The sequence below is a fragment of the Gossypium arboreum genome, chromosome 2 (genome assembly GCF_025698485.1).
Source record: "Gossypium arboreum isolate Shixiya-1 chromosome 2, ASM2569848v2, whole genome shotgun sequence".
NCBI classification, from domain to species: domain Eukaryota; kingdom Viridiplantae; phylum Streptophyta; class Magnoliopsida; order Malvales; family Malvaceae; genus Gossypium; species Gossypium arboreum.
In genome coordinates, this window is record NC_069071.1 from 113,148,913 (window position 1) to 113,202,324 (window position 53,412).

The 53,412-nt window shown below is 29.9% G+C and overlaps 6 protein-coding genes, 1 non-coding gene and 1 pseudogene across 7 annotated transcripts in view; 2 read left to right on the forward strand and 6 right to left on the reverse strand.

The window, feature by feature from the left end:
• The window catches only part of LOC108467195 (uncharacterized), a 4,583-nt gene extending 2,239 nt beyond the window's left edge, over nt 1–2,344 (forward strand). The window contains exons 3-4 of the mRNA XM_017767760.2: nt 1,599–1,646; nt 1,740–2,344. Coding sequence (XP_017623249.2) covers nt 1,599–1,646; nt 1,740–2,168 — 477 coding nt within the window. The 3' untranslated portion in view covers nt 2,169–2,344. The remainder of the gene's footprint in view (nt 1–1,598; nt 1,647–1,739) is intronic.
• Nucleotides 2,345–4,361: 2,017 nt separating this feature from the next.
• Nucleotides 4,362–8,592, reverse strand: LOC108467196 (probable glycosyltransferase At5g03795). The gene is made up of 4 exons (XM_053025192.1): nt 8,133–8,592; nt 7,814–7,998; nt 6,095–6,428; nt 4,362–5,159 (listed from the first exon to the last, which is right to left on the reverse strand). The coding sequence occupies exons 1-4, from the start codon at nt 8,448–8,450 to the stop codon at nt 4,497–4,499; spliced, it is 1,500 nt and encodes a 499-aa protein (XP_052881152.1). The 5' UTR covers nt 8,451–8,592; the 3' UTR covers nt 4,362–4,496.
• Nucleotides 8,593–9,245: 653 nt separating this feature from the next.
• On the reverse strand, nt 9,246–13,728 carry LOC108464311 (probable glycosyltransferase At5g03795). Its single transcript, XM_017764545.2, has 4 exons — nt 13,124–13,728; nt 11,229–11,506; nt 10,010–10,358; nt 9,246–9,929 (listed from the first exon to the last, which is right to left on the reverse strand). Exons 1-4 carry the CDS (start codon nt 13,436–13,438, stop codon nt 9,246–9,248), a joined length of 1,626 nt encoding a protein of 541 aa, XP_017620034.1. The 5' UTR covers nt 13,439–13,728.
• A 10,171-nt stretch (nt 13,729–23,899) lies between these two features.
• On the reverse strand, nt 23,900–26,728 carry LOC108462429 (pentatricopeptide repeat-containing protein At5g03800). The gene has a single exon (XM_017762378.2). The coding sequence runs from the start codon at nt 26,623–26,625 to the stop codon at nt 23,968–23,970; it is 2,658 nt and encodes an 885-aa protein (XP_017617867.1). The 5' UTR covers nt 26,626–26,728; the 3' UTR covers nt 23,900–23,967.
• Nucleotides 26,729–27,573: 845 nt separating this feature from the next.
• LOC108461132 (adenylosuccinate synthetase 2, chloroplastic) lies at nt 27,574–30,738 on the reverse strand. Its single transcript, XM_017760851.2, has 4 exons — nt 30,340–30,738; nt 28,496–29,188; nt 28,088–28,399; nt 27,574–27,993 (listed from the first exon to the last, which is right to left on the reverse strand). Exons 1-4 carry the CDS (start codon nt 30,631–30,633, stop codon nt 27,823–27,825), a joined length of 1,470 nt encoding a protein of 489 aa, XP_017616340.1. The 5' UTR covers nt 30,634–30,738; the 3' UTR covers nt 27,574–27,822.
• Nucleotides 30,739–34,040: 3,302 nt separating this feature from the next.
• Nucleotides 34,041–37,785, reverse strand: LOC108466515 (UDP-glucose 4-epimerase GEPI48-like). The gene is made up of 9 exons (XM_017766880.2): nt 37,008–37,785; nt 35,867–35,916; nt 35,646–35,781; nt 35,400–35,501; nt 35,090–35,317; nt 34,861–34,939; nt 34,695–34,777; nt 34,523–34,614; nt 34,041–34,423 (listed from the first exon to the last, which is right to left on the reverse strand). Exons 1-9 carry the CDS (start codon nt 37,188–37,190, stop codon nt 34,330–34,332), a joined length of 1,047 nt encoding a protein of 348 aa, XP_017622369.2. The 5' UTR covers nt 37,191–37,785; the 3' UTR covers nt 34,041–34,329.
• A 2,905-nt stretch (nt 37,786–40,690) lies between these two features.
• On the reverse strand, nt 40,691–40,763 carry TRNAA-CGC (transfer RNA alanine (anticodon CGC)). The gene has a single exon. It is a non-coding gene; the product is annotated as a tRNA-Ala (tRNA).
• Nucleotides 40,764–48,841: 8,078 nt separating this feature from the next.
• On the forward strand, nt 48,842–50,254 carry LOC108466299 (2-methylene-furan-3-one reductase-like; annotated as a pseudogene).
• The last annotated feature ends 3,158 nt before the right edge of the window (nt 50,255–53,412 follow it).

Consider the following 53,412-nt stretch of genomic DNA (forward strand, 5'->3'; position numbering starts at 1 on the left):
TTTGTTTCTTCACTTTTGGAGGGATTTATAAAGTTTAATGGTGGGAAATCTTTCATCGTGCATATTCACGGTAAAAGTATCATGGAAGCCCTTGTACGAAGAGTCGGATTGCGTTTTTGCTTCCTCTACTAAAAAAGGGCAAATTAGTCCATATACGTTAGATCAAAGAGCAAATTGGTCCTTCTTTTACATATTCCATGTATTTCTACTATTAAAAACTGGTCCTTATACTTCAGAATGAGGTACATGTGGCATGCCACATGTAACTGTTTGGTTATTCTATCAGTCACGCCAGTTTTTAACAGTAGAAACAGATGAAATTTTTAAAAGAAATGATTAGTTTTTTCTTTGATCTAATATACAGGTACTAGGTGGCAAAATGCAATCTGATTATTAGTATAAGGGCCTCTATGGTACCCTTACCGTCTATTTATTTATATTTTCATTTATTTGTTATACTTCACCTTCTTCACTTCTTTTAATCCAAGATACTTTAAATTCTGGTGTTTATTTCCACTGTGTTGTAACCTTAAGTTAGTATTTAGTGTCCTTGTTATTTAGACTTGGGTGTGATGGTTGGATAAGGATAAGTCAGATATAAGTATGTTCAATTTTTTTTTTTTTCTTCTATTCATTTTGGATATGGCTCTCCATATCTATGGCCCAATATGTATTGGACACATGTATTCCAAGAAATAAAGAGTTGGAGGAGTATACTTTAGTATTATATTATTGGAAATGATAGCTGAGCAGAATGTAAGCTATTCATGAGCCCAATATGTATGCATGTACCTATGTCTGCATATGTATACACATATTTTGGCAGCATTGTAGAGTTTATCTTATGTTGTGCTTAGGCATGAGTTCCATTAAAAAAAAGTACGCTATTCATGTTTGAGATAAAAGTTGAATGATCAATACGGTCTTTTTTTCTGATCTAAATGGTTTGAAATGCCTGTATTTTTGCTTCCTTTTTCTGGACCCTGAACTCAATTTCATAAGAATAACATTTTTTGGTGTACGTTTATAAGCTTATGATGGTGCAAGGATATTGTTTTCGAACACTATAATTGAAGAGTGTTCCTTACTTTGGTTATGTGCTTCTATAACTTTTTTTTTTTTTTTGGTATATTTGAAGAGTAGTCACCGGTCAATGTAACTGATTCAGCTTTTAGTTTTGAAAGTGCTCACGAAGCGTTGAACATGCTAAATGGCCGAATACTATATGTGGATTACTTTTAATTGTTGTTAAATATCTAGAATTTGCCATCACAGTTTACTATATGTTAATAATAATTTTCTGTATTTTGGAATATTTATGTTATGCATATGCCTTGTATATGCATGTACCTATGTCTGCATATGTATACACATACTTTGGCAGCATTGTAGAGCTTATCTTTAGTTGTGCTTAGGCATGAGTTCCATTATAGAGGACAAATGAACTATGGAGAAAAGCTTGAACTCGAAAACTTCAAAAAATAAACGGGCTGAAAGTTATTTGTTGTACCGATGTTTTGATTCTGCTTTCATTTAAACAAGCACCGATCAAAATATATGCTTTAGATGAATGTAATGTTATTATCCCATCTGTTCAGGACCATTTAGCTTTAATGATGGAGCTTCTAGGAATGATGCCACGCAAGGTGAGACTTCTCATTTCGACCTATTAATATTTTTTTGCTTTCTTTTAAGACTCCTGCATTTCAACTTAAATCATGTATCAAATTAATGCGCAGATTGCCTTGGGTGGGCGTTATTCACGAGACTTCTTCAATCGATACGGTGACTTAAGACACATCCGTCGGTTGCGTTTCTGGCCATTGAATAAAGTCCTTATTGAAAAGTACGAGTTCAGCGAGCAAGATGCAAATGACATGACTGACTTCCTGGTTCCAATCCTTGATTTTGTGCCCGATAAACGGCCTAGTGCTGCTCAGTGCCTTGTTCATCCATGGATCGATGCTGGTCCCCGACTTTTAGAGCCATCAGGGTCTTCATCGAAAACCCAAGTAGCGGTTTCTGAGAAAAAAACGAAGGAGATGGATGATATGGAGGCGATGGAGGTTGCAATGGGGAATATTGCCATAAGTGCAGATTCTAAACATGCCAAAGATCACCAGCCTCCTTCGAAACCCTCCAACGCAGCCATTTCTTCTTCCAGGTAGGAGCTTGCCTCTTTATTTTATATATGCGTAGGCTAGTTTTGTGTCTGTATCTGTGCACGGAACATGTAATTCTTTAGAAAATATATTTTTTTTATAAAATATAACTGAAAATGAAATTACATTCATATGCACTGGAAAATTGCTATTTCTTTTAAATTAATTTTCATTTTCCAGAATGTTTTGTTTTCTTTCATCACTAGAAATAGATTGGATAAGTTATAATAATTATTATGGTGGTGTGGGAAGATAACAATAAACAAAGGTTTCAACTTTCTATCATTTTCTTTAGTTTTATTTGTCATCACTATATATTTTGGTATGTAAAAGAGTTACAAGTAAACGAATATTAAGGATACAATAAAATCCAAAGATTGTTTACCTTTTGTATCTATAAATACAATTCATCGAGCATTCAGCAGTTTATAACAAAGCTATTAATTTTTAGGTAAACTACCATGTTAGTTACTCAACTTTCATAAATTTTTATTTTGAATTTGAAAATAAAAATTTGCAATTTGAATATTGTCCTTATATAGTTTTATTATTTTAGCCATTTGTTATTAATTTTTCATTACATACTCACCAACTTTAATAAATTTTTATTTTGCTCATTTTTAGAAATAATTTTTTAAAAAAATTTTGGGCTTTTAGAGGAAATTGAGTTGTTTAGCTCTTGAGATGAAACACAAGTTTACTAAATTCTATATAAATAAATAGACCTGATCATAGGTTAGGTTGATACAAGGCATCTAAGGTCATTTTTTAGGCTTGGGTTCGGGTTTGGCCTGAAAATAGGCGAAAATTATGTTTAATGTCGGTCTAGATTTAAAATGTTAAACTTGAACTTGATCTGACCCGTTCATATTAAATTATTTTAGATTATTTTTATTATAAAATAAAATTTTAAAAACATAATACATCAAATATACTAAAATATTAAAATAAATGTTTTCCAACATATTGAAAATGCATTATAAAGATAATTTTAAATAAGACTAAAATAGTTACAACTTAACAAGTAAATGTCTCTAAAATAATAATAAAATTAACATTAAAAAAGAGTTAAAAATATCTAAGTAACAATAATAAAATAGTGAATATAATAGCAAAATGACATTTCGACAGCAGCAAAAATTGGCAGCGAAACAACATTAAAAGAATTAGTGATTAAGATTAGGAGGTTGGGTAGTATTTTTGGGTTTTAACCTTTGGGTAATAGATTTAGTTATAATTGAGTTAGTGACTTAATATAATATATGTAACTATATATATAATTAATATAATTATTTTTATAATATAATACATTTAGGTCAGGCTAAAAAAAAAAATCTTACTCAACCTAGTTAAAAAACGATCTTTAATTTTTATTCAAGTTTATTTTTTGGGTTTATATTTTTGTCTAAATTCTTTACTCTTTGAACGAGTCTTTTAACTCTGGGTGGATAACTTAACCTATGATCAGGTCTAAATGTAAGTGGCCAAAAATAATTTCATGTAAAAAATCATTTCTTTCCTATAAAAATTCAAGTACTTAAAACACCATATTTTTTTCTTTTTACTAAAAAATTAAAATTAAATTAAAAAATTAAAAATAAAATAAATTTTCTTGTAAAAGTCAAGTTTTTCAAATAAAACCTCAAGTCTTTCCCTCTTACTAATAAAAACTAAAATTAATTAAAAAAGAAAGAAATTGAAGAAGATAAATTGGTTCTTTTGATAGTTTTTCTTATAATTAAACCTCGTACTTTTTGAACACTTCTTTTTTCTATTTTATGATTCATAATTTTATATTTAGAGTTCATGGTTGTTCCACTCAATGTCTTCTTTAAGGCTTGAACTCACGTTCTCTTCTTAAAAGTGTAATATTTCTTACTGTTACACTCAACACTCGTTGAACTTTAAAAAAATTGAATTTGATATTCTTACTCAAGATCAGGGGCGTAGCCAGGGGGTTAGCATGGGCCCCGCCCCCCCTAAAATGTAAAATTATATTTTAGGCCTTTAGATTTTTTAAAAAATTTTAAATTAGTAAAGGTAAAATTTTACTTTGACCCTCTAAAATTATAAAAATTCGATTTAACCTTGTACAAATTATAAAGATATAAACTATAAAAAATTAAAATTTCATCTGGTCCCTCCTAAAAAAATTTTCTGGCTTCGCCCCTGCTCAAGATATATTTAAATAAAGATATATTATTATAGTTCACCAAAAATCCTTTAAATATATGAAAATCTTGAAAAAAAAATAATATACACTCGTGTTTGATACTCTTATTTAAATTCAGTGAATTTGATATTCTTACCTAAATCCGAATAAAAGAAAACCCATCACCAAAGTCTAACATTTAATCTTCTCAACCAAATAGAATGAAGTATCATATGAAAAACATCATATCTCTTTGGTGTAGAATTCAACTCAAAATGCCTTTTAACTTGAACAACTCTTTTTTGCATTCTTTTATATTGCCTTTCAGGTATCCCCATCAATCTTTTCTTCAACTCCCATATTTCCTCGATCGGAACAGTCACCGAAAACGTTTTCCAATCCAAAACATCGCTAAACGGCGGCACGTAATCTTTCGATATCAAAACCGGGACGCATCCGTTGTACAAAGCCTCCACAACCCTGGGGCTTGCAACTTCGTAGCCACTGGGACAAAGGCAGTATTTACTTTTTCTCATCAAGTCAATGTAAGATAATCCTTTCGGAAGGTACTCGTAAACTTGGATGTCTTGATCTTTTCTTTTCCAATGCTTGAACAATATTGGTCTAATGGGACCATGGTTCCCTCCTGCAAAGAAGGCTAAGATCGAACGCTTCGATGGAGGGTGTCCACCGGTATTGAGCCCTTCGAGTTTATTGCCTCTGATATTGATTTCTGGGATCGATACATCTTTCATCGGATTGAACCTTTCGGAGGTGTTCGCGTTGCATAAAGCACGAATTGAGTTTCTCACTAGCTCCGGAACATAAAAGCTACTATAAGGCCCCTGAAACGTAACTGAAAAAATTATTTAGAAATAGGCTAATTCATTAGAACTTCCATCAACCTAGGGCTAAATGTTAATTCGAATATAACATCAAAAATATTTAAAATATAAGAATAAAAATTTTGAAGTGTATACTTATTGCATGAATAACTTGAATCTGGTATATTAAAACTTAAAAGTAACAACGTTCTTAAGTTTCTCACTTTCATTTCAAGGAATTTAATCCTTTTACTTTTCGGATTTAAAACTACAAATTTAGTTGTTAACATCGTTAAAATTCTTTTGTTAAATTTAAATTCATTACAACATAATTTTTTAAGTTATATGGCTATCAAGTAAGTATTTTTTAATTTTAAAATGTCACACCAATAAATTTAACAAAAAATAACGATATTAACAATTAGACTTGAATTTTGAAATTGAAAAGTTGATGACTAAATTCTTGAAAATAAGCGTACAAATATTAAATTCCAAATTTCTGAAAAGTACAAAACTTAAATAACATGTTTTAACCAAGTTTTAATGATACTATATGTTCTTTTAATTGGTTGATACTTTAAATTGATCTAAAATTTTAAAATGTTCTAATCGAGTTATCAAATTATTATATCAATTAAAAATCCTTCTGTCAACTTGGGGTTTAAATGTCAAATTGATTCAGACATGAATCATATTTAAAAATATATAGATCAAATTTTAAACACGTGTATTTATTGTATGGACAATTTGGGTTTAAGTATTTTAAGCACATCAAAAATCTAAATTGTCTATACAATAAGTACACACGTATCTAAATTAGTTTCATATGTTTTACATATGATCAGTATCATATCCGAGCAAAGCATTTAATACTCAAGCTAACGAAAAGATGTTATAGTTTAAATCGATAGAAAACATTAACCCAAAATCATAAATGACACAAAAGGTAAAGTTACCCAATCATGGCAAGCAAGGATGAAGTGATCGGCGCCAAGGCTCCGGTTCCACTGTGGGTGTTTAGCGGTGATGATGTTGACGTAGTCGGTGACGATCCTCCCAAAGGAACGCAAATCATGAAGGAAATGGCGCATTCTTGTGACACTGTAAGGTAAGAAGAAGGCATGGGCATGGTGGGGATTGTGGGTGCGAAATTTTGTATTGATTTCCATCTTATTGATGAATTGTCCTTCTATGGTGTATATCATCCTGCATGGACCGTCGTGAAATAATGGAACCTCCCCTTCTTTGTACACGTATATCTTAAACTGTTTCTCCATTTCCAGGTAGCTCCTATTTCCAATAAAAAAAAAGACATGGTGATTTTTTACTTTGCTGGCACAACAAGAAGGGTGAATTTAGAAGTTATTTTAGGGAGGGTTGGAATTGAATTACAGATTTTTTTCGTGAAGTAAAAAATGTAATTTTATTTTATATTCACTTATAATTTCATCACTTTTATCATATAATAATTTTTAATTTTATCTTTTATTAAGGAACTAAAAAATAATTTTTCCATTTGAGGAGGGAAGGCAAGGCCGATACCTGCTCCCACTAAATTCACCCTACATAACTAAGAATAACGATGTACTATAATAGTAACCAACCTCATCGGCAATGCCCATTTAGTGCCTGACCTTTGTCTTGCCAATACGATTATCTAAGTGGCACTATAAGATAAGGAGTGACTCATTATATAAATTCAGGAGCACTAGGGATAGCGGGATGGATTCCACAACCTCCCTGCCTTCTCCATTTTTATGGCTTCTTGCCCATATAGGTGAATCAGCCTCGCTCTGATCACCTCCTACCCTTTGTTGACATTTGATATCAACAATATGTAAGAGTTCTCAAAGTTATTATTATTAACATTGAATAAATTTCATATTATGTGAATTGGATTGGTCAAATTAAAGTCTCGTTCAAAATTTAGAAATATTTAAATAAAATATTAATCAATTTTCGGTAATTGAATGGGTCACATTATCAATTTTCGGTTCGATCAAATAAATTATTAAAATTTATAAAAATAAAATATTAATATATGATGCTAGTCCTTGTATAGAATTTGAGATTTAATCTATGTGCTTTAAAAGTTAAAATTTCAATCCTCTTATGTTTTCAATTTAAAATTCCTAGTTCAATCGTTATCATTATTGATAGTTTCTATCAGAATTTGTTAATTTATCATGTTTATTTTTTGTCATTAATCATATGTCGTATCATTTAAGGACAGTTTAATCAAAATTTCAAGTTGACAAATTTTGACAAAAAATTCTTACGATTTTAATAACTAGACTAAGACTTTCAAATAAAAAAAATAGAACTTAATTTTTAACATTTTAAGTAGAATAACTAAATCTCAAATTTCGTCAAAATAAAAAGGACTAATAACATATTTTAACTAAGAAAAAACCGTTTCAACCAATTCAAGTTGTTTTTTAATTCAGTTCAATCTATTCATACTAGTTTATAAATCAACTACTCTAACCCATCTCTTTGAATTGATAACCCGATTAATTTTCAATTCAACTCATCCGATCTGATTTTCCAATCTGATTTTTAGGGAAGTGATTGAAAAGGTTGTAAGATGCCCACTATATAAAGTTAGAAAAGAAAGAGAGAATAATAATAGGATAGCCTAATTATTAAAGTTAGTGATGAAAATATATGAGTACCTGTGAAAGACTTTAGCATTCCAATAAATAGGACCATCTGGGCTATAATCAGGGTCTTTTAATCTACTCCCATTTATAGCTTCTTTAATGGCAGCTCTTGCTCTTTGTAGACCTCTTTCCAACCTATCCAAATCACTCCAATACCACCTTCTTCTTCTATGCTTCAATGGCCGATTATCATTTAACTATGAAAAACAGTTAAATCAAGAACAAAAAAAGCTTGTTTAAAATCAACAAAATCAAACATACCCTTTTTGATAAACCACAACTTGCAGCCAAAAATGAAGAGAGAAAAAAGTATAAAAGAATTGTTTCTTACAGTGTATTGAACATGTAGGAGCTGTTGCTGTTGAGCAACACTTGAAGAAGAAGAAGAAGAAGAAGAAGAAGAAGAAGAAGAAGAAGAAGAAATAGAGTTGTTTTTAATGGGGGTCTCATTTGAAAAACCTTCTTTTATGGTTTTTGAGTAAGGGTTAGTGTAACTGAAACCCCAAAAGGACCTTTTTGAAACTAATGAAAAAGATAGAAAGCTTGTAAGCAAAATCAATGGTATTACCACTGATAATAATACTACTCTCATGGATGATGATGATGATGTTTTAATGGAAGAGCAACAAGTTTTGAACCTTTTCACCATAGCTGAAGCTTTAATGGTTTTTTTAACTTATGGTGATTGACAGTTTCTTTCTAGGAACTTGATCTTTGTGTTGGGATTTTTTTTTTTCTGAGAAAATCAGCTGTTTATGATATTCAGCCAATTACTGGTTCTAGAAAAGGATAAATATATTTATCATTGTGCAGGACAAAGGCTTTTTTACTGTTTTGAATGGTGAAACGGGGACCATTTTGCAAATATTTAAAACAGTATTATTGGTTTGATTATAATTTTTTTATGTTTTTTACAAATGTAATGATTTTCTATTTGGGTTGAAATGTATTGTAAGTTGTTATATTTAAATTTTTAAATAATTTTCTCATTTAATAGTTAATATTGTTAGTATTTTCAGTCACTTTTGACATATTAATTAGGTTATTTTGTATAATAAAATATATGATTGACGAAAAATAAATATAGTAAGTTGACAAATTTGACTACCAATAATGATAATGATTGAACTAGGATCTTTAAATTTAAATTAGAAAAGTAAGAGGATTGAATTTTTAACTTTTAAATTATAAAGACTAAATCTCAAATTTTATAAAGTATAGAGACTAATAGTATATTTTAACCTTCTATTTGATAAGGAAAATCAAAGAGAAAATCAAGTTTGCTGATTCCAGAAAATAAATCTTTATTTTAACTAATTAATCTTATTTTCTTTAAATAAAAATTAATCTAAAATTTTCCCAAATTCAATAAAAATAAAACAGTAAATTATATATCAAACACGAATATATATATATAAAATGATTACAATGAATTATTTATTTATCAATTGGGCATAACATCGTTACCATCACTGACCCTAACATTCAATCTTCTTAGCCAAATGGAGTGAAGGATCATATGGAACACATCGAATCGCTTCGGTGGCGAATGAAACTCGAAATGTCTCCGAACTTGCAACACTCGTCTCTGCATTCGTATGTATTGCCTCGATGATATCTTCATTAGTATTTCCTTCAATCTCGGGATATCCTCGACCGAAACCACCACCGAGAACGACTTCCACCTCAGCACATCACTGAATGGTGGCACGTAGCTTTTCGATATTAGCACCGGGACGCATCCGTTGTAGAGTGCCTCGACGATTCTCGGGCTCGCAACTTCGTAACCACTAGGGCAAAGGCAGTATTTACTACTTCTCATCATTTCGTAGTAATTAATACCTTTCGGAAGGTATTTATGTACTTTGATCTCATCATCCTTACCTTCCCAATGCTCAAGTAGGATGGGTCGTATAGGTCCATGAACCCCTCCTGCAAAGAAAGCCAAGATTGGTCTTCGAGATGCCGATGGCCCGCCGATCAAACCGGTTAATTTGCCAGTTCGAAGGTTCATTTCCGGAATGGACACATCCTTAACCGGGTTGAATTTTTCCGAAGTGTTTGCATTGCAAAGAGCACGGATCGAGTTCTTTCCTAAGTAAGGATTCGAAAAGCTAGCTTCCGGCCCCTGTATTTTTCAAGTCTCGGACTAAATATCTACAATTTCTATAATATCCAAATCTGAATTAAATGAAGTCAACAACTTACCCAATCATGGCAAGCAAGCATGAAATGATCAGCGCCGAGGCTCCGATTCCAATACGGGTATTTCTCCGATACAACATTGACATAGTCGATGACGGTCCGTCTGATGGGACCAAAATCACGCGAGTCGCGCAAATAAACGAATTGGACCATCTTCGCTACACTGAACGGAAGGTAAAAAGCATGAGCTTTTTCGGGATCGTTAGTTCGGAACTTCGTGTTGACATCCATTTGGTAGATGAAGTTTCCTTCCATTGAATATATGCTCTTGCAAGGACCATCATGAAACACCGGGGGCTCCCCTTCTTTATATACAAACACCTTGAATTGTTTCTCCATTTCCATATAACTCCTACAAAAAATTACCAAGAGATTAAATTATATATTTTTATAAGAGTTGATATACAATTTCACCCTTTTTTATGATTTTTAAACATTTTTAAGAGGCCAATTTATAATTTTACCATAGATTAATTTCAATGGCATGGGGGACATAGATAGCAACTTAACAATGTATTAGGCCCCCACTACCTTTACAACTATCAACGAAAATGACTATTCAAATATCGAATTATTCATTTATCTCAGCATATATTCGACTCATTTTACTATTCATTTAATAAATAAATATTTCGAACTTCAACTCGACTCGATCTAATCATGAGTAATGTAGTTTAATTGTGTCTATAGCTAGACCCGAGCCATGTTGAGATCAAGTGGTATCCATGTTACCTATAGGTGCTCTATAAAGTATAAATCTCACCAAAAAAACAAATGTTGACATTTTCTTAATGGGTGAAAGTGTTTTCTTTCAATGAAAACAAAAGAAAAATCTTATCGAGAACAATACCGATCGACCCCTTCCCTCAACAAAGTCTAAGTCTAATGTGGTCCCCATTTAGAGACCCAAAACTCATGTAATCATTCTTATTGGAAGATCCAATTCAATGATGATAACTAATGATATCAAAATCATGACAAGAGGAAATAATTTCATAATGATACTGAATTTTGAAATTTGAAAAGTATAGAGACTAAATTTTAAAGTTGTAAAAAGTACAGGGACCTAAGGCATATTTTAACCCATATTCTTTTCACATTGCTGGACAAAAAATCATCAAATCAAGGTCTATGTCATTCCTTTTTCCACATAGTTCTAATAAGAATAAAACGAAGAATAGTAAAAAAGATGATACGAGAATTCTTTTGTTTTCCTTTTCACCTGTGAAAGGCCTTAGCATCCCAATACATGGGACCTATCGGAACGTACTCGGGATCCAGTAATTGACTCGAGTTTTTAGCGTCTTTGATCGCGGCTCGAGCTCGTTGCAGTCTTGCTTCGAGCTTATCCAATTTGGTTCGGACTCGTCGGTTTCGTTTTAAAGGAAGAGATATCGACTCGTTCAGGGATATCGTAGCGTTCGGGACACCGGTGACGGAAATGTTTAAGTTGTTTAGCTCGTTGGTGGTGATATTTAAGCTATCTTCCTTTGTTTCATCCTATTGGATTCACCAAATGGAGGAGTGTCACAAAAATTAAGTGAAAAAAATAATAAGAACTTTATATTTATGTTATGGTTTAATTCATAATATATAGTATTATAAACTTTTAACCGAAATCATATTAAATATTAAATATAATTAAACTGAATTAAACATTTCAGTTTGAATCAATTTTCAATTTTTATTGAAATATTTTTGCTTAACCTTATCTCGTATTTGTTAAATATTTGAATTAGAACTTACTCATACTAATACTTTTCAAAAATATTATTTTTTATACAATATTAAAGATGAGAGATGAGGTGATAGGATTTGAACCCGTGTCAAACAGGTTTGTCTCATAAGAACTTCAACCATTATTTCATACAAACCAATATTCAAGAAATATTTGTATAGATCTAAATTCAAACTAATCTAATTGACCTAAATTCATATTAAAAAGAATTGTTTTTATTTAAATTTAATTATAAAAAGTTCATGTCAAAAACTCGAATTCGACTACATCTCACAATTTAATTTTATTATTCATATATTATAAAATATTAAAAATTATAATAATATTTAAATAAAAATATTTCTTGAATTTAAATTTAATTGAATCAATCCAAAATATAATAAAATATATATATAAATCTAAATCGAACCGAATTGATAATCCGACCGGTGGCTCGGACAATATAAGTAACTATATATAATTTCTGGAGAATTGGTAATAATAAAAAATACTAATCATTAATGTCTTTAAAACAATAAAATTAATAAAACTAAAAACCGAACATTAACAATAAAACCGACATAAAAGTTCAAAAAAAAAAAAACCAAGAGAAATGTTTGACCAGCGGCTACTTAGGGGTATAATTGTACTTTCTCACATTTTCAATGTCAAATGCCAATCTTAGAAACCAATTAAAGGCTGCCTAATTTGAAGTTGAAGACACTATCTGTCCACGTTTTCAACGTATGAAAATAAAATTTTAAAGGTTAAAATATGTAATAACTTCTTATATGTTTTATAAATTTAAAATTTAATCCTTATATTTTTATTTTCAAAATTTAATTCTTTTATTTTTAAATTTTAAAATTTAAGTTCAATTATCAATGATATTAAATATTTTGAAATAAAAAATTACTCATTTGATAGCAATATAACTAAAAATACATTATACTAAACTTGAATTTAGCAAAAATAAATTTACCAGTGTTAATAGTTAAAACCTAGATTTTGAAATCTGAAAAAATTGAATGGACTAAATTTTTAGAAATAAAATGTATAGAGATTAAATTTCAAATTTAAGAAAATATAAGGACTCATGACATATTTTAATCAATTTAGAAAACCCATTAAAATAAAATAAAAACTAAAAAGAAACTTGATTATTAAGAGTTAATTTTTAACACTAATTATAGCATGATTTACCCAATTGTTTTCTTTATATATATAATTTTTTCAGATTAAATTATTTATTAAATTATATCTTTTTCCAAACATGAAATTCAGACAAAAACAAAAAAAAAATTAAAGGAAAGGGACATGCATTATATCCACATTAAGGAATATAATTCCTGATAAGAATATCGATAAAAAAAATTTTGCATGAAAGAGAAATCACTTACAAATTCGCGAATTTCCATGACTTGAGCTTCAACATCAAGTGACTTATTAGATGACCGATTAAGCGCCGCCTCACCCGACACAGCCACCGCTTCCGCCGCCGTTGATACTTCTTCACTAACTGCACCGAAATTCCCAGTACTGCTATTTCCAGAAGGAGAAACATAAACCCAATAACTTGAATTCCTCGGAACCAAAAGGAAAATGAAGAACGAAACAAGAATCAATGGAACTGTAATCATCAAAAGCTTGATCGCCGTTGATGAAGAACCTGCCGGCGTCGGAAGAAAACAGTTTTTGAACCTATCCCCACTCATTTCTTCCTTTTTTATTTTTTTTTTTGGTATTTACAATCTGTTTGCTACCAAAAAATCATCTTTCAAAGCTCTAAAAGGAGGTGATTTCTTGTTTTGTTCTTTATAAATTTTTGTTTTTGATAAGTAAGAAACAGGTGGAAAGAAAAACCAAGAAAAAGGGTATTAAAAGTATAAACATGAATGACAAGCGTCTTCCAGTTTATGTTCTCTTTATTCGAGTTTCTTCATGCAATTTTGTTTTTAATTTTCCAATTTCACCCTTCTCATCCAATCACCGAGTCTCTCTACTTATTTTGCCTTTCACGCGCTCTTTTTTTTTTTTTTTGATTTATTTAGTTAGTAATAAAGTGAATTTACTTTTTATTCAATGATTTCATAATGGGATCAGTAGTCATAACTCACAAATTCGATTAATAAATTATTTAAAAATTATGAAAATAAAAAAATCGATTCAATCATTCTTTATCGATTCTCAAGTTAATTGAATAAATACTTTTATCCAAATTGATACCTTGACCAATTCGATCTAGTTTAAACAACTTTATATTTTTCTTTCCAAGATTTTGATGTTACTTTTTCATCTATAAAATCAGAAGTTGAAATTTTCCTTAAAAATTACACTTATTTATATGAGATTGGAATAAAACAACATTTAGCCTTTGAATTTAGTATTTTTTTGTTCGTATTAGTTCGAATTTGACAATTTTTTCAATTTTAGTTCCTATGATTATATGATTATATGATTATAGGCTATTAAAATAATGAAATTATATTTTTACCATCGTAAAAATTATAATTTAATTTTGTCCCTTAAAAGAAATTTCTAATTTTGCCCTAAGAACCAAAATTGAAAATTGTTATCAAATTCGAACTAATTTGGATACAAATAAAATGTCGTTGACTAAATTCAAAAGGTATTATCAAATTTAAGTACTAAACGTTGTTTTATGCCTATTAACTTTTCATTTTTCAATAAAATTTTTTATTTAATTTTCAATAATTACAAAATTTATTCAATTTTTGTACAATTTTTAGAAATATACTATAAAAATTAAATAATTAAGGCTTCTATTAATTAAAAAATTACATTTTATTCGTTATTTTTATAAATTTTTTGGTAATTTTTTTATAATTTTATTGAACGTAAATAAAAGGTAAAGCATTAATAACACTTCCTATATTAAATATTACATTAATTAATGTGATTAGGCAGAAACTGTTCACATAACATAAAGTAAGGGACTTATATTAAATTAGGTCATACGTAGGTTTCCTATTTTTCGTATATTTTTATCTGGTTAAATTCTATTATCAGTCCCTGTACTATGTACAAATTGTTAATTTGGTCCTTTTTAGTCTTTATACTTTTTGAATTTTAAAATTTTAGTCCTAACTCAATGGTAGTTATTAAATTCATTAAGATATGTCATGATATTTTCAAACTTTGATGCGGCAAACATGTTATCGTATACGTAATGCCATGTCAGCTTGCTATTTTCATATATTACTAAAAAAGATAGTTAATAAATTTAATGAATATCATTAGTAAAATTTTGAAATTCAAAAAATATAGCTACTAATAATGATCCAATTAGAGAACATGTACTAAATCTACAACTTTATGCAATACAAGATTAATAGTAAAACTTAACCAATCAGATTTAACTACACTTTTTCTTATAGGGGCTAATAAAAAATTGATTAAAAGCATAGGTATTAAATCCACAATTTAAGCAAAGTAAAGGGCCAATAGAAAATTTTGACCTTTTCTTATTTTTACTACTGAAAGCCTGAAACAGCACGTGGGTCGACTTTCACCTTCATTATTACTTTCTTAAACGGATTTTACTTTTACAGACATCTCACAGCCATACATCTTTAAATTTTGAGGGAAAAAATTCTACTTTAGTAAATTGATTTCCTTAAAAAAAAAAATTAGAGTAATTTAATCTCGTTTATTTTAAAATAAACAATTAAGTATAATTAATTACGATAATAATATTATCTATTAATTATACATAATTTATATTAGTATAATAATAAATTTAACTCTTAATATTTATATATTTTATATAAATATTGATAAAATGTATAACTGTTGTAAGCTAAATTATTAAATCATAATTAAATTAACAAAATGTGTCAACTTTGAGTATTAAATATATTATATCAACAAAAATGTTATAATTGACAAAAAAATTGACATTATAACTAATTATCTTTAACTGCTCACTCTCAAAATTGAGAAATTTTAAATTGCTATAATTTTTAAAGGGACTAATTTGCATAATATAAAATTAAAAGGACCGTAAATGTTGTTTTACCTATACTTTTCATAATTAATAAAACATATTTTTATTTTTACAGACATTGATCTCACGGCACAGATCATTAAATTTCACATAGGAAGGCTATAATTGTCCTTTTATTGTTATTTTTTGTTGGTTAGTTCCACTGTCGAGAAAAACATGCAAGGGGTAGTTTGGTCTTTCAGACATGATTTTAATTTTGCATTATTTATTTATTCGTTTATTTATTTTTACAGTGGGCACCTCTAGTTTATATTCAGAGTATAGAAGAGAAAGCCAAATCTGAAGCATTGAACTTCAAGCATCAGCACCCTAAATTTGTGCACTATTATTGCCTTTCTTACATCATACCCCTCACATGCAATTTCTTTTATTTTCCAAAAAGTCCACATGCAATTTTCAACAACAGAGGAAGTACCTGACCAACCTTTTCCGGGACAAAGTCAGAAAATTATTTTAGTAGAGATCAAAGATAAATCATAAAATTTTAAAACGTTAAAGTGTAAGTTTATCATTATACTAATTTATAATTTTTAAAATTTTAAAGGGACTACAAGTTAATTTTACCATTGGGAGGAAGCCATCGCCTACCCCCTTCTTCTCTATGCCCCTACCACATCTCATCTAAGATAACCCAAGGCACATCATAATGCCATTCTATTTAAGTTTATGACACAGAACCACTTCCCTTCACCTACCAATAGCAACTCAACACATGGCACCTCAAGAGAAAGAACTTTATTTACTACTACGCTTTCTTTACTCCGCCTTATTTTAAAATAAGTTAAACGGTGCATCTCCACCACTTATCATTGTGTCAAACGATATATTTGTTTATTTTATATTTTAAAATTATTACCAAACTTTGAAAATTTCTATTAATTTTTATATTTTCATTCGAAATTTTGAAATTTTTTATTAATTTTCGAATCTTATGATTATTTGTATATTTTTTTCAATTTTAAAAATTAAATTTCAACTAACCTTGGCTGGATACATGTGTATTAATGAAAGATATTAATGTTAAAGTTTACATGAACAAAATATTATGTCATATCGTGTTTCTTAAATTAATTCTACAAGTGAAGCCCTTTGAAGAAAGTAGCGTAGAACAAGGACATGATTAGACAATGTTGGATGTGGAAGTCAATTTGATAGATAAATGTATGATCACACTATAAATCTAAAACAATAAAACTACAGTGGTGGTTGTTATGTTAAGAGTTAAATTATATTTTATTTCATTTACTTAAAAAATGAGTAAATTATTCTTTATACGTTAGATCAAAGAGTAAATCAATGTTTCTAGTAAAAAATTTCATTCGTTTTAGCATGAGGTACATATGATACGACACATGTCACTAGAGGTGCTCATGGGTCGGGTCAGGCCAGGTTTAGGTTAGGTCTAAGCATGACATTAGCATACTTTATGCTTACCCAAGCTCAGCCCGACCTAAAATTTTACTTAAATCCGCCTACATTTGCAAAAAACTAACCCAAGCTCATTTTAAGCCCACCCATATTATTTTTAATTTTTTAAATATTTATATTATATTATTTTAATATTTAATAATTTTTTTATTTATTGAAACTTTTTATATAGTCATCTTAACATTATTTTAATGTTTACATTAGAGTAGTATTATATATTTAGTATAAGTTTATTTTTTTTAATGTATTCTGAATTACATAATATATAAAAATAACATAATATAAAGTATTATAAACTTAAAATGGGTTGGGCTCAGGCCTTGAATGTTCAAACCCAAGCTCGATCCATATTTTAAACAGGCCTAATTTTTTTGTCCAAACTCATTTTTCGGGCCTAATATTTTTGTCCAAACCCTCCCAAATTTCGAGTCTGGGTGGGTAGCCTAGCCTATGAACAGGTCTACATGTCACTATTTGGTTATTTCGTCAGCCATGCCAGTTTTCAACAATAAAAATGGATGAAATTTTTAACAGGAATGACTGTACAAGCCAATTTTGGGCCCTAAACCAAACAACCCAATTACCTCTTTACAACAGACCCAGCAAGCTAAACCCAACAAATCTCTTAGCCCATAACCCAACTTAACCCAAGGACTAAAAACCCAACTAACCTACCCAAGACCCAGCAGAAACCCAAACCCTTACAAACCCAAAACCCAATACACAGAAACCCAATAACCCCACTAACCTAAACCCATAACACCATTAAACCCGAATGGCCCATGAACCTAACCCTAGCCCCCACTTGCCCACTTGCGCGAACCCCACTCACCCACCACGCCCCATGCCGTCGGCCGTGACGAACCCCACTAGCACGCCTGACCCTCGCCATCGCGCCCATACCTGCAAAAACAATAGAAGCAAAGCAGAAGCATAGAATAGCAAAATGATAATAAAGTATGTAAGAAATATAGGCTATAAATAGCCATCAGAACAACAATGTAAGCTCGGATTTTGGCATTTTGAAAACACAAGAAAAGAGAATCATTTCCCATCCAGAGCAATAATAATAACATCATCAGTGTTTAGATACAAAAATAACAGCGAAGCAAGTAGATAAAAGACCGAAGAATCAGAAACTAACAAAGCCTAAAGGTTTTTTTTTATTTGCATTTTCATTTCGTTTTTAAGCTCATTTTTATCATTCTTACATATTAAAAATATAACACAATATTAAAATAAACAGCAAAAAAAAAACTAACCTTTTGATTTTAAACCCACAGGTATGCGGTGGCATTGCCAGCAACCGGCTGAAGCTCGTGGCCGTCCGTGACCGGACCCTGGCGGAGTCCCACCGGAGCTCCCTCTCCCTCTCCCCTTTCTTTTCTCTCCCTCTTCTCTCTGTTTTTTTTCCTTTCCCTTTCTCAAATGATTTTTTACAAAATTTTTGGCTTTTATAGGGGACCAAAACGCACCGTTTTGGTCCCCCTTTATAAACGAAACGACGTCGTTTTGGGCCTTGGTCGGTCGACCCGACCCGCACCAAGCGAGATCGCGTGCTTTTAAGTGAGGGCTAATTGCGCTTTCACCCTCCGCTTTCTCCTGATTTTGCAATCAGGTTTTTAATATTTTAATTTGGCCCCAGAATTTTGCCCGTTCATCAATCTAGTCTCTCTGTGCTGCGTTGCATTTTGGGTAATAGAGAATATTGCGCTTTTGGTCCCCATTGTTTTCACGCGTGTTCGTTTTGGTCCTTTATTTCTTTATTTCTTTTTAAATTACCCAAATTACATTCTTAAATGATTTAGTCCTTTTTCGTTTATTTTCATTTTTTACATATTATTAATATTATTACTAGTATTTTTATTAATATATTAATTATTTTCAAAGTATTATTACTACTAATGATTATTATTTCTAGTTTTAGCATCATTATTAATATTAATATATGTATATTATATATGTATATATTCGTACATTTATATATAGTACTATTTTAATTACTTTATTTTAATATTACTATTATATTATATTAGTTTTTATACTTCATTATATTTCTAATGTTATTATTATTAGTTGTTATTTATTTCTAATATGTATATATCATGTAAATGTTGTAATATTATATGCATTTTTGACATACGTGATGTATATAAGTTCTTAATATTATATTTTATATATATTATTATATATATTTAAATATCATTAGTCATATTCTTCTTTTATACTATTATATATATATATATATCTAATATTATAAGGTATGTTTCTAATACTATTATTTATATATATATTTATGTATGTGTGTATGTATTGGTGTAATGTACAAAATAGTTTTATTATCATTTCTAAGGAACGTCGTATTGTATCGTTCTATATATGTTATGTATATATCTTTAATATTACTAGTTATATATATATTTCTTATACATTTCCACATACATATTTTCTTTTATATACTATGTATATATTATATTTTATTATATATTAGTACACATATTTTATTATACGTATGTATATATACTTTTATATTAATATTATTTTCGTATATCATATTATTCATTATTATACTTATTATTTTCACTATTGCCACTTATTATATTATTTCAATATTATGTACTATTTGGTGTACATACATCCTTTATTATGATTATTAGAGTATAAATACATGTTTTTTCCTAATACATATCGTATCGTTCATCTGTACTATGTATATACATATACATATTTAACATTACTACACATTGTATTTATTCATGATTTGTCTTTATTTCTTTCATAAATGTCATTGTTATTGTTATTCAATGTTCTAGTATCCCATGTTAATATTTTTATTCATAATGTCATTATTCATATCATTTATTTATTTTTTTAAAATTCTTACTTTTGGAATCTTTTTCTAATTAATTTAAATACATAAGGCAACATGTCGGTTTAGCACAAAGTCGCTGATTTCATCGCTATGTTGGATGAACATCAATCGACTCGTGTTAAAACGGTATGTCCTTCTCTTAACAATCAAAAATTTCAAACTTCTCGTCTTTTTTATCGGATCGTGGCTAAATTTTAATATTGAACTCGTATTTTTGAGAATCAAGACAACTCGTGTTTATGAGATACCAATCTTTGGGCGTCGCGAGGGTGCTAATACCTTCCTCGCGCGTAATTGACTCCCGAACCCTAATTTTTCTCTGGACTTTAAAGTAAACCTAAACTCAGTCTTTTATTTATTTTAATTGGAGATCTAATAGGTGTCCGATCACACCTAGGAAAAAAAGGATCGGTGGCGACTCCCTGTTTATTTTAAAAATCAAAATTTAAGATTTCAAGTTTTCAATAGATCGCCACAATTAGCGACCCGAAACCAAAATTTTACGTCGCTACAATGACCACTCTGCTCTTTAATCTAATGTACAGAGGCTAATTTGCCCATTTATCAAGTAGAGAGACAAAATGCAATCTAACACCTACTATAAGAAATTCCATGATATTTTTTCCAATCTTAAACACAGATGAATTAATATAAAATCGAGTAAGTAAAACAAACAGAATCCTTACAACAATGCTAAGATAATCCAAAACGGTACATATACAATTTACCAAATTAAAATATAATGATTAAATTAATAACCATGACATGAGTAATAACATAATTTAATCCATAAATAAGATAATTTTTCTATTTTTCATCATAGGTAGTTTTGAATGGTACATCTCACCTTCTTATTTCGTGAAACATTAAATTTTTTTGCAAAGAAATAGCATAGTATTGAATTAGGTAGTATCACAAGTAGTGGATTTATTTCCATTTATAGTCCCTTTGATATTTGTTGTTTTCAAACTGATCCGGAAGTACATTTATAGAAGAAATAGCAAATCACATGATAATGTCAACAGCAATACAACACTCTTTCTAGTAAGTACATCACATGCTTATTATCAGCATGGTTTATGAATGTTTGAATATATACCAATAGTTGTGCTTCTAATTTTAGAATTTAAATTTATATTTTAAAAATAATGTAAATTACAAAATAATTATTAAATTATTCAAAAATTTTATCTAAATAATTGAGTTGTCCAGTTTTAAGGACGATTAATGTGGTCACTAAATTATTGTTTAATTAGCATATATAATATAATATACATTAAACATGTAACTTCCCCGTGACTTTTACAGTCATGACTAAAAAGACTCGAATTTCATTGTGTGTAAACGTTATGTGTGGGTTCTTTTCAATTTATTTGATATTATTTATTATTTGTACTATATTTATACCTATAGATTATATATATAATTAATTACAAACCAAACATGAAACTTTTGGCAATTACTTTCTAAAATTAAAATACAACTAATTAACTTTAACATAAATATCAATTTAATTTAGATAAAGACTTCACATGAGATTTTAAAATAGAATTCTAATTAACTTGTTTAACTGAATGTTTTGACTATTAATATACATCATTTTTAAATAAAAATTATTTAAGGTTAAAATCTGTTCTTAGTCCTTGTACTTTTTATACATTTGAAATTTAGTGCCTTTACTTTTATTTTCAAGAACGTAGTCTTTCTATTATTCAGATTTTAAAATTCAGGTTGAATTATTAACACTGTTAGAACTAGGCTAAATAGGCAATATATGCCCGATTTTTTTAATTGATCAAATAGGTCATTTATTTTCTAAGATTCAAGGAAATAAGTTGATTTTAGAGACAGTGTGTGAAAGATTGTCCAGCTGAGTGAGCTTTCTGAAAATTCCAAAGAAAACGCGTCCAGCTGGGCACGCTTTCTCTGACATGTCAACAAAAAGCTCGTCCAGCTGAAAGAGCTTTCTTGCCAACTGTGTAGAAACCTCGCCCAATTGAACGAACTTTCTTGCCAATTATGCAGAAAGTGCGTCCAGCTAGACACACTTTCACACACTCTCTCCAAAATCAACTTATTTTCCTAAATTTTGAAAAAAAAGACCTATTTGGCCAATTAAAAAAAATCGACATATATTGCCTATTTAGCCTTAGGATCCTACTGTTATATTTGTTAATGTGACATTTTGAATAAAAAAATATACACTTAGCAACCATCTAACAAAAAAAAAAATACATTAAATTGAACAAATTTTTTTTAGCTATGTCAACAATTAAACTTACATTTTTAAATTAGAAAAACAGAGAGATTAAATTTTAAATGCGTAAAAAGTAGAGGGACCAAAAGAATATTTTAACTAATATTAAATAGTAATCTTTTTATTTTTTTGAAAAATAAGAGCTTAATCAACTCTTAATTATTGAAGAGAGAGAACAAAGTGAGTGTGTATGAAGCAAGCGTGGCATGGTTGCCACGTGTGATTGAAGCCAAATAAAGAACAAAAGACAACACCTTCTCTCGTCGGTCCACACACTTCGTTTTCTCCGAATCTCTAATTATTTTGGTTAAATTATTTTATTGATGGAGTCTTTATATTATTTTATTTTAAGATTAAATTAAATTGAATTTTTATGTAACTTAAATAATAGTTTAGAAGATGATAACGTGGAAAATAAGAAAAAATTAAAATTCAACATTTTCAAAACACGAAAAGAAAAGAAGGATTAAAGTATAATTTTATTATTTTATTAATTTAAAATTATATAAAATTTAAAAGTATAAAAATTAAAATTTTCATTTTAGGGGCGGAGTCTCTGCTAGCTCTTTCCCTCCGTCTTTGTTTCTAAAGTGATTCTCGATTAACAAATAATACTAATTCGATAAAAAATTTAAAATAAATACAAATAAGAGCTAAATTAGTGGATTTTTTTTGTTCAATGTCATTCTAAAATAGGAAATGCTAACATTTTTTAACTCCAACCTTATTGTCATTTACAATTTTACTTGTTTGCTTTAAAATTAAATCATAAGGATTAAATTGTTCACTTTAGGGGATTAATCTACTTTAAAATTTATATTCAGGGACTGCTAGATGATTTGACCTTTTTCATTTTGTCGGTAATTTCTCAATCTACTAAGCACGAGCAAGGCTGATCACCAAAACAAAAACACATCAACAAGCATATTTATGATATTTGAATAATTTGAATCGGTTGGACTATCAATTTTTAGCCCGATCAGTTTAATTTATCAGTTTATCTAATACAATTGAATAAATTATTAAAAAATTATAAATATTAAAATAAAAATAAAAATAAATAATTAGCAAGATAATCAGTCTAACCTTTTAGTCCAGATCGATACCTCTAAAGGTTCCCAATTCTATTAGTTCAGTATGGCTGTGAAACCAGTGGCAAAAACTAATAGGGTAAAGTACACTAGTAACCACTCAACTATTGTGAAGTTTCTTTTTTTTTGCCATACAATTATGAAGAATTACAAAATGATCACTCAACTATTTAATTTCGTCTTTTTTATCATTATCCGTTAAATGGCTAACGAAAAGATGACATAACAGCTTTTAGAATTAGCATAATGACAACTTTAACTTTCAACATTTACACATTGTGTAAGGGTTTAAATTTTTTAAAATTAAAACTGAATTGATACAATGTATAATTGTTGAGAATTAAAGTTACTATTATGCCAATTTTAAAAGATTCAAACTAATTAGTGGCTAGTGACCAAAAAAAAGAAGAATTTTTGAATATTTAGTGATCATTTTATAACTTTTTATTATTGAGTGACTGAAAAAAAAATTTACTAATAGTTGGGTGACTATAGGTGTAATTTACCCGAACTAATAATGTCACTATGTATATTTCCATTGGAATCAATATATAGCAAAGATAAAATAATCACCAATAATCTTTACAACAACACTGCCCATTTCTAAAGCAATGAAAACCAGAAGCATCCCTCACCAAAATCTCTCTCTTAGTAATAATGGATACATATTTCATGAATGTATGGCAATCTCCACACATATGGATGTTCTTCACTATCCTTATGGGTTCCCTATGTTTGGTCATTAAGATCCCATATGTTGCTGCTAGTTTTGCGCTATGATACAGCAAGAATTCCTTCTTTTGATGCTCCTCGACCTCGTGAAGGACGAAGCTTGTGTCCGGAACATACCCAGCTTTTTGGCATTCCATCACGAGTATTTCTAACCCTCGATAGATGTCTTTCGTTAGGGGATGTGATTTGTCCCTTGTGTAGAATGGGTGAATGTTGTTTTGATGAATGATCCAACTTCGAGCTGGGTTTTTCCGGAAACCCTTTTCTCTCATGTCTTCCCTGACTGTTTCGGAGCAATGCCATCTCCCTGATGCGGAGTATAGATTTGATACGAGTATGTATGTTGATGGATCTTGTGGCTTCATTGCTAGTATGTGCTTTGCTACTCTTTTCCCAATCGTTGTGTTCAAGCGAATTCTACAACTGTTGAGCAATGCACGCCAAACGGATGCTTTAGGCTCCACAGTCATATTCTCAATCGTTTCTTCGGCTTCTTCGAGAAGACCCCATTGTCCTAAAACACTAACAAAGGAAGCATGATGCTCTGAAGTAGGCTCAATGTCGTAATCAGTTCTCATGGAGAGAAATAGTTTACGACAATCATCAACTAAATCCAAGTTAGTGTGTCGATAAGCCGAAAGAACTAAAAACAGAGTAATCGTATCTGGCCGTATCCCTGCTTCCTCCATTGTGGACCAAACAGCCAACGCCTCATCACCCTGCCTATGAAGAATATGACCAGCAATCAAAGCATTCCACGAAATTACGTCACGAATAGGCATAATATCGAAAACTTTGATTGCATCATTCATGTTTCCACATTTGGCATACATGCTAATTATGGAATTTAACACTCCCAAATCGGTCACAAACCCGGTTTTAAGAGCATAGCAGTGAATTTGTTCTCCCATCTTTTCAAACCCTAAAGTTCCACATGCACCGAGTATGGAAGTTAAAGTTACTTCATCCAAATCCATTGTTCCTTCTAGTCGGCATCTTAGGAAAAACAAAACTGCCTCATCAGGTTGTCCATTTCGAGCATACCCACATAACATCGATGTACAAACAACAGAGTTATCGTGTTCAACTGGCCATATCCGGAACATTTTCTCAGCATCCGCCATCCTTCCACACCTAATGCACATATCTAACAATGCTGCTTCGACACAAACATTTGATCCAAAACCAAACTTGAGACAAAAGCCTTGAATTTGTTCACTAGCTTTCACATCCATGACCAACGCACATGCGTTAATAACGCTACTCAAACTGAAATCTGTTAACTCTAAACCTTCCTCCACCATTTCAATAAACAACTTTACTGCCTTCAAACCTTCACCATTTTTGCAAAATCCCGCCATAAGAGCATTATAAGAAATGCAATTCTTCTCCGGCATCTCATTGAAAACTTTCATAGCCAAATCCACTAACCCGAATTCCATATAGGCAGTAATCATTTGAGTCCAAGTAATAACATCCCTAATCGGCATGCTCTCAAACAAAACCGCAACATCTCGTACTCTACCACATTGAGTATAAAGTCCGATAAGCACATTATTCACACTCAAATTACCCTCTAATCCAGTTCTAATAGCGTGAGCATGAACTTCTTTGCCTTTCATAAAAGCATTACTTCCTTCACAGGCACTCAGAATAGAGGAAATAGTGAAAAAATCAGCTCTAAAACAACCAATTCCTTGCATAACACGGAAAAGTTCAAATGCTTTTTCATACATCCCTTCCTTCACTAAACATGAAATCACGGTATTCCATGATGCAACATCTCTTTGAGGCATTTCATCGAACACATTAAAAATGAGCCTCAAATTCCCAGTAAATTTCCAGTAAAACCCCATTAAAGCATTGGCTACAAAAGTACTATCCAAAAAACCCATTTTAACAACCAAACCATGAATTTGAAATCCCAATTCTGACTCCAAAACCCTAATACAAGCACTTAAAATTGCAACGAAAGTGAACTCATTAGGCTCAATACCTTCAGTCCTCATCTTCATAAAAAGTTCTATCGCTTTGCTTCCTTGATTCGATTTCGCAAAACCCGAAATCAACGAAGAGTAAGTTACTACATTAGGGCAAGAAAGAGAGGCAAAAACGTTGAGAGAATGGTTAAAAAGACCCAATTTCAGGTAAGCTAAAACAAGAGAATTCCCTAAATGGGTGTCTTCTTGAAGCTTGAGAGAACAAGCATGAACAGCTTTTGCCAATTCAGCGTCGGAGTACTGAACTGAAAGGTTAAGCAAAGTGAGTAAGGAATTAACGTCATTACAAATGTGGGGTTTGTAGTAGAGTGTGTGACAAGAGACTGCGGTGGTGGAAGCGAGGAGGAAGGGGCGGTGGTGGTGGGATTTGGGTTTCGGTTTGGGGAAGGAGAGATAAGAGGAGCACGGTGGATATGGCGGTGGTTTAGTAGGGAAGAGGTGGCGGTGGTGGGGGAGTGGCAGTGGGTGGTTTTGGGGATGGATAATGGTGGACATGGATTCAGACAAAAATTAGAGGCGTCAAACATACCTTTCTACTATAGTTTCTTTTAACTCTTGTTTATATCGTTTTGTTGCTCGTTAATCATTTAACTTCGCGTAGACTATAGACAAGCTCAGTTATATTTTATTCATTCAACTTTAAAATATTTAAAAAATTATAAAATACTCATTCAAATATTAAAAAAATTTTATTTAAATCATTAAATTATTCAAAAATTTTATTTAAATTATTAGACTATTATTTTTTTAGAAGTCCAATTAGCGAGCTTTAAGTGACAAATCGATGATTGGTATGATAAATCAATACTTACCGATGAGTAGTAGAACATACTTAAATCTAAGACGATCTGATAGTCAATGTCGAAGACAAGAGAAGCAAATTTTTAAATTTTAATTAGCAGATTTATAATATTCAAATTATTTTATACAAAAAAAATTGAATTATAGAAAACAAGGAAAAAGACAACTTTTAATTGATATAAATAATACAAACCAAAAAGTCATATAACAACAATCTTAAAAACTCAATTATGAAAAATTATAAAATAATCATTTAATTACTCGATTTTACATTTTTTTGTCAACAATAATAAAATGAGTAACAAATATGACTACTTTTAAATTGACATAATAATAATTGAAGATCATAATAGTAAAGGGTAATAAAATTACACAATATATAAATATTAAAAATTATTTTTTAAATCAAGATTAAATTGACACGAATATCCAAATATAATAAGTTAAAATTACTATTATATTAGTTTTAAAAGCTATCAAGTTATTTTATTAACTCCTTTATCAGTAATTTTAACTGAATAATTTTATAACATTGCATAATTTAATTTAATGCCTAAAAATAATAATAATTGGTTGACCACAAGTGTCGTCCACCCTGAAAAAAACACTTTTTAAACCATGAAGAAGATTTGGATGGAGGGGTATTTCAATAGGGAAATTCATTTCAATCAACATATTTAAAAGAGTCTAAAAATCTAATTGCCTCACTTGGCTAAAAGAGAACATTTGGATGTTGAATTATGCAATTTCCCCTAATTTATGTTATGGGAAATTTCCCCATCGTTATAAATATTTTTTGTAGCACAAACAGTATCGTACTGCCTGCGTGCAGAGAAAAAGAAAATCAACTAGCAATAGCATGAGCACCAAAAAAAAAAAAAAAGTGATTAATTATTTGTATATGAGAGCATCACGACCAGGTCCGACACCGATGTAATGGATAGGCACACCAACAAGTTCCTCTATCCTCTCGACATATTGTCGTGCAGCTTTCGGAAGATCCGAATAATTTCTGATAGAAGAAATATCGGATTGCCATCCAGGCAAAACTTCGTATTCAACCTATACACACACAAAGGAAATGAATTGCAAATTGCTTTGTATTGACCTTCTGACAAGTATGTAATAAGCTATTAAGGTAGAAAAGTTTACCAACCTTCAACTGTTCGAGAAGCTGAAGATCAGCTGGGAACGATTCCACCGGTGTACTATCAACATGTTTATAAGCAACGCCTAATTTAATTTCCGGAAGATCAGATAAAACATCCAATTTGGTGAGGTTTAGAGAAGAAAAGCCGTTAATCTCACAACAGAACTTGAGAGCAACTACATCGAGCCAACCACAACGACGAGGGCGGCCAGTTGTGGTGCCAAACTCCTGCCCGGCAAACCTAAGGATATCACCACCTTGACCAAGGATTTCGGTTGGGAAAGGACCAGAGCCAACTCTTGTGGTATATGCTTTCACCTGCACACAGTGTTTAAATTTGATGAACCATTTGATTTTATGTTTGCCTGTAATTCAAGCCACCAAGAAAAATAATAAAAAAGAATATTCACTTACAACTCCAATTAGATCACCCACAACTCTAGGAGCAATACCGAGCCCAGTGCAGATTCCACCAGCTGATGGACTGGAGGAAGTTACAAAAGGATAAGTACCGAAATCAATGTCGAGCATAGTAGCTTGGCCTCCTTCCACCAATATCCTCTTCTTCTGTGCAATCGATTCATTCATTACGTGCACAGTATCAGCAATGAAAGGCTCCAACCTCTCGGCATATCTCTTGTAGTTTTCAACCTCTTCTTTGAGCATTTCTGGAGTATAATTAAAATCCGGGAACCTTGAAGTCACGTCAGATAATAGATTATGAAGCTTCTGAGGGAAAGTATCCATGTGCCTCAAGTCACTTACTCTGATGCCATTCCTGTTCATCTTGCTCGAGTAAGCAGGTCCAATCCCTCTTCTAGTTGTACCGATAAATGACTTGTTAAGCTCAGCTTCCCTTAATCCATCAACTACTTGATGAAAATCAAATAGCAAATGAGCACGATCAGATACCAATATCCTCCCTTTGCAAGAAACCCCATTAGCTTCCAACCCATCGATTTCTTTGAATAAACCTGGCAAATGTACTACCACCCCATTTCCGATAACACACAGAGTCTCCTCGTTAAGGATACCAGAAGGAACAAGGTGAAGGGCAAACTTCTTTCCCTCTGAATTGTAAATTGTATGACCAGCATTCGCTCCGCCCTGACATCAGAAAAGAATAATTAGAAACCACAAATTTGAGCTGGCTAATTAAACTCTTTATATTATCATTACACGATGTACTTGCACCCTATCTAATGACCGTGCTTATGCTGTAGGAGTATAGTAGTCATACAAAAGCATGAAACAAATCAGTTATTAGTCCCTACTGTGATATGAACAACAGAACACATGCATAGGCAAGTCATATCAAGTTACTTCTGATCGGTAAACAAATCAGTAAATAGTCCCTATTGTGATATGAACAATCGAACTCATACTTATGTGTGATGAACAAATCAAAGCTAAAAATACCATGGAGGCCCCTATGCTAGGAGTCAGATTGCATTTTGCCCCCCCTATTCAAAAAAATGGATAATTTTTAACAGTAGAACTGGATAATATGACCCGTTTGCTACTAATTTGCCCATTTTTTGAGTAGAGGGAGCAAAATGCAATCTGACTCCTGGTACAAGGGTCACCATGGTACTTTTACCAACAATCAAACTCATATGATATGGAAGGGCAAGTCATACCATGTTACTTATGATCAGTAAACGAATCAGTAAATAGCCCTGACTGTGATTTGAACAATCGAACCCGTATGCAAGGGCAAGTCATATCATGTTACTTATGTATGAAATGTAAAAGTTCCTATCATATCAGAATATATACATAAAATATATATCTGCTCAAAAAAAACGCAAATAGCTAAAAGCTATATATTCAAACATAAATGACAAATATAGAAGTATAATCATACAAAATAAATTTCAGTCATTATTCAATAAAAAATCAGCTACTATATGTGATATTCCGAATACTTTTAACAACAAAATTAATAAGATTCCACGTCAAGCATTTCGTCGACTTGCTAAGTTACATTGCAGAATCAATTAAGCTCATTATCCAAAAATTAACATATAATAACACTGATAATTACTCTTTTTCTAGAAAATAAATGAAATTTATTTTTTCTGAATACATCTAAAATGTTGCCAAAGCAAAATGATATTATAATACATTAATTAAAAAATAATAAAATGGCTTAATTTGCACATCAGTTATCATTTAAACTTTCTCGGCGAGATTACTTTAATCATCAATAATTCAAAAATAAAATGCATAAAAAAATAGGCGTATAGGAGTAGTACCTGACAGCGAGCAACGATGTCGAAGTGTTGAGCCAAGATATCAACAAGCTTGCCTTTGCCTTCATCACCCCATTGAGATCCCAACACACCGGAAACCTGACTCAGCGAACCGATACGATTCAGAGACTCACTGGAAGCTGACTCGGCAACGGTCAAAGAAGAGGAGGCGACGGGCTTCAAGGAACAGAAAACGAAGTTACGGCGGTGGTGTTGAAAGTGTAGAGTGGGCCGCCGGTAGCTACACCGGGAGGTGGCGACTGGGGTGGGGTCGAGTACGAGAGATGAGCAATTCATTGTTAAATAAGAACAGGCACTGAGGCGAGGGTTTTGGTTTTTGAAGGTAACAGAGAGAATGAAGTTTTAAAGGAGTTTATACACTAAAATTTAGGTCAGCTCTTGGGAGCCGTTAGATCTAATATTTTAAAATCTGAACCGCTTAAATAAAGAAAAAAATCTAAAAAAATAGGGGTACCTACATGGTCTCTTAACTATTTAATCGGTTCTATTTTTGTTATTTTTAACTATTAATTTTTTTGATTTAGTCACTTAATTATTTTCTAAATTAAATATTTTAGTCACTTTCCTTTTACTTGTGAATAACTCGAAATTCTTTTGTGGGCTTTTTATTGGCTCAATAATAAATTTAGCATTCTAATGTTTACATATTTTATCAACTTTATCACAAATAAAAATAACAAATTTAACATTCAATATTTACAAATTTTAGAATTAAAATTAAAATGAAAAATTCTCTAACATTAAGGCTTAATTTGTTAAATTTTTATATTTAGGATCAAATTGATAACATTTGAGGGCTAAATTTGTTATTAGACCAATAAAAAAACTCACTTTAACAATAGCTAACAGTAGAGTGACTAAAATATTTAATTTCAAAAGTTAAATGACTAAATTAAAAAATTAATAGTTAAGTGAATAAAATAAAACCAATTGCATAGTTAGGTGATCGTTCTTGAAGTTTATCCAAATAAGGATAAAAGCATAGAAATCTTGGTTAAAAGAAGGTTTAAATTCCGTCCATATGGATTTAATCATTACACTTTATTTTGGTCATTTTTAGTCTGATATAACAAATATATTATCACATATATAATGGCATGTTATGTGGCTATTTAAATATATTACTCATAAAAAGTCAATTATAGATTTAAAGACTAACGCTAGATTTAAAGACTAACGCTTGCGTTGATGCTGGAATTTCAAAGAATATATGGACTAATAATCATATAATTGAAGAACATGGACTAAATTAACAACTTTAGGTATAGTACCGAGGATGTTTGAACCAGCCCAAACCAGCCGACTAGGTCCCAATCCAAAGAATGGTTTTGAATCGATTAGATCGAGAATCGATACAGAACTAGTTGAACTATTTAAAAAAAATGGTTGAATCAACAGTTGGACCAGATTTTTCATTTTTAATTTTTAATAATTTCTAATCAAACCAATTGCACTGGTTTAACTACCAATCTAGTCTAAAAAAACATTGTACACGACTAATAGTAAAATTTAACCAAACAAATTTAATTTCTATTGTTTGACCCGTATTAAAATTTTAAAATTTGGAAAATAAAAGACTAAAATTAATCAATTCAAAAGTATAAAAATTAAAATTGAACAAATTAAAGTATAATAACTAAATTAACAACTTATGCAGAGTACAAGGACTAATAATAGAATTTAATAAAAAAATTCCAAGACAAGTACCAAAATAAAATCCAACCGTCCAAGTCAAAATTCGATTTCTTGTTGGCAGTTGACAAAAAACACTTACAAAAAAAAATTAATTTGAATTATTATACTCGCAATTAAAATATTGATAACATATAAAATTTAAAATTATTTGAATCCATCATAACTCGCTTGACTCAATTTGAGCTCAAATCCGAAAAGTCCAAACCTGAAAAAATTCGAGTCTAAAAAAGTTCAAGTCTAAGAAAATTGAAACTTGTAATAGATTCGAACTCAAAAAAACTTGAACTTAAATTAACTCAAACCCGAAATAAACTCAATCCGAGTCCGCCCGTTTTCTAACTCTACTTGATATTAATTAAAAGGGAACAAAAAAGATAAATATCAATTTATAGATGAAATTTATTGCAATATGATTTAATCCACGAATTACTAAAATTATTATTCCATATTTAAGTTATAAATGAAAAAAAAAGAATATATTATTTTGAAATTCAACATAAATATAATATAATTAAATTATTTCACATCTACTGAGTGAAAAACAAAATTATATAATAAATATATTTATAAAAAAATTGATATAAAAATTGATATAAATAAAATATTAGCCTTTTTGTTAAAAAAACAGGTTAAGTTTTAGTTGAAATGGTAAATTATAAATTTTAAAATTATTGAGATTTGGGTTCAAACTTAAATGGGTAAACTACATCATAGGTCATCTAACTATGGATCATTTTCTTTTTTGATTACCAATTATGATTTTGTTTTAAATTGGTCACCCAATTATGGATTTGTTTCTTTTTTATCACCCAGTTATGAATTTTTTTTAAAATTGGTCATCTAATTAATTGAGATTGTATTTTTTTGTTCATTTCTGTTAATTGCACTAACGGGAGAGTGATATGGTAGTTAAAAATTAGTATAATAACAAATTTAGCCATCAAATTTTATATATTATATCAATTTAGACATAATTTAAAAAATTAACCTTCAAAATTTACAAATGAGTCTAATTTGATTCTAATTCTAAAAAATCAAAGAAATATATAAATTTACATAAATATTTAAAAATTAAAATTTATATTAATATTAAATAAAATTAAAAAAAACCTCTCTCCACTGTTTCTTCCCTAAATTGGCCACCTAAATAATCTAGAGTGTATTTTTTATCCTAATTCAAGGTGATGGGGAGGGAGGGGCGACGGTGGGGAAGGGTTTTTAATTTTATTTGATATTAATATAAAATTTAAATTCAAATTTATTATAATTTTTAAAATATTTATGTATTTTTATATGTTTCTTTGAAATTTTTAGAATTAAGATCAAATTGATATCATTTGTATATTTTGAAGTTAAGTTTAAAAATTATGACTAAGTCGACATAATATGTAAAAGTTAAGGTTAAATTTGTTATTATTCTGATTTTTCAACAGCCATGTCACTCTCTTGTTAGTGCAATCCACGTAAATGGACCAAAAAATACAATCTCAATTAATTGGGTGACCAATTTAATAAAAAATCATAGTTGAGTGATAAAAAAAAGAAATAAATTCATAGTTGGTTGACGAATTAAAAAACAAAATCAATGTTAGAGATTGAAGAAAAAAATTATTTAAATTCTGATTAGCAGATTCATGATGTTCAAAATTGTTTAATGAAAAAAAAATATATATATATATATAAGAGAAATGAAAAGAGAGTCTTCGATTAATGTAGGCAATGCAAAAGGAGAAAGTTATAAAACAATAATTCGATTTTGCCTTTTTTCGTCTCAAGTAATTAAATGGCTAACAAAAATATGATATAACTACCTTTTAAATTATCATAATAGCAAAAATTAATATCACCTAAAATATGTTTCTTTTCAACCTATAACGTATTCATTCATTTAGTTATTGAATTTATTAAATATATATATATATATATATATATATATATATAAATTTATGCTCTTTACATTATTAAAAAAATTAAATGCTAATTAGATATTTTAGACGATTTCGATTATATATTAACCTAAAATATAATATGTAAAAATTAAAACCCAACTGAATGTTTACATTGTATACAAACAGGGTACTAATATAAGAGTAAAATGCAAAATTTAATTCTATAAAAATGACAAAAGGGGTGTTTCCAAATTAATTATTGGAATCAATATTGACTTTAACAAGGTTAAAAAACATCTGTGAATAGTAAAAAGAATTAGGAAAAAAATTAAGCTAAAAAAATGGGATAAAAAGAATGATGTGGGTATGAAAAAATTGTGTAGGTATCCTATTTTTTTGACTCAAGAGATCCATATCCAAATGGGTTCTTACTGGCCCAGTTCCATTGATCCTTGCACATCTCTTCAATGCCATACTTTGCTCTGTGAATACATCCAAAGTTCAACAATATGAGTTGTGTTTGATAACAGGATGTATGCAAGCAGATAATGAAGCTACAATAATATATGTAAAGCTCTTACTTCCATTTCAATTCAGTCTCGGCCTTTTTTATTGAAGCATAAACGACTTCGGCATCTCCGGGTCGACGTCCGGCTATTTGAAGAGGGATTTTCTGATAAATACCATGAATAACGAATAAGTACAAGTCAATATATGAAAATGATAAAGAAAACTACACAAGGAATCATTTACCTTCCCGGATGCCTTTTCAAATGCAGTAACCATTTCTAAAACTGATGTTCCCTTTCCTGTTCCCAAGTTGTATACGTCACAGCCTGTGATTGAATAGGTAATAAGGACCAATTCTACTGAATTTTGAACTTCAATATGTATACTATGTTATATAATGCAGATATACCTATTTTAGGATCAGATAGTTTTTTTAATGCAGCAATGTGGCCATCTGCTAAATCAACAACATGGATGTAATCACGAACCTGAAAAGATACAAGGAATAACCCATCATGGGGTTGGTGGGCTTGATTACAAGGAAAGAAAGGTTCTGCTTTAAACATGGATGAACAAAGAAATATGAATGAAACAAGATTCATTGGAACCTAAGAAGGTGTATACAGAAAAAATCTTACCCCGGTACCATCCTTGGTTGAATAATCCTTTCCAAACACTGTCAATGCTTGCCGCCTACCAACAGCAACTTGTTGTACAAAAGGCATGAGATTGTTTGGAGTACCCCGGGGATCCTCACCTATGAGGCCACTGGGATGAGCACCAACTGGATTAAAATATCTTAGTAGTATGATCTTCCATTGAGAATCAGAATTCCGGAGATCGCGGCAAATCTCTTCAATGAAAAGCTGAACCACCATGTCAGGTATGATTAGATGACACTATTCCTTGAGCTGCTAAATAGTATGCACTTAAATGCTCATTGCATACCTTGGTTCGTCCGTATGGATTCACTGCAGACAGGGGGAACTCTTCTGTACATGGAACCTTCTTTGGCCAGCCATAAACAGTAGCAGATGATGAAAAGACAAGCTGCAATGTATCATATTAGATCGATCAACTTGTAAAACTCAAGAAGCCAAAACAATCCATAAACTGAATCTTGGTTCAATCTCTGGTGCTAAAGATGCCAAAAGGGAAAAAAGAGAGCAAAACAAGGAAGGGAAAGAAATGTACATTTTTACATCCATGTGCAGCCATGACTTCCAACAGGGTAATTGTCCCAACGATATTGTTGTCATGATAGAGCAATGGTTTACTTACACTTTCACCAACTGCTTTTAGTCCAGCAAAGTGAATCACAGCATCAAATCTGATAACGTAGTAACCTTTGAAATTTGAGCAAGTAGACAAGGCACAATAAAAAACCAACATATAATATAAATTCCTGACAGTACTTTGTCTGAGCAAATATTTTTTGAATGGCTGCTCTATCACGAAGGTCCACCTGCACTTCAAGCCAGTGGTCCAATTATTACTTAATACATCAATCACTTCATGATTCTTGTTAAATTTGGGACAACAATACAGCAGCACATGATGGATTTGATTTATGCAGACAAATCCCAATGTATATTAATTGAAGCAAAAACATAATAATAGTTCCAGATGCTAACAATTAATTTCTAAAGAAATAATTATGTTTAAAGCTTTTCAATAGATCTAATCATTCCCCAATCAAAAGAGTCCTTCCATATATATATTTAAAAAAAGGTAAAATACAGATCAAAAGACATAGGAAAAACACTTTTGGGTACCGACAATAAAATAATACTATAGAAACAATAAACAAAACCAAAAGGACTATATTGTTATATTTTTATATTTAAAGAATATTTATGAAATTTTTAATTTCACAAGTAAAAATAAAATTTCCGAGTCTCATTAAACTTTAGGTATTATTATTTAATATGTTAATCGGAGTTAAAACTTAATTAAAATAAACCTTATTCGTGTTGAATATAAATTTAAATTGTTGATGCGATATTATTCTGTATACTTAGTTCTAAACATGTCACCGGAATTTGTCTACTATTTGCAATTATTTCACAGTTTTTTTTGTGTGTAAAAAGAATTAAACATCATATCACCGAAATTTTACAACGCAACACGTTGCCAGCTATAGCAAATTCGATTAATCAAATTTAAACTAATTAGACTCCAAATTAACAATGAATGCACAAAGATTAAATGAGATTTCTTTGTCAGGCAAACCAACTAAGCAATCTAGCCAGCGGCGGAGCGACCAGGAGCATGGCCCTAAAACTGTAAATTTTCAATTGAGGTGTTATATAATTTATAAAATTTAAATTAATAATGGTAAAATTATATTTTAACATTTTAAAATTGATAAAAATTTAATTTAATTTTTTAAAAATTATAAAAATTAATACCATTAAAATGAATTTAATTCCCAGAACTTTCTGCCAGCGCAATTAAATCTAGCATTAGCATAGTTACAAAACTACCCCTCTTCAAAAATAATTTTATTTAAATGAAAACAAAACGTAAATAGGTGAATTCAATCGTTCAACGAACCTGATAAAAGGAAAGGTTCCTGCCGAATTCACCGGCGAGTTCTTTGACTCTCTTGAGAGCAACATCTGAGGAATTGTCGAGATTATCAACAACCACCGTTTTGTAACCGCTTAACAACAACTGCAACACCGTGTGGCTGCCGATATAACCGGCTCCGCCGGTCACTAAAATAGTCTTCGACATATTCGATCCAATCAAAACCAAAAAAAAAAAAAAAAAAGGAAAGAAGAAGAAACTGAGAGAAGAGGCGAGCCTAACAGAAGGCTAATAATAATTCTTTGAAATTAAAAGGGTTTAATCTTATTAAAGAGTGAAGAGAATTAAAACGAAAAAAAATAGAAGAGAAAAGAAAAAGAAAGAGAGATTCTGCGAACGCTTCCGTTTCAAGAAGATGGGAGTGAGAGAGTGAATGAGAAGAATGGCCACGTGGAGTGAACAGGGTGGAAATTTAAAGGCCGGGGAGGCTCCGTATGACGTGGGGATTTTGGATGGATGGGTTTTTGGAGTAAACTATTCTTCTTCTTCTTCTGCTGCTGCTGCTGCTGCTTTTACATTTATCGCTGCTAAAACGTAAACCTTTATTGTGTAAGGTGTGAGGGAAGGAGGTAAGCTAAATAAAAGGGCAGAGGAATGGACAAGTAATAGAATAGAAGGTGAAGAAATTCACAGCTCATATTTGGTATGCTTCATTTTGTCTTTATAGTTACAGCCTCCTTGATCCTCCATTATTCTTAGAATAGAGAATCTGACAGCCATCAATAAAAGACTGGGGGCGGTCCATTTTTCATGCCTATTAATTTAATATCTCCATATTTTAGTTTTTTCTTGGGTAAATTACGTCCGACGTTACTAATTATTAGTATATTTACGTTTTGATTATTTAATTTTAAAAAGTTATAAAATGGTTATTAAACTATTCGAAAGCTAGGGAGCTCCAAGTAATAATTCAACGATTGGTATGATGGATCGGTACTCATCAACGAGTAGAATAATATACCTTAGATCCAAGTATATATGATTGTCAATGTCAGAGATCGGAGAAAAAAACTGTTTGGATTTTGGTTCGCGAATTTATGATGTTCAAAGTTGTTTTATTAAACAAAACGAACTAAAGAAGAGAAAGAAAATGAGGACTTTTGATTGGTGTAGATAGTGCAAACAGTAAAGGCCATACATCAATAATTTTAACAATCCAATAACTTAAATGAAAGCTTTCGAATAATTTAATGACTATTTTGTAATTTTTTAGAGTTGGGTAAGCAAAATATAAACTTATTAATAATTAAGTGATCTCGAGTGCAATTAACCTTTTTTTTAAAGAAGGAAAAGAAATTATGATTCTCAAATGTGTTATAAACCCACTTTTAGTTGTACCGACGGGAAAGTGCAAAAACCTGTGAAATAAATAAATAAAATAAAAAAGAGCTCCACATGGTTTTAGAAAAACAATGAATATTTGATTGAAATAAAAAAAATTTAAAGTTTCTTGAAGATAAAAATAAAATAAAACATTAAAAATACTTTTAAATTAAAAAGTTGAAGCTATGAATTTTTAATTTTAATTTAATTAATGAATTGAAATTGGTAAAAGAATAGAGAATTTTAAAGAATGATAACTTGTGGTTTTTTAGGATAAAAAATTAAATTATTTTTTATTTTCACTAAAAATATTTTGTAAAATTAAAAATTTAATTTAATTAATGATATCTAATTCAATATTTATTTATACATCTAATTATTATTCAATAAAATTAAATATATATCATAAACTTGTATTAACCAACACCAATAATATTGTATATAATTAAATTTATGAATACAATCGAATTAATTCATGTCAAGCAGATTGAATTTTAATTCAATTGGTATAGATATTATTATTAATATAGAAGAACGAGGTTTGAGTGCGGTAAAAGCGTATTATATTTCTATTTATGAGTTAGAGAATAACTATAAATAATTCTAAACATTATATAAAAAAACTAATATAATCAGAATTTATAATAAAATTATTCAAAAAATTCACCTAAAACAGAATCTTAATAATCAAATAAAAAGTTATAAAATTTTAAAAAATCCCAAACCACCATATTACAGAAATATAAATTTTGAGCATCTAAGAATCTCATGTCACATCACATGATATAAAATTTATAATACCACCAAAAATGAATGATTTAATGGATGACAAAAAGAAGGTTCATTGGACTTTTTAAACTCAATTTGGCATTAATTCATCATTGATTCTTCCCATTCTGAGCCAATGGAAAATTTTAAAAATTGAAATAGGAGGGAAGTGATTAACGCTTGTAAAATTATAAAATTCGATTTAATTCGAAAAAAATTGATAAAAATTTAATTTTGAATTAAATAGTTTGAGATATTCGAATCAACTCGAATAAAAATTAAAAATTTCTGTTTAACTTGAATATGAATTACACAATTCGAGTTATCCAAAAATCTGAATAAGAAAAGGCAAAACCATTATTTTGTTTATGTAGTTAATTAATCTTGTACTTCGTCTACTAGTTAAATAATCGGTCCATGTAAATACAACATTGAGTATAAATAATAGGATTCATTAACTCGATTCAAAGCTTTTTGACTCGATCCGAAAAAATTTAAATTGAGTTCAGTTGCTAAAATAATATTTATCAACTTAACTAACTTGAAAATTTTCCTCGACTCGATTAAATGCTCACCACTAATTACATTCTAGACTGTAGATACACAAATATATTAAAATCTATAAATATAAAATATTCACATATGAAAATTAAAATATAAAAAGAGAAATTATAGTAGCAACCTGTAATACCTTTATAGGAAATGATTAGGGAAGTAAGGTGGTATGTTGTCCATGTTTTTGTTGCCACCCATGTTTCCCACATCTTTATCCAGCTGTGTAGTTATTGAAATGTTTCAAATGGTATTGGACTATTGTTTAAAATTTTCAATGTTGATGGCCCAATTTTTGACCAATCCAGCCAGGACAAGAATGTTTTGCACAGCCTAACTACATGTGCCACCCAATGGTTAGCCAAAGAAACTGAGTTCTTCAGGGCACTGAAAACGGAAATAACTTGGAAAATATTGTTCACATTTGGCCAGAAATGCAAATAAAATATTTCAGGCTTCCTCAGCAGAAAAGCTTGTTCTGTTTACAAGCTCAAGTTGGGGTTGGCTGAGCAACACCAGTAGCAATGGACAATGGTGCAGAAAAGCTTGTTGTTTTTAGAAGCTCAAGTTGGGGTTGGCTGAGAAACACCAGCAGTAATGGGCAATGGTGCAGAAAAGCTTGTTCTTTTTACAAGCTCAAGTTGGAGTTGGCTGAGCAACACCAGCAGCAATGGACAATGGTACAAATGGGTGCATGTTACATTACAACTTTCTCAAAAAAGACCCAGAATCAGAATGATTAAAAAAAGGAACAATTTTTTTTACAGGTATTGAAACCTGGTCCTAGTCCATATACTCCTAACCGGAAGAAACTCCAACTCCGGCATATTTATCGATCATTCTAAGAGTATCAGATACCCTTAACGATGGTTGCCAAGGCAAAGCTCTAACGGGAGAGACAAAAAGGAAGAGGCGTTGTTGTATACAAAATTTGGGGTGAAAGTTTTCTGGAGGAGGAGGAGCGAGACAGCCAAGATGAAGAATTGCTAATTAAAAATATACAGTGGAGGTGCGGGGAATCGAACCCCGTGCCTCTCGCATGCGAAGCGAGCGCTCTACCATATGAGCTACACCCCCTCACTGTTGGGTTGATCGCTACGTGTTTTTTTTAATATAATCGTTAAAGGTACGTTGCCACAGATCATATATATTGCTTTACATTAGAGTTGGCAAAACAAGCATCAGCACGAATGCTCGCCCGTGTCAATCCAACCTGTAACAATTCAAGTTCTAACAGATCTAAGTTTGAGAAAGTTTGAGTTTAAGAAAATCCAAGCCTATAATAGGTTTAAGTTCGAGACTGATTTAGTTTGAGTCCGATATAAATTCAACCCAAAGCTCAAGAAAGCCCGACTTTATAGTGAATAACCATGATAGACATTAATAATTAATATAGTTTTATGATATTATTTAAAATAAAAACAAAATATAAATAAAGGATAACTATTTTATTTTTTGAAAATATATTCATAAACATTGCATATTTAAAGTAAAATTTTATTAATATAAAAGTAAATAATAATAAATTTTATAAGTAAAATTTTATTAATAGAAAAAGTAAATAATAATAAATTTTATGTTAAATTATAAAGTGAAATAATTTTTTAAAATATTGATTTAATATAATTTTTTAAACAATCTCATTATAAGTTCGATTATATTGCTCTTTATGACTTAATGCCTATAACTACCCATAACCCTCCCAAACTCATAACTAGGAGGATAATACACTTCAACAGCATTCGAACCTCGTCCTCTTATATGGGCAATGATGCTTATGCCAATCGAGTTAAAACTCAATCGACATTAAAATGTTAATTATATATGTATAATAAATATATAAAATCAATAAATATTAAAATCTATAAAATTCAAATTTAATGATAATATAATGATATATTATATAACAATTACGAAATTTATTACCTAATTTGATCTTAAACTGATATACTAAATTGGTATATTTCTAATGCATAAAATAATATTTAATATATAACTATTACTAAATTATTAATATATGTGTATATATATATATTATAATATAGATTATATAATGTATATAGTATTACATGATATTATAATGTTTAATCATTGATGTGTATATATATATGCACATTATTAATATATTATATAATATGATATAACATTATATAATATTGTAGGAGAACTAACTTCCAAATGTACGAAGAGTATAAAGACTTAAAGTATATTTCAACTAGTATAATAATAAACAATAATATCTAATGTGCTCCTATTATATATAACTATTATTATAATAGATTATAATAAAATATATAATATTGCATGATATTATAATGTTTAATCATTGATGTATATATATAAACTATTAATATATGATATGATATAATATTATATAATATAGTAAAAGGGCTAACTTTCAAATGTACGAAAAGTATAGGGACTTAGAGCATATTTCATCCAGCATAATGATAAACAATAATAGATAATAATTAGATATAGTATTACATGATATCATAACGTTTAATCATTAATGCATATATATATAAACTATTAATATACTGTACACTATATGATATGATATAACATAATATAATATGGTAGGAAGGTTAACTTTCAAATGCAGAAAAAGTATAGAGACTTAGAGCATATTTCAATCGGTATAATAATAAACAATAATATATGATAATAATTAATATATTATGAACGATCTACTATTATATAATGAAATAATATGTTTTATAAGTATTAATATATATAATTATTATTAAATTATAAATTATAATAAAAGATACAATTTTAATAGTTATGTGTAATTTAGTATATTAAAATACATGCTTATAATTATAAGTAACAATACATAAAATATTATTAAAATTTTAATATCTTAATAAAATATTATTTTATTAAATTAGATTTTGAATTGGGCTTTAATTTTTACAAATTATATTGGGTATTGGGTCTAATTTCATTTTATTTAAGAAATATAATTGCACTCAAAATTAAAATATTTATAACTAATAAGATTCAAAAGTATTTGAATCCGTTAGAGCCTGCTTGACTCGATTCGAGCCCAAATCCAAAAAAATCTTAACCCAAGAAAATTCGAGCTCGTAACAGATCTAAACCCGAAAAAGCTCAAATCCGAACTAATCTGAGCTCGAAATAAGCTCAATCTGAATCCGCCTGTTTACCAACTCTACTTTATATTAATTATAAGGGGAAAAAAGGATAAATATCAATTTAGTGATGAAATTTATTGCAATATGATTTAATCCACGAATTACTAACATTATTATTTCATATTTAAGTTATAAGTGAAAATAAAATGAATATATTATTTTATTTTTTATCACTCAACTATGATTTTGTTTTAAATTGGTCACTCAACTATGGATTTTTTTGTCACCTAACTATACTTTTTTTTTTTAAATTGATCACCTAACTAATTGAAATTGTATTTTTTTTGTCTATTTCATTAATTGCACTAATGAGAGGGTGACATGGTAGTTGAAAATTTGGTATAATAAAAAATTTAGCTTTTAAATTTTACATATTATATCAATTTAGTCACAATTTTGAAAAATTAATCCTCAAAATTTACAAATGATCTCAATTTGATCTTAATTCCAAAAATTCAAAGAAATATATAAAATGCATAAATATTTCAAAATAATAATTTCAAAGTTTATATTAATATTAAATAAAAACTAAGAAATCCTCTCTCACCACCTCCTCTCCAAATTGGTCACCCAACTAATCAAGACTGTATTTTTTTATCCTAATTCGAGGTGGTGGGGGAGGGGGACGTGGGGAGGGTTTATTAATTTTATTTAATATTAATATATTTATATTTTATTTAATATAAATATAAATATAAAATTTAAATTTATTATTATTATTATTTAAAATATTTACGTATTTTTATAAGTTTTTTAAAATTTTTAGAATTAGGATCAAATTGAGATCATTTGTAAATTTTGAAGTTAAGTTTCTAAAATTATGCCTAAATAGACATAATATGTAAAAGTTGAGGATTAAATTTGTTATTATTCTAATTTTTAATTGCCATGTCACCCTCTTGTTAGTGCAATTAACATAAATGGACCAAAGAATACAATCTCGATTAGTTGGGTAACCAATTTAATAAAATAGCATAGTTAAGTGATAAAAAACAGTGAAACAAATTCATAGTTGGTAGACCAGTTTTAAGAAAATCATAATTGAGTGACCAAAAAAATTAATGATGTAATGAACCGAAAGTTACGGTATCGGAAATTGAGTCTTGAGTACTGTTTCCGTGAAATTTATTCATGAATATTTATTAGAAATATTTATGAATTATAGTTGAATGGTTATTTAGTGTTTAATTAAGTGAAGTAGCTTGAATTTAGTTTAAAGGATTAAATTGCATAAGGAATAAAAGTTTAATTATAGATTAAAGAAGTAAAAGGGACTAATCTAGCAATTAGACCCTAAGTGCCATGTGTGTGAATGTATGATATAACATGTGTAATAGTTGGTATATATGTGTAATAGCTATAAGATATTTTATGTTATAGCTATTACACATGTTAATTTATATTTTTATAGGTTAATAATAATATAATATAGTATAATGAATAAATAATAATGAGTAAAGAAACATAGAAAGAGTTACAGAGAGCAAACGTGAGAAAGAAAGAAGGAAAGAAAGAAAGAAAAGAAAAGGGAAATTTGAGGATTAAGGCCCTAAAGTTTAATTGGTAAGTTGTTTTAGCTCATTTTCTTATGATTTTTATGTTTATGGATGCCTAATTCAAAGTTCTACATGTATGAGGTTAAAATGAAGAAAAATAGAAAATTTTTAGATATTGATTTAGTTGAATAAATTGAGGTTTTATGGGTTAAATTGATAGGAATTGAAGTTAGAAGTGAAAATTGAGTGATTTATTAAAAGAATTCTAAGTTAGGTTTAAATAGGGATTAAGTGGAATAGAGCTCAAAATTTATGTTTTATAATGAATTTTATGAGTTAGAAATTGTTAATGAGTTGATTAAAAGAGAATATGAAGCTTAAGTTAAAGAAAAAGATTAGTAATGGAAAAAGGATGAAATTGGAATTTTGTAAAAGTTTGATAGAAAGTGAAAATGTGTTTTATGAATTAGTATATTGATGAATTTTAATTGTATGATTGTTAGTAGCAAACGTAGCACGGATATGTCATCAAAGAAGGAAAAGAGAAAGTGAACGAAGATATCGATTAAATTCGATAAATAGTGGTTTGTATTTCTATAAACCGAGCTTAATCGTTATTGCTATATTTGATATTTATATTGTATGAAAATGTGAATGAGGTAAGTATTTTTACCATATTGAAATGAATGTGATTTTGAATACCCTATTAACAATTGTCGGGCTAGTCGGATATAGTTGACATGTCATAGGAATTGGAAGTATTGGGATATTCCGACATTGAGTCGATGAGACACTATGTGTCGACTACTGTTAAAGTTCCGGATTTGTTCCGATGAAGTACTTTGTGTACTATAATGTTAAAGTTCCGGATTTGTTCCGATGAAGCACTATGTGCTTATCCCGAGTGTGGGTTGGATCCGTGTATCCGTTAGTGTCCGAGTTATGTTAATAAGGGTAAATAAAGTAAAGGTTATTAAAGTCTTGATTGATATTGAATAATAGCAATAATGTGTTTGAATTACCATGTTTTAAAGTTGATTAAGCTATTGTTTATGGAAATACCACTGAGAGTATTCTCAGCAGACGGTTTGTTTCCGTCTTGCAGGCTAGGTAATGAAAGTATAAGGACTCAAAGATAAGCCGATCCCCAAACTCAAATTGGTGAAGTTTCTATCTTTTGGAAAATGGCATTGTACCTAGGATGTCTTTTGGTTATATTGAAAGTATCTAAGTTGTTAAATGATATTTTGGTATGTTTTGTAAATGTTACCAAAACCTTAAGAATGGTATGTTTTGATATGTTAGTGAAGAGTAATAAGAGGAATTGTTGGTAAATGTTGTAGAAAGAAGAAATGAAGATGTTATAAACTTAGTTATCAACATTTTATACTAAAACAGATTTGGACAGTAACAGTAGTCCAACTTTGAAAATATACCAAAAATAGTATAAAGTGAATTAGATGATGAATAAAATATGTAATTGAAGCTTAATGAATCTATTTTTATATGGAAGAAACAAAATTGGTAAAAGAGTTGTATTTTATGAGATATTTACGTTTTGGTGAAACAGGGTTAGAACAATTTCTGGATTCCCTGTTCTGACTTTAGAAATTCACCATAAATTGTGTATTAAGAATTAGGACTCAAACTTTATATGTATGGATTCATTATTGAGTCTATTTTTAATTGAAACAAATGGCATAGTCATTGGATTTCTGTACAAGAAGAAATTTTATTCGAAGTGCACAAGGGTCAGAGTAGCTGAACCCTGAAACAGGGGAGACTTCTTATAATAAACTGTACTAATTGGCCTGACCAAAAATTCTAGAAAAAAATTAGTAAGTAGATATATGAGTCTAGTTTCAGGGGAAATTTACGGAATTGGATTTTGAGTTTCGTAACTCGAGATATGATTTTTTTAGCGACTGTGACGCAGATGGATAGTTTACTACGAAAACTGTTTAAGTGCTAAGATAAGTTTTGTAATGTCTCCTGCTTGACTCCGGCAACGGTCTCGGGTAGGGGGGACGTTACAAATGACCTATAATCGGATGACCTGTGTTGTAGTTTATCCAACTTTAATTTGTGTTTTTTTTTTCTATTTTTCACATGAAAAAAATACCTTAAAACAATATAATTTACTTCATAAAATATAAATAATCTTATCATTATCTAACTACATTGATAATTAGGTGATAGAGGATAATATATTGTATGGATACATAATTAAATTAAAATAAAATTCTCGTGCTCGTAAGTATATCAAATCAAAGTAAAATTTGATATTAACCGGAGAACGAATTATATGACTTAAGTCACCTTTAATAGGGTGAGTGTTCGATCAAATCGAGTGAAAAAATTTTGAGTTAATCAAGTTAACGAGTCCTATTTATCACTCTAACTTGATTTGAATTTTTTTAGAATTGATTTGAGTGAAATGAAATTCAAGTCGAGTCGAATCGAATCGAATCGAGTGAAATTATTTGAGTTAAATTAAAAATTAAGCATGTTAAATTAAAATATTGTTACAATATAAATAATTCTAGGTTAGTGAATATAAATTTGAAACCACACATATTTGAAAACTTTTTCAAAGTAAAATAAGAAGAAAAAAATGCGCTTTAATATGATAAACTTGAATAATTAATTAACTTATTTAGATTATCAAAATTATTATTTTAGAAAATTTTAAAATTTTAACTTTCTTTATATATTTTTGAATTCTTTTTAAAAAATTTAAAAATATGAATTTTAAAATTTTATAAATATTTTGAATTTTGAATTTTTTAAATTTTGTTGAGAGAAAGACCAATTTATTCATTTTTAAAATTGACAGCAAAGATATTTACACCAATTTCTTATTCAATTTATTCAAGTTATTTGAATTGTAAAATTCAAGTCGGCTCAAACTTGAAACTCAAATTATTTATTCAAGTTGACTCGAATAAATTGAATAATTCGATTTGATCAAGTCGAAAATCAATTTTTTTTCCAATTTTTTCGAATTAAGTTTTGCTCGAAAATACACATAAGTTTCGAAAGTACACATATTTACGTAGTATACCCACAATGATAAATTTCTACTGAACAGATAAGTACTAAACTTTTATTACAAAACCTATGCAATTTTCAAGTATATATTGTTTTCAACTTGTTAACATACTATATCAATTACAATTAATCACTCAATAAAGTAGCATCTAAAGAAGCATAAACAACCTGCTCAATTTCAAGCTCGGTTGGAACTACTCGTGGCACTGCTCTCATATTTGCCACAATAATCTAAATAGAGAATAAAATCTAATAATTATTAAAATATGCATGAAGAAAACTTGAAAAAAAAATAAATATAAGATATACATAGATGAGGTAGGCTCGTTCTTGATATTTTTGGGCTCTAGGCTAAACAATATATCGTGTCATTTTAAAAATATATATATAAAATGTAATACAATAAAATAAAATCATATACTAGTAATTTCATTAAAATAATACGTTTTATGACATTAAACAAATAATATATTTTTCTAACAAAATTAAAAAAATATATTTTTCATTCGATCTACTCCTATGTCATCAATTACAAAAATACAAAAATCATTAAAAATGGGTTCTACGAGCATTTTGAGATGCAAAATCATTAATGCTAAATTCCTTCTCGATTTTTTATTTTAAAATTAGTTACTATTAATAAAAGGAAAAATTCAAAATTATGCACAAATTTTAGTCTAATGTATAATGTCATACATGACTATTAAAAGAGTATCTTTTTATTTTAAAATATCATATTAGTGAACTTATTAGAAAAAATTGATGGAGTTAACAATCGGGGTGAAGCCAAAACAATTTTTAAGGGGCGAATGAAATTTTAATTTTTATAGTCTATATCTTTATAATTTTAAAGGATTAAATTGATTTTTATAATTTTAAAGGAGTCAAAGTACAATTTTACCTTTATTAATTTAAAATTTTAATAAATTTTAAAAGACTAAATAATATTTTTTATTTTAGGATAAAATAATTAAATTTTTACTCCATTAATATTGGATAAAATAATTACACTACTAAAAATCTATTATTTATACCAAATAATAAATAATATTTAAGAATCTTTTATCTTAAATAAATATTATTTTAAAAAAAAATTTCGACCCTTTTATCATTAATAAAAATAAAATTTTTTGGACCCTGGGGCGTGGCGGCTGCACCTCAAAACAGCCCCAGGGCCGGTCATAAAAACAATAAATTTGAATAATCGTTCACACAGGAGTCGACATCGACTGTTGGTGAACCACCCTCCTTAATCCATTTGAATAATCTTAATAATTCCATTACTGTTATTTGATTATTTTTAAATGTTTAAAGCAGCCAGAATGATTACACCCCATTCACCCTCCTATAAATACTTGGCACTTCCTTGCCACAAACAAAACATCTAACAACAAATTATCTATTTTTAATAACACAAAAGAAAGTTGGTTTTTTGAAAAGAAAAAAAATGGAGAATGTTCCATGTACAATGAAAGCTTGGATTTTATGGACAACATGGGAAACCTGAAGATGTTCTGAAACTGAAGTCCGATGTTGTTGTTCCTGAATTGAAGGAAGATCAAGTTCTTGTTAAGGTCATGGCTTCGGGGCTTAATCCAGTTGATAATAAGAGGATGCTTGGCATTTTTGTTCAAGCTGAATGTCCTTTTCCCGTAAGTTTTTTTACATTACTGCTATAACTTAAACTCAGTTAAGTGTCTGATATGGATATATTGTTTTATTTTTGTTTTTTCAGACAGTTCCAGGGTACGATGTAGCTGGTGTGGTGGTGAAAGTAAGAAGCCAAGTAAAGAACTTAAAGGCAGGTGATGAAGTATATGGTAACATCCATGAGAAAGCCTTGGATCATCCCAAACAATACGGCACTTTGGCCGAATACGCGGCGGTTGAAGAGCAGCTATTGGCTCCCAAACCCAAGGAATCTCAGCTTTGCCGAAGCTGCTTCACTGCCGGTCGCCATCGGAACAGCTTATGAAGGCCTTCAACAATGCGAGTTCACCGCTGGTAAATCCATTCTTGTGTTGGGAGGCGCTGGTGGAGTTGGCAGCATGGTCATTCAGGTACGTTTATGTCAACATTACTAAATGATTGTATTACATTTGTGGTATGCTAAATTTGTATTATTGGATCAGCTGGCCAAGCATGTTTTCGGAGCATCAAGAGTTGTGGCTACTGCTAGCACAGGAAAACTAGAGTTGTTGAGGAATTTGGGCGCTGATTTAGCAGTTGATTACACCAAGGAAAACTTTGAAGATCTCCCTGAGAAATTTGATGTTGTATATGACTGTGTTGGTAAGATTCTAGGTTCTTTTGCTTTCAAATCTAGTTTGAGAATCGAAAAGATGTTGCAAATGTTAAAATTTGAACTTTAAATTAAGCCTCGGGCCTAATCTACTTGATAAGTTTGACTACATAATCCAACTGGATTATGCATCAGGTTTATTATATGCTAGAAAAATAACAAGCCTGATTTGTATATGAAAAAACAGGGCAATGTGAAAGGGCAGTGAAGGCAATGAAGGAAGGTGGCAAAGTTGTGATAGTGATTGGAGCAGTGACTGTGCCAGCATTTGTGTTTATAGTCACTTCAAATGGGGCTGATTTGGAGAAATTGAACCCTTACTTGGAAAGTGGGAAAGTGAAGGCTGTTATTGATCCCAATGGCATTTACCCTTTCTCTCAAACACTTGAAGGACTTGCATATGTCGACACTGGTAGAGTCGCTGGAAAAGTAGTCATATATCCAATCCAACAAGATAATTAATTTAAATCAGAACAACACTCACATTTGTGATGGAAGTGTTTGATCATATGTTACCAATTGGTCTCATGTAATAAAAACAATAATGTTTCCCTCTAATGTTTCTCTATAAATGCACTTCATCAAAGTTACATTGTAATTAGCCATCTGCGTATTTGGCAGCTAGAATAGATATTTGATCCTCTACAAACACCATTAAGATATTAACACTTATCCCAGTGCTCTAAGAACCAATATACAGCTGGTTTGTCACAATTTTCACATAAAAGCTTGAAAGTAAGTTGATGTCTACTAGCAAGTTCCAAAAAACAAGAAGCCGAGCTTGCATCTGCATAGGTACGCAGAGTTGTTGTCAAACAGCTTGTCCTATCCTTCAGTGGCCAAACCGGCCTCTTCCCGAAGGCATTCTCTGTTGACCACCACCGTTGCGTTGAAAAGCATTGGTCTGACGTAACAATGCCCTAATCCCCTGCTCCTTCATATTGGCAAACAGTGAGTCCAGTGTTTGAGGCCTCTGCTTTCTAACTACATCTCCTTGCTGCTCCTGCTGTTGTTGCTGCAAAGATAAACAAATTTCTCACTTGGCAGTCGGCATCAATTCAGTATGACGACTGTAACATCATGCTTAGACATTAGACTACTTTGCCGCAAAATTTCCGTTTGTAACCCTCCTTTGCATAGGTGGTACTCCAATCCTGCACACAGAAATGAAAACCATAATTGGATGGATGGCTGAAACTGCATAAAACGATTAGAGAGTTCAAGTCCAACAATAGCTTTAACCCAACAAGCCCAGCAACCAGCAGCAAATCGCCGAGCCTCGAAAATCTTACCATCAGATGAAGACTATATCAGTTTCCAATAAATGCAAAGATAATACAAACTTCAACAACATAATCATGACTCTAAACCCCAATCTGGAAATGCTCTTCTACCTCAAAAACCAGAGAGAAAGCCCTCAAATGCAGTAGCAAAAATGAGGAAAACTGTAAGGGTAAATGCTCCAGACTGTCAAAGAAGCAGTAAACTTCCATTCGAGTAACTTCCCCATCTTGTGAATGAAGTCGACATATACCAAAGATGACACAAAAGGTAGCATTAAGATGTCAAATTTACTCTAAAAGAACAAGATGAAACCAACTTAGTCTTTCAATACTCCCAAACCCAATATTCTTCCTCTTCCTTATTTCTAGCTCAGAGGTTTCAATATGGCACCAGTATGTTTTATCGAATCTTTCTGAAATTATATTGGGTGTTGCTTATAAACAGGTTGACCGTACACCGGTGGAAGCATTCCCAGCTTCTTCAACTGTTCAAGAAGCTGAACATCAGCTGGGAATGATTCCATCGGTGTACGTCAACTTATTTACTCAATATAATTTTAGGTTGATCCGATAAAATATTCAAGGTACCGTCAATAGATTTTAATCTTTGATTATTTTTAGTTTCTTCCAATATCTTATTGATTTCATTTATTTGTTAAAATGCTTTGAAAAGAAAAATAGTTATTTTAATATAAAATTTATGTGCTTGTTGAAATAAATTTATAAAGTAAAATCATGCAATATTGACCTACTAAATTCATGCTCTCTATATTAATTCTCAACAAATATGAACTCATGCAATCTACATTATTTCTCATTATTTCTCAGGAAGTACTGCATTCATTCATTTAGTCACTACTTATTTTTGATAAAATTGTATTTTAGTCAATCTTATTTCTGTACTTATTCAATTTAGTTCTTCATGTTAATTTCATGTCATAAAAATTGGATTATTTTCATTCTTGATCCTTTAACTTACTTATTTTTACAGTTTGACCCTTAGATTTTGAATATTTACACTTAAGCCCAAACTTTTATATATTTACAATTTAGACATTATTTTAAATAAATGTATCATAACATACTTCTTAATTCAAAATTTTCCTTGGTATCACTCAACCTTTTTTTACCATCTTTATATCATTTTCTCACTTTATCGAAAAATCAATTATACATTATTCAATTTAATACATTGTTCAAACAAATTTAACTCTCAATATTTACAAATTTGAAAAATTAGAACTAAATTGACAAATATTTAAAATTTTGAGGGATAAATATTTTTATTTTTAGAATTAAAATTAAAATTACAAATTCTCTAACACTAAGTGCTAAATTTGTTGAATTTTTAAGATTTAGGATAAAATTGATAGAATGTGTAAACATTTGAGAGCTAAATTTATTATTAGACTAATAGAAAAGGATACATTTATGACAACTAACGGTGTAGTCACCAAAATATTTAATTTTGAAAAATTGAGTGATTAAATAAAAAATTAATAATTAAGTGACTAAAATAGAACTAGTTGAATAGTTAGGTCACCATTCTTGTAGTTTACCCAAACAAGGACAAAAGCGTAGAAATCTTGGTTAAAAAGAAAGCTTAAATTCTGTTGATATTACCTATACCGTATAGGTGTGCATGGGCCGGGCCAGGCCGAGTTTGGGCCGGGCCCATAAAATTTTTTGCCTGTTTTCAAGGCCGGGCCAGGTTCGGCCCGAAATATGGGCCTAGAAATTTTTCAAGCCCGGCCAGGGGAAAAAATAGTAGGCCCGAGCCCGGCCCGACCGAGCCATATTAATTTTTTTTCTTTTTTATTAAATAAAAATTTAAAATATAATAAATCAAATACATTTAAAAACATAAAAACATAAAAACATAAAAACAAATATTAAAATAAAAAACAAATAAAAAATGAGACTAAAATAATTCTTAAAATAATACATAAATTAAAAATATAATAAAAAGTAATTATATTAAAATTGAAAAATTGAAACAAATTAGAACTAAATTAAGAACCAATTTATATTAATAACAAAAGTTTTACAATATCAAAATAATATTAAAAACAACAAAAGAGTAAAGTCAAAGTACTAAAGTTACTTAAAATTAAAAATAAAAATAATTTAATATTAAAATCGGGCAAGGCCGGGTAGGGCCCAGGCTAAAAAAATCTTACCCGGGGCCAGACCCGTTTTCTAAACGGGCCTCGTTTTTTGTCCAAACCCATTTTTCAGGCCTATATTTTTACCCAAACCCTCCCATTTTTTGGGCGGGCCTTCGAGTCGGGCCGGGCCGCCCGACCCATGCACACCTCTACCTATACGTATGCTGTGAAGTTAATCCTTGCACTTTATTTTGTTGATTTAAAATTTTTCAGTATTATCAAAAGACTGAAAAAGCAACTATTAAATTAATTAAGTTTTATTATT

Coding starts and splice junctions, on each gene's coding strand:
- LOC108467196 (XM_053025192.1), bottom strand. CDS start 8,450: ATGGTGAAAAGGTTCAAAACTTGTTGCTCTTCCATTAAAACATCATCA. Junction 7,999..8,132: donor TCCTACATGTTCAATACACT/GTAAGAAACAAT, acceptor TGTTTTTCATAG/TTAAATGATAATCGGCCATT. Junction 6,429..7,813: donor AATGCTAAAGTCTTTCACAG/GTACTCATATAT, acceptor TATTGGAAATAG/GAGCTACCTGGAAATGGAGA.
- LOC108466515 (XM_017766880.2), bottom strand. CDS start 37,190: ATGTCGAAGACTATTTTAGTGACCGGCGGAGCCGGTTATATCGGCAGC. Junction 35,502..35,645: donor CTGCACATGGATGTAAAAAT/GTACATTTCTTT, acceptor GATACATTGCAG/CTTGTCTTTTCATCATCTGC. Junction 34,778..34,860: donor ACTATCTGATCCTAAAATAG/GTATATCTGCAT, acceptor ATTCAATCACAG/GCTGTGACGTATACAACTTG.
- LOC108461132 (XM_017760851.2), bottom strand. CDS start 30,633: ATGAATTGCTCATCTCTCGTACTCGACCCCACCCCAGTCGCCACCTCC. Junction 29,189..30,339: donor ACATCGTTGCTCGCTGTCAG/GTACTACTCCTA, acceptor TTCTGATGTCAG/GGCGGAGCGAATGCTGGTCA. Junction 27,994..28,087: donor AGCTTCTCGAACAGTTGAAG/GTTGGTAAACTT, acceptor GTGTGTGTATAG/GTTGAATACGAAGTTTTGCC.
- LOC108462429 (XM_017762378.2), bottom strand. CDS start 26,625: ATGTCCACCATTATCCATCCCCAAAACCACCCACTGCCACTCCCCCAC.
- LOC108464311 (XM_017764545.2), bottom strand. CDS start 13,438: ATGAGTGGGGATAGGTTCAAAAACTGTTTTCTTCCGACGCCGGCAGGT. Junction 11,507..13,123: donor TCATGGAAATTCGCGAATTT/GTAAGTGATTTC, acceptor TGAATCCAATAG/GATGAAACAAAGGAAGATAG. Junction 9,930..10,009: donor TGCTTGCTTGCCATGATTGG/GTAAGTTGTTGA, acceptor TGAAAAATACAG/GGGCCGGAAGCTAGCTTTTC.